General features: G+C 44.1%; 1 protein-coding gene across 1 annotated transcript; it reads left to right on the top strand.

The window, feature by feature from the left end:
- The first annotated feature begins 20,139 nt into the window (after nt 1-20,139).
- KCNK1 (potassium two pore domain channel subfamily K member 1) lies at nt 20,140-55,442 on the top strand. The gene is made up of 3 exons (XM_063082819.1): nt 20,140-20,627; nt 50,492-50,887; nt 54,308-55,442. Exons 1-3 carry the CDS (start codon nt 20,273-20,275, stop codon nt 54,529-54,531), a joined length of 975 nt encoding a protein of 324 aa, XP_062938889.1. The 5' UTR covers nt 20,140-20,272; the 3' UTR covers nt 54,532-55,442.
- Nucleotides 55,443-72,089: the final 16,647 nt, after the last annotated feature.

Here is a 72,089-nt window from a genome sequence, read left to right as displayed (position 1 = left end):
ATCTGGGAAGCCCCTTGGGGTTAACTTGTGAAGAGCCACTGGAGTTCATGAACTATACGAGTGGCACTGCTGACCGCCACATGTGACAGAGCTTAGTGGAATGTCATTGCTGTCCATCCCTTAGCCACAATGACCCCAGTAAAGGACAGGACCAGAGAACAGCAGCAAATTTCAGACATCGTTTCAGCACTGGATACCCTGGTCAACAGATGGCCCCATCTTCACATTTATTACAAACTGTTAGGTCATCACTTAAAAATTGTCCCCTTCAAGGTAAAAAAAGTCTCTGGAAAACTCTTGCCTCATGTTTACTGCAAACACAAAGCAAAATCACATTCTCTGTGTATGCTGAGGCCACAATAAAAGCCTTGCTGGTAACTCCTCATGCCCTTCAGAGTTACAGAAATTACTGGTAGTGACCAAGATCACATTTTACTTCTTAGAAGACACCAGGCTGGGCTCCTGGAAAAGGCATTTAATAGAACCTGCGTGTCCTTAATAGGTCCCAGATAACTGATTTAACTGAGAGACCTATGGTGCCATCGAATAACCCCTTTGCAAATTCCAATACAACAAATAAACCCCCAAAGGTCTCTATCTCGTCCCAAGTCTTAACCCGTCTTTTATGAATTTCTATCCTATCCTCACCCCACGAGGGCTGGAGGCCAGATGGAGGACGCATTCTCTCCTGGGACTCTCTGGCCATAGATTGTCCCCCAGGCCTGGCAGTGGCTCATCTGAGATGAGACCCGTTTGAGCCTAAACTTCCACCAAAGACAAAAACAAAAACACACCTGTCAGGTGCAGCTGCACAGCATTGTATTAACTGTCGGTCGTCTTACTGCTGGTGCAGGTGCTTTCGTTGGTTTGTAATCTGGAAGCCCAAACCCTCCAGGGAACCATTGTGTCAAGCAAACATGGCAAATGACGGGGCTCACCTCTGCCCAAGTGGGTGCCCACTTGAAAAGGACCTCTCAGTCCCACACCTCAGACCACACTGACCCGGCTCCAAATCTCACCACTGGCGATGACACAGCCTCAGATGACATTGCCTCAACCCAGGACCTCGCCCTTGGGGATGACGCTGACGCCTGTGGCAGAGCGACTTCACCCGGATGCTAACACCTCTGCCCAGCCCCACCCATGGGCCTCGCCTAGGGTACAGATGAGACAGGACACGCTCGCTTTCCTTCCTGTGACAGGAGGGATTCTGTTCTGTCTCTGAACTTGCTGTCCCCCTCCCCCTTGCTCTCTGCTGCAAGGTACACCCCACACTTCCACACCTAGAGGAAATCTGCTACACGTTGCTAACATTGGTGGAGATTATTATTTTTATTGGTTATGTATATTCACGAGATAGAAAGCTGATTGTCACCCCTCGTGCCCATGACGTGAGGGCCAGATTCACACTGGCAGCATAGGCCATTACCACAAACTGCATTTGCACCCCGTGTCCCCCACCCAACTATCCCCAACCTCCCTCCCCCTCCCCCCCTCCCCTCAACTCCAATTTGTAGCCCTAGGAATGTTCCCTCCCTCTGTTGGATCATGGCACTACTGTGGTCTGTCTTTCCTTCCTTCCTTTCTCTCTTAGCTCCCACATATGAGTGAGCACATGCGGTATTTATCCCTCTGTGCTTTGCTTGTTTCACTCAACACAAGTTTTTCCAGGTTCATCCATGTTGTTGCAAATGGGAGTATTTCGTTCTTTTTTATGGCAGAGTAGTATTCCATGGTGTCTACCTACCACGGTGTCCTTATCCAATCAGATGGAGATTATTTCTTCCCCCAGGAGGTATGAGCCTCAGCTCAGTCAACTCCTTGACCACCCCCCCGGGGGAGACCACCCACCCCCTGACATCTTTCCTTACCACCATGCCTCGCCCCAGACTTCCACCATCTCTCCCCTCGCATCTCCGCACACAGCCACTATAACCACCCTTTCCCTTTACAGTCAGCACCTCCACCGCTCAGACCCCAACTGTCTTATGTCTCCATGCTGGGGCACCACAGCTGAACTGCAGCAAGTCCCCAAGGTACACAGAAGGAGGGCTCGGTCACCCTCACCAGTTTCCACGTCTCCACCTCACCCTGGTTCCTCGAGGTGGCAGATCCAGACCTCTGCCTTGCACATGGCCTCCTGGTGACCACTGCCTTTTGGGACAGCCGGACCCTGCTGACCCCCACATCCCACATGGACTGCACGAACAAGCCACAATGACCCCCTGTCAGTCATATCATGAACTTTTGAGCTCCTGCCTGTTTGCTGAAATGCCACCAATTAGAACTCCCCGCAGAAAACCTGCTTGGGTAAGGCCCTAGATCCCAATAAAGCTTTCGGTCTCAGGTCCCTGTCTCTCTCACTCCCCACCTGCTGGTTGGGCACCTGCATCCCAGATGACTCCCCAGTTCCCACTCGTCCTGCAAGGCATGCTGCCCTCTGCCCTCTGGGAGCTGTGAGTAATTCACCACTTCTGTGACATCATCTGCTTTGTTGAGCTGCCTCCTGTGTCTCACGGACCCACACGCCCCACCTAACTCTCCTCCCAGTCTGGGAGGAGTCACTAGGGAGTGGCCAGGATGAGAGGTTCAAAGAACAAGCTTCCTGTGAGAGGGACACCTGGTCACAGGTGGGACACTCAGGCATCAGACTGTCCACCAACATAAAGAAGTATCCCGTGAAAGGTGCACTGCAAACCTCCGTGACCACCTTCCCTGCAACCGTGTCAGTCAGTGCAGGGCTGGAGTTTACAGACGCCCTTGTGAGAGAGACCTCAGGACCAAATCAGAGGAAAATACAGCTCTCTCTCTTTTTCCTGCTCCTGGTCTCTGTAGATGTTAGTGAACCACCACTTATGCCTGCTCTGGGGAGACAGAGAAGTGGAGACGTCCTGCCATGTGTTAGTAGAGGGCTCATTTTTTCCACAGCTGGACACAAGGGTGCCTTGCAGGATGTATCTCTTCTCTGCTGCTTCATGGACTCCAGCAACATAACCCATAGTGATGCAGAGAGGACCAAAAAACAGGGCAGGTAAAATGAAACAAAACAGTAGAAAAACAACTCACGTGGGGAGAGTCACGACCCTGAAGGGGGAAGATCTATGTGAACAGGTAGATGTAAATGACACTGTACCATTGATTTAGAGCTGACACTGGGAAGAGGAAAGAAGTAGCTAAAGGTAGCATTAGTGATCTGAAAGACAAAGAGGAAGGATATTCCCTTCACAAAAGAAAAATATAAAAGACATATGAATATCATGGCAGATAAAACACTTGGAGGATAGGTATATGCAGAGGCATAACATGCAAATAACAGGAGATTATCAAGGGAAAAAAATTGCGGGTGGGAAAGAAATAACATGCTAAATAATAGAAGTTTTTGTGAAGAGAAGACTTGAATCTGCAGATTGCTGTGGCTGACCATAACACTAGTAGAAACATGCAATACAACTTTTGTCATTTAAAAAATTATATCATTTTTAGAGAAAAGAAAAATTGAAAATAAATGAATAAATATGGAAAAATTTAAAAAGCTGAGGAAGAACAAATTAAGTTTTATTAATAGTAAAATTAAAGAAAGAAATAGTACCTAAAATCAACCCAACTGGACTAAAATGCCCATAAAATGTTAACAAATTTATTCAAAATAACCAAAAGCTGTTTCTTTGGAGACTTCAATGAAAAAGACTAAACTAATCTGATAAATGAAAATTATAGAGCAAAGGGAAAAATTTATATTAGGAATGAAAGGGCAGTCATATTTAAAGAGAAATGAGATTTTTAAAGATTTTAGAATAATATGTGCAATTTTGAAAATTTAGAATAAGTAAACAATTTTTTATGAATATATGTGATTATCAAAATTATTTCAAGAAGCAGAAAGTGACTATATCAATAACTATAGAAGAAATCAACATTATAATCAAAGAAACTTTATCGCAGGGGCAAAGCCCAGACAACCGTACAAGTCAAATAATCATCATGTTATATCAACTCTAGCAGACCGTAGTAAAAATATGAAGATAAGTTATTATCTACCTCCTTTAAAAAGCTACCACGACCCTGATAATAAAATACACCAAAGATAGTATAAGAAAATAAAATTATAGGCTAATCCTATAATTTATAGATCAATCCAGCAAAAATCTTCAATAAAATGCAAATTAAATCCAGAGTCATCGACAAATCTGTCTTTTCCCATGAAGACAAAAATGCTTCAGCATTAGGAAATTTATTAATGTAATTTACTCTATCAACAGATTAAAACTCAAGTGTCATCTTCAAAGCTGGAAAGAAAAGATATTCGGACTCGACAAGCACTGTCTGACACACACAAAAATCACACTTGACATTTGAGAGAAGCACTCCTATGTATGCCCAGGACAAGGGTGGAATTTCTGCTAACAGGGCTTCTTTTCAACATTGTACTAAGCGTCTTACCACCTGCGATAACCCAATAGTCTATAAATGAAATACAGATATCAATCAAAACCTCACAACTTTTTATATGGAACTTGACAAATAGTCTCTACAATTTATATGGAAAAGGATTTTGCAACAATATCAAAGTCAATTTTGAAAAAAAGAAGAGGATTTGCTAAGTTTTAATAATTGTGGTCATGCGTGTATCCAAACCCCTGTTAAGAAAGTTACCATCACCCCAGAAAATTCTCTCGTGTTCCTTCCCGCACAGTCCTTCCACCTCCCATGACAAAGATATGACTGAGTATTATTTCAGCGTGTGGTCACCTCGGTGTGTTTATTCGGTCTCCTGTTGATGGATTCCTGGGCTGTTTCCAATTTTTAGCTGTTCCAAGTAAAGCTGCTATGAACATTCTTGTAAAACTCTTTTGGAGGACGTGTATTTTCATTTCTCTTATTTACTTAAGAGGGGAACGGCAGGGTTGCAGGTTAGGTATAGACTTAGTTTCATAAGAAACTTCCAGACCTTTTTTTAAAGTGGTTGGTAGTTACACTCCCACTGGCAATGTCTGCTCCACGTTCTTGCCAACATTCTGGTCACAGGCCTTCTTAATTTTAGCTATTCTTGTGGGCGGAAGTGGTTTTAATTTTCATTGCCCTGATGACTCACAATATTGAGCATTTTTAATGTACTTATTGGCCATGTGTACATCTTCTTCCGTGAAGGGTCTGTTAAAATCTTCTGACCATCTTTATTGGGTTATTTGTCTTTTTATTACTGATTTGTAGGATTTCTTTATGTATTTTAAGTGTCAGTCCTCTTTGCCAGATGATAGATTTTGTGAATATTTTATCCCTATCTGTGGCTTGCCTAGTTTCTTAACAGAGGCTTTTGATGAACAGATTCCTAGATTTTTATAAAGTATAAGTTTTAATTATGAAGGGTATCTGCTTTATTCAAGGTCTACTGATTTAAATGTTAATGACATCTAAAAAATACCTTCACAGCAACATCTAGACTAGTGTTTGACCAAATATGTGGTTAGAGTATTTTGGTCTAGCCAAGCTGATATATAAAATAAAAGATCACATCAAGTAGTGAAGACATTTCTGTTTTCCTTTAAAAGTGTTCTGACTTTAGCTTTTAAAATATGGATATCCAGATATTCCAGTACCATTTGTTTATAAGACTTTTCTTTCCTGTTGGATTGCTTTGGCTCCTTTCGCAAAACTAATGACCGTATAAGTGACCATCATTATTGGGCTCTTTATTCTGTCCTTTGATATAGTTGAGATACTGTTCTTATGTTTTTTAATCTGTCCTGTGTTCATGTGTCTTGTGTTTTAGATGTCTTCTATAAGGGACTTTTTTGGCGGGAAAGCTAAAAAGTAGAAATTGAACGGATATTAATATGCTTCTAACTATATCTTTAATGAAAATTCATGTAGGGTTCAAATAAATATTTAATCTAGTCAAAATGGACAGCAAGAGAACAGAAAAATGGAATTAAATTCAATAAAGTGTTTGGTTGCATTCCAGCTTTTTTTGGTAGTGATCAAAATCCCATTTCATGCTACTTCTATAGAACTTTCCTAACAGAATATTTAAATATAATACTCCTGGGGTGTCAAAATCCAGTTCCTTGATAACATTCATTTAAAAATTTTTGTCAACTTGACAAATTCAGACAGGAATTTATAGATAATAGTGATATAACTATTATTAATTAAAATCGTATCAAGGCCAGATGCACTTTAATGCGATCGCGGTTGGTCGGAATTAGATACTTAGAGAAAGTAATCTGCTTAATGTCAGTGTAAATTGCACAGATATATACTCATATATATATAGGTATGTGCATCTATATATTTTATATAAGTTATATAAAGAGACTTATTATCCCTTAATATGACATATTTGTACACACATACACATGCATATATAATTATTTTATATAATTGGACCAGAAAACCTGTTAGTTTTATTTCTGTTCATTGTTAATAATTCCAAAGCATGTGGGAAAAAAAATATCACTCTTACAATGCATTCAAGTTCCTCATGACAGACATGTTGTAATCGCTGCCAATTGGTTGGCTTTAGAGCACGGCCCATGTAAATGTCTGTATTAGGTTTGTTGATCACAACATGGAGCTGATAAGATTTGGATTTCAGGCCCTCTCTCTGCATTTCCCCACATCATCAGTTAAATTCTTTAAGAGAAAATCACCAATCCATGGTTAAAAACTGAATGCCAAAACCTGCTGGAAATCTTGACTAGACATGATTCTGAGGTGAAAGATGCATAACTATAACCACCATTAGCAACATTATAAACACACTGAGGTGATGGTAATTGGCCAAATATTCGTGTTTTTATATAAATGATCTCTGTTAACTTTGTAGAGAAATACAGGCACAGGGATGATTGCTACTATCCATTGAGCAATTAAAAACAGTACACCAGCTCTAGCTTATTATACTGAGCTAAAGCAGAATGTTGTCCAGGGTCTACTACTTTTAACTTATTCTCCTGGAAAATTTCTTGTAAGTAAGGCAAATACACTTAACAACATGAATTTTAAGTATTTTCGATGATGTCTTAATTGGAAAATGCCTGGTTGGGTTGAGCTGGCATGAAACAATAGGGCAAGTCTCACTAACAGTTTTGACTAATGTTCAAAATAGTTGATTAGTAAAATGAGAAGGTAGCTCCTTGATTTTCTTTTAAATATATTTATTAATATTAGTATTTTTTTACATTCCAAGATGTTGTGGGGCAGTTGGAGGGAGGAGGTTAGGGGAAGGGAGAAGGAAATAGATTGGGAGGAGTAGGAAGGAATGGGGGCTTGGTTGAGGGCTGTGGCACAACCTCATTCCAGCAGGGGAGGGGGTTCCAGTGGTGGCTGGGTAGTTGTTACTGGGTTAGTTGCATTTGTCAGGGGAGCATGGCCAAGGCCATCAGTCTCCCCACCACCCCAGCTTGGGAGCCTGGGGGGCTTCCTGCAGCAACTTGGTAGTCGTCGCTGGGCTGGTTGCAGGTGTTGGGGGCGTGGCTGAGGCCCTCAGCCTCCCTAATACCTTCATTCTGATGAAGGGCCCCAATTTTCTGTACAAAGATATTTTGTAACCATAATTTCACAAATGAAAAATTTGCACTTGTAAACTCAGCATCAAAGTTTTAAAAACAATATTTCCTTAGTCTCCTGCTGCATAACTCATGTTTAATCATTTTTCACGACAGGGACCAGCTCACTACGGGATATAGTCCTAGCATTTCAAATTGTGTAAAAGAAATTTCTCAAACCAGGTATAATATAATGCTGGCGTTGGGAGGAGGACTTTATTCTGTTCACTTTTAACTCCAGAAAAAGCAAAGAAAGGAGAGGATAGAATTTTTAATATTTATTTACCACTTACATTACTATGGCTGACTAATAAGTATAGAGCAATAATGTATTAGTTGATTATAGCAGGGCTAATAATTTCTGGGGCATGCACTTTGGGGTTTTTAGGTCATTTCATTGTTTGTCTGTTTCCTCACAGAGCATGATCTGGATGTGGCTAGGAGTGTCAGCCAGAGGATCAAGGTTGAAGTGCAGATTCTGCAGGAGCAATTGGGCCTTACGAGTTACCTCTCTTGGAAAAAAAAGAAAAGATTTATAACGGAAACTGAAGTGTTTTTCTAAGTCTCCACACAGGAGTGTATATCACAGCATGATTCTAACCATCTTGCATTTTTAGATAAATGTTACTTTGAACCACACGAAATCATCATTTTACCTGCAAAAAACAGCAATTTTATATAGTTCAACTAAATATTGCAAAATGTAAAATTCTAAAAACTCAATAAAGATCTGGGGTCATTACAAGTTTATAATGATGTATATGCCAAATCTCTAATCTACATCTGTTTTGCTTACAGGCATGAACACGTTGGGCATTTCCACCTCGCATAATTCTGGCCAGGTATGTTTGGTTAAGATTGAAAACAACCACAAAAGCCTTCCTCTTCCCAGATCTCCACGCACGCAAGTGCCAAATTCATTCTAAGAGCTGCGCATCCAGGAAGTTTCTGCCATTTTAAAATCTGGAGTGAAAAGGTCTCATAGAATGATTAAAAGAAAGATAATGGTAAAAAAAAAAATCATAAAAAAGAAAGATTTCGTAGAATGATAAAAATCTCAGAACCAGTGTCTGAGGTCCATCAATTCCTATTTTTCAGGGACCTCTCTTACATGTCTTAAACAAATACTGAACGTGCTTATTGTTTCAAATGCAGTCACCACCCTTAATCATTCTCAATATTGATTATCAGTCATTTCATCTGCGTTCCTGTGGTTTTCAGCAAAGAACAAATATGTTTCCGAGGGATTTAAAAGTCCTTGAAAGATGGCAAGGTAATAGAGACGGGAAGTCATTATTACTAAACTCTTAGGTTTCATTTTTAAGTATATCATCAACTGCATCACGATCATTCTGAATGCATGCTTCACAGCACCCTGTCAATATGCCCTGTGACTTTGCAGTTCAAAGGACAGGCCCCACTGTGACAGGGAAAGAACGGTGAACTAAGATGCCCTCAGAAAAAGTATTTCCCAATCTCTTAGTTTTCTCTGTAAAAGTTAGACCATAATGCCTGGCCTGCTTATACAGGTATTGTAATGAAATTACTCTTATGAATCGATTGCATAGAAATGACCTACACATTTTAAAGCACCAAATAAAAGTAAATCTTTTTAGGGAAAAAAGCAAAGGGAAAAGTAAAAGTATTTAAAAGAGAATACTCCCCAGTAATAAAAAGGATCAGACTCCTGAAACACAGCACATGGATGAATCTAAAAATAATATGCTGCGTGAATATTTGACAGCAAGCCTTTTGTGACTCTTCTGTTTCCTTCTGTCCGCAATAGAATTGCTGGGTCACGTGATAATTCTCATGATTAACTTTATGAGAAAGTGTCAAACTGTTTTCCAAAATGACTGCAACCTTTTATATTCCCACTAACAATGTATGAGAGTTTCAGTTGCTGTGTCCTTGATAACACCTGGTACTGATAGTTGATGACCGAAAAGAATCTGTTCTGACCAGGTCAGCTACATTATAATGCCTTAGGAGATCTGGGATAAATCAGTAATCCACCTGTCCTGGAAAACATTATTATAAGACCATTTTACTTAGAAGCAGCTATAACGGCACCAGAAAGCCATAAACGAACATAAAATACTTCTTATCACCCTTACCCTAGATCCCTGCATGTACGATATAATGCGGCAACAATCCCAAATCTATACATCATGTACAACCAATAAAATGGCAAACTCTGCTCGCCCTCTTCAAAACACATTTACCAAGGTTCCCTGACCTATGTGTCCCCCCAGTCGTTTCCATTTCTTTTTAGGTCAACACAGTCCTTTCTCTAAGCGCTTCATGTTGAAATAATGTTAGACTTACAGAAAAGATGCATAAAACGTAGAGTTCATATATATTCACCCAGCTTCCCTGAATGTTGGTATAACATCGTATTTTTATTATTTCTTTATTTCTTTCTGTAGATCCCATACCTGGAGACATTTCTCTTTAGCCTAAAGGACATTTAGCATTTCTTGAATGCCATTCTGCTGGTGACCAATTCTCTCAGCTTTCATTTACCTGAAAATGTTTTTTTTTAATCCCCCTTTTCAAGGATTTTTTCACTGCGTATAGAATTCCATCCAGGTCGACAGGTCTTTTCTTTGCTTTTAACATTTTAAAAGTATTGTTCCATTGTCTCTGGCCTCCAGTGGTAATTCCCTATATATGATGTCTTTTATTCCTGGCTGCTTTCAAGATTGTCTTTCTACCTTTTGTTTTCAGCAGATTAACTATGATGCGCCCAGGTGTGGTTCTCTTTATATTTCTATTTCCTGAGTTTTCAAATCTTTTTTTATTTATAAGGCAGTGTTTTTCATCAAATTCATAAAATTTTTGGCCAGTATTTTTTCAGATCTTTTCCTGCCCCCTTCTTTCTCTCTCTTTTCCTTCCGGAATTCCAATTACATTTATGTCAGACTGCTTGAAATTGGCTCATGGGTATCTAAGTCTCTGTTTACTTTTCTTCAATCTTTTTCTCTGTCTTCTTTTCTTCAATCTTTTTCTCCGTCTTCCTCAAGATCACACAACTTCTAAATCAATTTCACAGACTCTTTGCCATTTCAAATGTGAGCATTCAGTGAATTTTTTATTTCAGTTATTGCATTATTTTTTTTTTTAAATTCTTTTACCACTTCTCCCCCTGTAGGGATTTATATCCGTGGTGAGCGGAATATATCTGGTTACAGTGCAGGTACACAACACTATTTAAGAAGTTCTTACATAAAAAAGATTTGCAGAGGCAGGAAGGATAAGAAATAAAAGGACTTCTCTCCTCCTTGCTTGTTGTTAAATAATTATAAGGGTAACAAATTTTTCCTTCGTGATAACCAACATCTCTATAGCACTTTGTAGTTTAGAAAGTACTTTTCAGGTTAAGTTACTTAAGCCTTAAAGACAAATACAACAACCTTTCCCCAACACATACAACCCCCAAATCTGTGAGTTGTCATTAACATTTTCTTCATTTTCATCTGAGAAAACAGACTCAGAGTGATAATGGAATTTATCAAACATGATCCACAACTGCTCTGTAGGAGGACCTGGCATTTGAATTTAAGATATTGAAGTCCTGGCTCAGGAGTGACTTCCATGACTGGCCAGTTAGCTCAGTTGGTTGGAGCACAGCCTTATAACACCAGGGTCGAGGCTTTGGATCCCCATACTGGCCAGCCATCCCCCCCCCCCAAAAAAAAGAGTGACTTCCCTTAGGAAGACAGTTTGGACAAATAACAATGTTCACAATGTGTCTTTTATCTTCTAAATACTTGGAGGCCTTTATTAGAGCCCATTTGTGAAAACCAGATGCAGACAGACCTCACTCTACATGCACATAAAAATCATTTTTCTTGATTCTCACTGTAGATATAGATAGGAATAGGTTGTTATCACACTTCTTTTTTGTTTGTTTGTTTTTGTTAAACACAAGAAGACAAAGGTTCAGGAATGTTAAATGACTTGCTCACAGAGCACAGCTGGCAGGAGGTGGAATTGAGTCTTCCTGAATCTGGTCTAACACCCTCCACTTTGCCATGCCTCTTCATAGCACCTGGGGACTATTTCCCAGCCTGTTTCCTTTTTTCATCTGTCTCCCACCAGGTCGCAGAGGACGGTGGCACCTGGTTTATGCGATCTCTTTACGCTTCAACTTGCAGCATCTCCACATTAAAAATGTAGGCATCCCATCCAGCAACCAACATCCACATGTTCTCGATCTTCCTTACTCCGCTAATCTTATACTTTTACTAAATTTCAGTCACCTGCTTTCATGACCACCCCCAAAACTGCATCATTACCTAGAAATGTTCCATACATGAATATTAAACTGGATAATCTAACGTTTTGCTTTATATCTCCACCAAGAATGCTCCAAGCTCCAGGCCCACGAATACAACTGCCTGTGGGACATAGTCTCAGATTTCTGAAAAGACCCTCAAACTCAGCTTGTCTTTGGCCAGAGTCATGACCTTCCCCTGCAAACCTTGTCCTCCTCCAGTGTCCCTGACTTCAACTAATGACACCACCACCATTAAAACTGACACAAAAGCCAGAAACCCGATGACTCTCCTACCACCTCCACCTTTTCGCTCAGTCCAGTCCCAAGTCCTGGAGACCTCAAGTCTGTGCCTCCCTCCCTTCCTTCATTCATTCATCGTTTATTTTCATGACCGTTCACTGAGCTCCCACTACACACCTGGCTCTGTCCTAGGTGCTGAGGCTGCAGTTAAGAACAGAACACACCGTGATCCCTGCCACACACCACTGTGAGCTGCCACCACACCTCTCCTGGGCCATCCCCCCAACAATGGTCCACGAGCAGCCACTCCTGCTCCAGGAAGACCCATTCTTCATTGCAAAGTGGTCATGTCGAAATGCAAATTCTTGTGCTGAATACCCCCACGATTTGGCCCACAAGTCCCTGCGTGATCTGCAGCCCCCCACCCCCATGCCTTCCTGGCCTCTTTCCCTTCCTGTCCCAGCCCCCTCCCTGGGTCCCGCCTCTCTGCTCTAGAAGTTAATTCCTACCCTCTTCCAGCTCAGCTCAAACACGTCCTCAGAGCAGCCTTCCTGATTCTGTGTTCAGACAGACCTACCTCTTACACACCTTACGGCTCCCTGTCCTTCAATCTTCATATGTTAGTGAATATCTAGTTAGTGTTTGACTCCCTTATTTTTTGAATACCTTCCTTTATGACAAGAAACATCACCATGTTGCTCACTAGTCTATTCTTGGAGACCACCATGTTTCTTCTCTCATAGCAGGTATTCCATCTCTATTTGTCAAATGAGGTGGTCAATGAATGAACAGGCTAACCTCCCGCTTCTCTCCCTGGCTTTGTCCACCACGTCTGGACTGTGGGCTGCAGTCACGCCCACTGCCCTGGAACCACTCTCCATCCATGTCTCCTCTTCTCTTGTTTCAACCCCTTCTCCCCTGGCTCCTCCCCAGAAACACACGACCATACTCAAGTCTCTCTTGTCTGAAACTCACGACTTGTTCACATGCGCCCCATCACACCTGCACCCTCCCTCAACCCCTATCCCCACCCATGGGCTCCCCTTCCGTTCACGGACTAAGTTGAGATGACGTTCTGGGCTTATGGTCTTCACTTCACTGCGATAGATCTTGGGCCCTCTAAAACTGCCCTTGACAGGTTTCCAGAAGCTTCTCTCTCACCCCTCGTGTGTCCTCCTTTGGCATCCAACAGTCTTGAGCATCTTCTTGGATCATCTCAGTCCTCCAGGGCACCACTGTCTCGTCTCTTCTGTTCCACTAATCAGCCTCTTACTTGATTTTTCCCAGTGTCTCTATGTTAAAGCATCTGTCATCTTAAAATAACATAGGATGGCCTGTCAGTGCATCCTCCCTCTTCATGGCCAGACATCTGGGAAGTGTTACCCTCAGTGGCTATTTCTGCTTTCTCATCCCCCGTTTACTTCTCAACCCTCACAGTCTCTATTTCCACCTCTGGCATCTCACTGAAGCGTTCTCTTGCTTCTGTCTTTCCATTCTTATTTTTTACTCGAGACATTTCCTCATCTTGCCCCTGACCGTTTTCAGTCCCAGAGCCCATCACGACCTTCATGAAAATCCCTGCTGGGTTTTCAGACCATTGAGATGAAACTGTTACATGGGCAGACCATTGTCAGTTTCACTGGGTTCAGGTCAGGGTCTGTCCCTAGTCCAATCAGCCATGCCAGGGACGGGGTCTTGGCCATAGTCCTGCTCCTTCTGGATCTGGAAGAGGGTGTATTTGGTAAAAAAGATGATGGGCTGGCAGACATTCAAAATTAAAGTCTGATAGAGGATTTTTGCCTTCACTGGGTTAAATAGAACCCGAAAGGTCTTCTTTGTGTACAGAGAGTCCTAGAATCCAGTGGAACAAAATTATCCGCCAAATCAATCAGAGGTCTTGTCCAAGACTTCTTGGGAAGGTCTTTGTGCTAAGAACAAGTTTGCTCACATTAAAAGCAATAGCAGATATATTTATGACGTAAGCACAAGGTGGCTGCTGTGTTTCTAAAAATAAGTCTCACTGAACAGTATGCTACTGTTTGAGGAAAGTGTAATCATTATGATTATTTATTAATCATTCGAAAATATTTACTGTAACTATATGAGCATTATGTGAAAAATTGTTATAGAGGCCACAAAGAATTGAGGGACTCAGGGTTTCCTCCTAAGAGTGTACAATCCAGTGGGGAGACAAAGCATTTGCTCATAAAAACAACAACACTGGCAGGTGCATGTTAGAGACCTGGTAATTTAACACCAAAGTCCAGGGTTCAATTCCTGGACTGGTTAGCTGCTCCCCCCCCCCCAAAAAATAGAGACCTAGTGACTCAAACAGAGAGCATGTGTAGCATGAATTCAGAGAGAGGAAAGAGGTTTTGGTGTGTAAAGCAGTTAAAAAAAGTTTACCCAAAGGGCTGGTTTGAATGAGGTCTTCAAATAAAGGACAGTGTAAGAGAAAGTGGCACGTGATGGGGAGAAGACTAAACTATTCCAGGATCTGGGGAGGCACTAAGACATCAAACTCGGAACTGGAGGGAGTGAACTTTGACAGATGTCATTTGGAGCCCTGGCCATGGAGTTTAGTAGGGAATCTCTGCATCTCCGGATCTGAACATTTTCTCTCTGAGTAGGTAGGTGGTTCAAAAGGAAAAATACTGATCTTCAGCATCAAGGTGCTGTCCTCTGGGAAGCTTCCTGGATGCCACACCATGCCCTAGGTCCTTCCTGCTGACACATGTCACATGCAAACACAGTGGCTTATGTAGCATGTTGTCCTGTGTCATCAGACAGGTTGCAGTGCAGGTGGCACTGGGACTCAAAAACACCGGCGACTACTGGCAGTGGGGACCGACTGCTCCAGGAGGCAACAAAGATGTCAATCACCACTCAGTTTCTCTCTTTTCCAGTGTCAGGGCCACAACCCATCACACTGTAACGGTCTGAAATCGTAGGAGTAACCATGCCTGGGTGAGCCCAGTCCAAGCTGCTGCAGCATATGGACTGTTTGGCAGAAAGCAGTGACCGGTGGCGAGGTGACCACAGGTATCGCTTTTGCCATCCCAGGTTAGTAGGGTGGGAAATGCACAGCAGGACAGAGTGGTGGCTGCATTAGGACACCCAAAGCTCCTCTCCTCCCGTTTGATCTGTTTCTCACTAGTCTTTCTTCTGCTGCTTCTGGGAGAGCCTTCCTGCCAGTCCTTCCCTTCTGCATCTCCTGTACCCATGGAGGGTGTGTTGGTGACAGGTGAGCAGGGGTTACACAAAGCCCATTTATTCTGAGCAGTGAGAAGCCCCAAAGGGGTTTGTTTTCTAGGAACCCTCAAGAGAGAGGCATTCCTCCTTGGAAAAATAACACTGGACTGGGGTCTTCTCCCAGTATTTATTTTCCAGGGCAGGAGGTTACAGAAAAGGAACATAGGTGGAGTTATGGCTAAGTATATTTTAACAATAGTTAAAGCTGGTAACATCAGTGAAATAACAAAGTGACATTCCATAATGCAATTTGCAAAAGGTTAAGTCGATCTACCAACAAAAGCTTGTTCTTAGCAAATACTGTCTTTTCCTACAGCAATTTCCTTAGTATTTTTATATAACAATCAAGGAACTTTAGGTTAACCTGCACCAAGGATGTCTGTCTTTGAACCAGCAATTTTGCTGTGTTGCAGTTCTTATCTACAACAGAGACTTTAGCTTGGGAAAAGTTTCCTGTCTTTTGCAAGCTTAACATTTCTATATGTAATTTTAAAAGTTAGGTTATACCTGAAACTACAGGGCTTTGGAAGCTAGGCCCTGTGAAATACATTTGCTTTATAAATGTTAGTGTACTCCACAGGGACTCAAGGGCTGGAGCATCTCGGGCAGCCCTAGTTACAAATCCAGCTGTTTTTAAAGGCACCTCTGGGCAACTTTGCATTTCACCTGAGCCCCTCTTTTCCTCCCACACTGTTGACCTTGTAGATGCTGAAACCATAACATCTCAGACTTGGAAAGAATCTTAAATGACATAGGGCTGGCCTCTGTGTGAACACTCAAGCCAGGAAGCTCACTGTCTCTCAAGGCAGCTCATTTCACTGACAGCCGATTCAAGTGAATAGAATGTTGTCTCTTACTGTGATTTTTAAATCTTACACTCTATGGCTTCCAGCCATGAATCCTAGCTCTGCCCTTTCAAGACATACAAAACAAGTTCACACATTTTTTTCAACACACGCAGCTATCAGATCCTCCTAAGTTTTCTTTGCGCAGGGCAAACACCTGGAATACTCCAGCCATTTCTCTAAGCTGTCACCAGCCGGATGCCTCTTATCTGGGTATGTGCGAGGTCTCTGAGGTCCCTTGTATGGTGCCCCACCAGAACTGCTGAGCACTCTCTGAAAGTGGAGGGCATGCGCTTCTCCAAGGGCCCCATGTCATAGATCCAGCCTTGGAGCTCACTGGCTGGTAGGACAGCTTCAGCCCACTCTTAACACGTGTCCTCACTGTCAACCCAAATGCTAGCTTAAACAAAAAATAGTGCTAAAACACAGATAACTTGAAACTCACCATATTAACCACTGTAAGTGTGACTTTTATATATATATATATATATATATATATTTTTTTTTTTTTTTTTTTTTGGCAGCTGGCTGGTGTGGGGATCTGAACCTTTGACTTTGGTGTTATCAGTACCCAACTCTCCCAAGTGAGCTCACTGGCCAGCCCCCCAGTGGCATTAAGTACATTCATATTTTGTGCTCCTGTCCACCATCCATCTCCAGAACTCTTTGCATCTTGTGAAACTGGAACTGTGATTAGCAATCGCTCCCATTTCCTCCTCTCCCCAGCCCCTAGCATCCACCCTTCCTCTGCTGTTTTATTTTTATAAATTTGACTATTCTAGGAACCTCGTGTAAGTGGAGTCATACAGTATTTGTCCTTTGTGACTGTTTATTTTACTTAGCATTGTGCCCTCAAGGTTCATCTGTACTGTAGCATGTGTCAGAATTTCCTTCCTTTCTAAGACTGAATATGACTCAACTGTCTGGATGTACCACATTTTGTTTATCTATCCATCTGTGGATGGATACTTGGTCACTCCCACCTTTTGGCAGTTGTGAATAATGCTGCTATGAACATGGGTGTACAAATATCTCTTCAAGTCCCTGCTTCCAATTCTTTTGGGATAGACATCCAGAAGTGGTATTACAAATGCTAACTTTCCGTATTTGTTGCTGATTAACTGGATTTCCCCAACGCTGTATTTGCAAATTTCACTTTTTGATCCCAAGTGAGTTTTAGACTTATACAACTACGTTCTTTGCAACTTGTTCTCATAATCACTACTGATTGAGATCATTAAGACCTAATTACCATCCAACACAGTAGCAATCATTTACATCACCAATTCTACATCAGATTGTCATGTAAGGCTCTGTGCTAAGCCCAAGTTGTGTTTCTTATAAAGCACAGTCACCCATCTGCAAATTATGTCAATGAGAGGAAAGGGATGCAGAAAGCAGCAGTGGCACTTGTAAACTGAGGGTAGCATATGATTTTTAAGTATTTAGTATCCTTGCCCTGACTGTAATACAGAACCGGGGTGGAGTCTCAGCTGGAATAGTGAAATATGGAGGAAATAGCAAAGTCACCTGAAAAAAACTTCTAATGACGATTTTTAAAGTTGAGCACAGTTCAGATGCATGTTGTTCCAGTTATTTATTATTGTATCATAAGTTACCTCAAAGCTTAGTGGCTTAAAACAGCAACGATCTGATTATATCTCACAATTTGCCAGAGCTCAGCTGGGAGACTGTTGCGTTCCAGTGAGCACAGACAGAGGTAAGTCACCTGGTGGCATTCAGCAGCTGGATGGCTGGTCTGGAGGGCTGAGGTGGCTGCACCCATGTCTGGTGTATGGGTGACAATGGCTGGAAGGCTGGACTCAGCTGGGACTGTCACCTGGACATGTGGCCTCTTCAGCATGGCCACAAGGTCATCGGATATCTATGTGATGGCTCAGGGCTCCAAGAAAGGAGCGTTCCCATGAACAAGGTTGGAAGCTGCTGGCCTTTTATGAGCTAGCCTTGGAAATCACCTACTGTCATCTCCGATGCACTCGGTTAGTTGAAGCTGTCACAAGTCCACCTAGTCTCACGGACAGGGGACACAAACCCTACCTTTTGATAAGAGGGGTGTCAAGGAATCCACAACCATGTTTCAAAACTACAACATGTGTGTGTGTATATTTGAGCATGTGCTGATATAACCACACCTGTACGTGTAGTTAATCACTAGTACCCCACAAACTTTGTCATTCAAAGAGTTATGTGGTCTGGGAGAAAGAAATCACATCCCGTTGGGACATGTGAGGTGTCATGGGTGGGGTCTGGCATTTCAGCCAAGCCCGGAAGGATGGCAACAGGTAGACAGGGAGGAAGGATTGTCCCAGGAGGAGGAACCACATGAGCAGGGACAGGGAAGAAAAGCACCGGGAGCAGGAGGGGGAAAACTGAGGGAGTGCTGCAGGAGGAGGTGGCCTCAGGAACAGAGGTCCTGCAACAGGTCAGGCTGGCAAAGGTCAGGCAGAATAAGGGAACATCCTGAAGAGAACAACAGTGCAGGATGGAGACTTGACGCGACCTGTGGGCACAGAAGGAGAGATTCAGGTTTTTCCAGAGCAAGGCGTTCGCTGGTGGGGTAAGTGTTCCTGGAGGCTGAGGGCCTGAGAGTGTTGGGTTAATGGCTCCACCTTGAAAATAAGGAGGCACAAAGGAAAGAAATGGATTGCTGATGAGATTTTAAAGTGCAGCGAGGTAAAAGTGGAAGGTTTCGATCTCCTAAGTAACGTAGGAACTGCGATTATTTACAGAGAGTGAAATAATCACTGATGCGTATGTTAGATATTTTCATGAGAGTTTCTACAAATATACAAAATATGACTTTTTTTTAGAACTTCAGTAAAGTAGGCAAAGGTTCAGCTGGGTATTGTAATAAGTAATTGTACAATTCAGCTGTGTTTATTTTTAATGTTGTTCTTGATTACAAAAATAATGTGCCCACTGTAGAAAATTTTAAAAATATAAAAAAGTACAAGAAATTAAAGTCATCTATGTACTTCACGGTCACCTAAAGACTGCGAGGAGTTGCTTTATTTCTATGATGTGGTCAGTTGATTGTGCAAATACATTTCTATTTTACAATACAAAATGCAAATGTTTTGCATATTTCAGATTTTACAGTTTTGCTTACGTTTCGGTAGTCTTCAAACACACTTTTAATGTCTACATGACATCCACACTGTGCAGTTACCATAACTTATCTAAACCTTCCCCTATTTTGAAACATGTAGGTTGTTACACGTACATATGTCACACATACACATGTAGTATGTTATGTATGTACGTATACATCCATATCGTCTATGAACAGCCTTGGACATACACCTTTTCCTCTGATTATTTTTTCCTAGGACACATCACTGAATCCGGACACAAACTTTTCAAGGCTCTTGCAAATTATCCCCAAATGGCCTTTCCAGAAAGAGAGCGCCCTTTTTTACTCTCATCCACAACATTTTTTGAGATCTTCAACCTTAAAAAGAAACAACTCTTGGAAAAGCCCCAGTTTCTTCTGGTCTCTGACACGTGGGGACATTTCTTCACCATAAAACCTAAGGCCATGTCGCAGAGAATCGGAGCCCAGAAGCTGGACCTTTCTAAAACTCTCCTTTGGGAGGGAGGTTGGGGGACTGTGGGGGAGGAGACTTTTGAGATCCCAGGTGCCTTCCAGCCCCGGCTTCTGGTGCGTTCGTCCCCGGGCACCGGATGGCTCCACCCTCCGAGCTCATAAGACAGAGGATGGAAAGTGTTTCAGCTGATTAAGAGGACAGAGGTGGGGACGGGGAGGAGTGGGACTGGGGGCCATCGCCCAGGAGTCCCCCTCCGCCACACGCACGAGGGCGGTCCCCCTCGGCTCAGGTCCCCGGAGCGGGGGAGGGAGCGACAGGAGCCGGAGGCGGCGGGGCCGGGCGGGGTCCGCGCGCCCCTGGGGACCCGGGTGCGCCCGGGCCGGGCCTGCCGGTCCCCGGTGCGCCGTCCAGGTTGGCGCGCGCTCCCGGCCGCCTCTCGGGTTCCCCGAGCCGGCCACCACGTCAGCGCCACCTCCTCGGGGCCCTGGGCATCGCGAGGGGCCGGGCGCAGAGGGCAGGAGCGCGGCGGGCGGGACGATGCTGCAGTCCCTGGCCGGCAGCGCGTGCGTGCGCCTGGTGGAGCGGCACCGCTCGGCCTGGTGCTTCGGCCTGCTGGTGCTGGGCTACCTGCTCTACCTGGTCTTCGGCGCCGTGGTCTTCTCGTCGGTGGAGCTGCCCTACGAGGACCTGCTGCGCCAGGAGCTGCGCAAGCTCAAGCGGCGCTTCCTGGCCGAGCACGAGTGCCTGGCGGAGCCGCAGCTCGAGCAGTTCCTGCGCCGGGTGCTGGAGGCCAGCAACTACGGCGTGTCGGTGCTCGGCAATGCCTCGGGCAACTGGAACTGGGACTTCACCTCCGCGCTCTTCTTCGCCAGCACCGTGCTCTCCACCACCGGTAGGCGCCCGCCCCCCGGCCCTGTCCCCTCTCCCGCGCCCCTGGACCCTGACCCCTCCCCGGAGCTCCCGGCCCTGTCCCCTCTCCAGCGCCCCCGGCCCTGTCCCCTCTCCCGCGCCCCTGGACCCTGACCCCTCCCCGGAGCCCCCGGCCCTGTCCCCTCCCCGGAGCCCCTGGACCCTGACCCCTCCCCGGAGCTCCCGGCCCTGTCCCCTCTCCAGCGCCCCCGGCCCTGTCCCCTCTCCCGCGCCCCTGGACCCTGACCCCTCCCCGGAGCCCCCGGCCCTGTCCCCTCCCCGGAGCCCCTGGACCCTGACCCCTCCCCGGAGCCCCCGGCCCTGTCCCCTCCCCGGAGCCCCTGGACCCTGACCCCTCCCCGGAGCTCCCGGCCCTGTCCCCTCTCCAGCGCCCCCGGCCCTGTCCCCTCTCCCGCGCCCCTGGACCCTGACCCCTCCCCGGAGCCCCCGGCCCTGTCCCCTCTCCCGCGCCCCTGGACCCTGACCCCTCCCCGGAGCCCCCGGCCCTGTCCCCTCTCCCGCGCCCCTGGACCCTGACCCCTCCCCGGAGCCCCCGGCCCTGTCGCCTCTCCCGCGCCCCTGGACCCTGACCCCTCCCCGGAGCCCCCGGCCCTGTCCCCTCTCCCGCGCCCCTGGACCCTGACCCCTCCCCGGAGCCCCCGGCCCTGTCCCCTCTCCCGCACCCCTGGACCCTGACCCCTCCCCGGAGCCCCCGGCCCTGTCCCCTCTCCCGCACCCCTGGACCCTGTCCCCTCCCCGGAGCCCCCGGCCCTATCGCCGCCCCGGAGCCCCCCATCCCTGTCCCCTCCCCGGAGCCCCGGAGCCCAAGTTATTTCCGCGCTGGCTCGCGGAGGGCGCACGCCGGGGAGCCGGAAGCCAGCCGGGTGGCCGCGGAACGCGACCTGGCCGCTGTCGCCGGCAACTCCGGGGTGACGGTCCCTAAGCCCGTCGACCCGGGTGGGCTGCAGGGGCTTCTTCCCGCGTTGCCCCTTCGCCGCCGCGAACTCCCAGGCTGCGCCGTCGGGGCTGGAAAGTGTCCGGCGCTCCGCGTGCGCTCCCCTCCCCGGTGACCCCGTCCCTCCCGGGCCAGGCTGCAGAAGCTAAGAGTGGTACCTTCCAGGGCCACCTCCCGGACTGCGCCTTCTCTTTGGATCGGGCACCGGTATTTCGGCTCTTTTGTACCTCGGAGGCAGTTTGGGGGGCAGCCGAGTGACATCGCTGCCCCAAGCAGGCGACCTCTGAGCGGACAGGCTGATCTGGTTTCTTTTCTCAGTAGGAGGCCGGGTGGGGAGACAGGAAAGGCAGCACCCGATTGCCTACGACCTGACAGAATGGGGCACCCCCCCCCCATTCAGCAGTTCCTGGAGCTTTAGGTGTGCCAGGCCCCCCCGTGACCTTGGAAGCTCCACGCCCTGCGCCCCTCACCCGCGGGGCGCTCAGGGGCGCAGGGGGCCGGGCGCGTGTTCCCAGGGCGCCCCTGGCGCGGGTCTGGATCAGGTGAAGGAGGCTGAATTATCCCGGCCAGCCCTGGCTGGCCAGGCACATGCACCAGGACGGAGGTACAAATTGGAAGTTGGACGCTGGAGAGAATCTGAAAGAGGGTTTAGCTCAGTCCCTTCTTTTTGTCCACGAGATCGAATTTTGAAACAGTCCATCTTGTCTTGCACAAGGCCACACCCTTCTCAGTGTAGTCGGGAAATCTGGGCCAGGAACACTTTGCAACCCCCCACCCCCAACCTGTACAGGTGAATCAGCACCCTCCTGTGTGTCTCCACACACTCCCTTAGTTTCCACCTCCCAGGGTTTATTCCTTTATAATCCTCTTTGGCCCTATACCCAGTTGATTGTTTTGGTAACTACTTGGTAATGAGTAATAACATACTATTCATGTAGATCCTGTGAAAGTTATTCACAAGTCTGGGGTGAATTTCTAAACTGCTGTAAACTTACCTAAAATCAACAGGAGCAGAATTCTAGCTTGTATTGTGGTATTTTAAAAACTGTGTTAAATGTAGCCCCAAACAAGACAGACTTGTTATTTCCCCTTTCCAAAGAATGTCTGCTCCTTTGGCAACATCACTCTTTCGTTTTTATCTTTCCATCTACTGTCTTTACCTGGCTCTGTCCCTCAGGTGGTTTAGAAATCACCAGCCTTTCCTTTGGAGTATGTTTCTGCCAAACTGAGACTCATTCATTCTCCATAGAAGTGAGTGTTTCCCACTGGGCTGCAGAAAGTTTGCAACTGGGTCACAGTGTTGGGTGAACATTTTGACGAATGATGGTAGTTTTTAGTATTTTCTCACTAATGGTATTTTGAAGACAGAACAGGAATGGGAAAAGTGAATGTGTTTGCGTTCATCATATGTGCCTTGTTCAATGTCAAAAATTGGCTTATATCTTGAATAGACAATTATTTCCCAGAGGGAATCTAGGAAATATTTTTTGTGTGTTTTGCTCTTTTTTTATTCTTTGCTTTTTGTGGGGGAAGTATTTTTTTAATTCAAGATGTAAACTCCCTTTCTTTAAATGAGAAGTTGCAGTTCCTGTTTAAAGAGAAGAGGAGGGGAGAGGTGGGGATAGATGTTTTATTATTGGTATTCAGATTGCGCTGGAGTCCTGTGGAAAGTCTGTACTCATGCAAAACAGGAGCTCATTTAGGAGATCAGTGCAAGGGGCACTTAAGGATAAACTAAGTGAAAAGGGTGCCTCTTGGTTTGTGCAATTAGCAGATCAATGAACTCTTGTTATATAAATAAAACTATTCTAGATCGAAGATAGTCTTTTATTGGTTCTGTACTGATCCATTTATTTGATACACTCAATGTTCTTTATGGTCTCGAAACACTGGTTTTATGGCAGAAGGTCAGACGATTTTTAGGGTAAAGCCTTCATTACTAAGAAAGTATTTTCTGGAAAAGTACCAGACAACTCAAATGAATTGGAATTGGTTCTCTTTCAGGTGGATAGTAGACATGTTGTGCTTTTTATTTTTTTAAACTCTTCTAGCCCTGTTGATGGCAAATCACTGAGATAATTGTCACCCAGTTAATCAATACAGTCAATTCTTGTCTAGAGTGGTAACGATGGGTATTATGAAGACGCTGTCACTGCAGTCATGACTGCAGTACAGGTCCACGAGTGCATTTATGTCAGAATATAGTCACCCCCAAAGCACACGCTTCCATTTCTGGAAGGAACTGGGCAGAGTCTTCGTGGTCTGTTTGGTAGAGGGCTTAGTCTGGGAGTTGTGCAAGGCCCTTTTCCTTTTCTGTGCTGCAAAGGGCCGTGTGGAACCCTTGCTTACAGAGTGCCTGGTTGAGAAGGCAGTTCTATTCACTGGAATAAAGCAACTCACAGTGCATCTTTAAAAAATCAAGCTGAGATTCGAGTTTTCAACATGTATGTGAAAAAAAAAAACCCACCCTTTTAATAAGGCTTTAAACGCATTCTTTAAAACACGTGTCAATCACTTCTGTGCAGAATTCCCATACTAGGAAACAGTTTGATTCACTGCAGTAAAGCAGCTCACAATGGCTCTTTGAAGAATCATGCTAAAATCCATCTTTTCTACATAATAAGACTTTCTCTGAATTATTTCCAGCAAACACTTTAACATCTCTTTACTTCCCCTTGTAGGAAGAAAAGATCTCTTTTCTCACCCACGGCAAAGCTTATGGCTGAGGCACCTGTGATAAAAGACAGATTGACGAGAAAAGCAAATTTAGTTAATATAAGTTTTATGTGACACAGGAGCCTTCAGAAATGAAGACGCAAAGAAACAGGAAAACTTGTGTATTTTTATGGACAGTTGTTGTACAGAAATATGATTGGAGGACAAAAGGGTATGATCTAATGGTAATAAACTGGGGGAACTTAGTAAGGCCTATTTGTTCAGACTTTTCTTGGCATCTCTGTGCCCTCGAGGATAAGGGCATGCTGTTCCTTCAGGTATAGGGTGAGCTGTCAGAGGAAGGTCAGAGAATGCTTTTATGGCTTGCTTCAGGGGAGACAGGTCAGGGCAAGGTGAGAATGACGTTCCTGCTTTTGCTATTTTCTTAAGTGCCAAGGTGCTGTCTTTTGGGGTAGATGTCCTGAACCCCATCACCTTTGATTTAAAAAGATATAACAACAACTACATAGAAGAAATCATAAAAACAGAAGCAAGTGCTGTACTTTTTTAGCTTTTCAGAGGGAAAGGTTGTATAGAAGTCACAGGAGGTATTACCGAGTGCAGTATTTCCCACATAACTTTTATATTGTGATTTTATTTTATGAGGATTGAGGAAATAATGTCCAGGTGATACTCGGGGAGCAAGAAATAATTTTTATTAACCTTATCTTTAGCAGCCATCCAAAACTTAGGGCGATATCATTCCTTCCTAAGAACAATTTTGTGATGTCAGTTCGCCTCTTTATTTATCCTACTAAGCAGGGCTGTATCGGTTTGGTGAATGTTTGGTAAAAATGCAGCTTTGTATTCAGGCAGTAAATAAGCTGTCACTACCTTTTGGTGCTTCTAAATGTGGGATCCCCGTGACGGCTCAGTTCTGGTTCCTGTCACTTGTAGCCACTGTGCCTTTTGTTAGGACCATGCCTCATCCCTGTTTATAAAGAGATGTTTTGAAGCTCTTATTGAAAGTGTCAGTAAAGGAACTTAACTGGGCGTGTTTTACAGCAGCTTTTGATTTAGTCAAGTAGGGAGCCTTGATAGTTTTCAAAAAGAGAAGCTGGGAAAGGGAATGCGCAGAGCTGGATGGATACTTGGTTTTCATTAGGAGACATGTGTTGTTACCATCGACAGATATCTATGGAGCTTTTAGAATAGAACAGGGTGGGCAAACTACAGCTCCTGGGCCTGATCTGGCCTACCACCTGTTTTTGTATGGCCTGATCTACAAAAATCAAATTTCATTGTCTGTAAATTAAGTTTTATTGGTACATACCCACACTTATGTGCTTATGAATCATTTGTGACTGTTTTCCATGTACAGTGGCAGAGTTGGGTAGCTGTGACAGAAACCGTATGGCCACAGAACCTCAAATATTTACTATCTGACTCTTTACAGAAAAAGTTTGCTGATCTCTGCTTTAGAGGGATGCTTGGAAGGAACTCTAAGAGAAGTTCTAAGTGCTTTACTTTGTTTTGGCCAATAAGACAGTCCAGCTTCTCAGACTTCACAAAGAAGTTGTTTTAAGTGGTATACAACATCTAAATGACATGTCACCACCAACAACCACTTCCAAAATAAATGGTTGTTTATTTCAGATGTCCCTAGTTTTTGGTCAATTTTTTTTTTTTTTTAAGGCAACAAAGCTACACTTCACATTGTGATTATCTTATCTAAAATGTGCAATAAATACTATATCACATCCGGAAAAGAAACGACAGCAAAACTAAACAAGGAAACTTTATATTAGCTGGAAGAGAGATCTGAAATCTCACACACTGAAGTCCGTGCTGTCTATTCACAGGAGAGCTTTTGATCACTATTTTGAGCCTTCACACTTAGTCCTATAAATTTAATTATCTGGTGTTCAAACCCATAACAGATTAAAGAAGGCACAGCTATAGGCACACATAAGTGCCAGGTCATGAAAAGACAAATAGTTTAAAAATCACAAAACTAGAGTGATATTTTAAAAAACACATTTATCGAACACTTGGCCTATGCCTGGCAATGTTTACATGTATTGTCTTTCATGCAATACAAGAAAGGAACGCGAGGTGTAAGTATCACCATTCTCACTTTACAGGGGCTGAACCTGAAATTTAGGTTGAACGACTTCTCTAGGTAGGTCACAAAATTAGAAGTGACATGGGCTCAGTATCTGCAAGAGCCTGAGCTTTACATAGATGTGGGTGTAGGAGCTTGATATGGGCTGAATTGTCTCCCCCCAAATCCATGTGTTAAAGTCCTCACCCCACTATCTCAGAATGTGACTGTGTTTACAAATAACCTCTTTGAAGAGGTGATTCAGTGAAAATGAGAACACAGTGAGGAGGTGGCCATCTGCAAGCCAAGAGAGAGGCCTCAGAAGAAACCGAACCAGCAGACACCTTGAACTTGGACGTCTTAACCTGCAGAACTTTGAGATAATAAATTTATGTTATTTAAGCCCTGTCTCCCCCAACGTCTGGTATTTTTGTTATGGCAACCATAGCAAACTAATGTAGAGGTACTCAGTAATTTTTTTTAGTTGCACCAAAAACAAACAAAGACTGCAGCACAAGAGATAGAATCTTTAAATCTTTACTGTTACAATCCTCGAACAGGCCATTGCTGGTTCAGAACATAAGATAGTAATTGATGTCTTTGAGCTGTCAAGAAAAATACTTCAGGACGCTTCTATTTAAGAAGGCAGACAGGTGTATAATAAATCCTAGACACGTTTCCACTCAGTAATGATCAGAGGACAGATATTTAGTGTTCAAATGTGTGAACTCCTACGTGTCTATAAAACCTATCAGTTCTTCAGTATGCACCAGGGTTTCTTTTTTTCAGAACTACATTTGCTGTTGTGTGTACCTATTTGACAGCACCTGGAACATACTTTTACGATTATAAATGGCTATAACTTGAAAGAAAAGCTTTGCTTTTATGACAGTAAGTTTTGTCAAGAACACAGTCTTTATACCACTGATCCAGTGGGACATCTGGTGCCTTCAGGACAGGTGGTTTTATGGCCATGCTTGTGACTGTCGTGTGGGAGGAGGGTCTATTGTCTGTCCAGTAGAAGAGTAACGTAAGGTGGGAACATGTGTAATTGCTGTCACTCAAGTGTTTTGACACATAACAATGGCAATTCCATGTGCTTCAACTCCCTACAAGGTTGGTTTCAGGGACAGAAACACCATCTACATCAGGAGCCCTCTTTGACAGAGTCAGAGCTGCACTACGCTAGATTTTATTCTCAAGAGATATCCTTTGATCCCAGTTACAGCCAAATCCATGAAATTCCAAAGGGCCCCACCTCTCATTGACTGTGCCGTGTTCACACCCCACTTGGGGCAGGAGCTAAAGGTTGTCTCTTGGTGGAAACGCAGGCAACTTTGGGAGTTTTCTTAACCCTTCTATTTCCTGGACTCGGTTTGTGCTCTGGCTTTCTGTGTTCCTTCTGAGTGGGTCCCTTGTTCCCTGTGCAGTCCTCGGAGTTGGTGGCCATTCTGTTGGCAGCACGTTGCAGGGGTGTGGCCCCCAGCCTGGGGTCAAAATGCAGGAGGGAGACGGGAGGGGACTGGAGGCATAGAGTATCACCCGAAAGGACTGTGTGGTGGTCCCCGAGCTTGGGTCAGACCATCAGGTCATATCTGTTACTCTCTCATGTTCCTACTTTTCCTCTTTAATTAACAAAACAGAGTCGATTGCTATATTGGTGAGATTAATTGGCTTATGTTAGATATTGGCGGTGTTTTTTAATTTGCTGCTGTTTCATCCCAGATCAGATTCTAACTTTTTGCATTAGCTCCTCTGACTGGGGTTGACTTGCTTTGTGGAATAAAAGCCTCCAGAGCTTCAGGTATTAGTGCCCAGTGGAGGACTTCAGGCAGAAGTCTCCCAGGGGACTCAGAGATCCAGGGAATGTGGAGTTGATAGAATCGAGGCTGTTGGATTCAGCAGACAGAAGGCAAAAACCTGCAGAACATCTCTATGGGATTTTAAAAGGATAGCAAAATGCAATTTCAATTTCTCTGCATGTGGTCAGTGGATTGAAGTTAGAGGTGAGAGCTGGAGTCTCTCCTTGTGATGCTTGTGCCCTGTTCATGCTTAGGGGGCTTCGTGACCCAAATTACAGTGTTTACTCAAGTTGATGCCTCGGTCCCCTTTTCACAGTGCTTTCCTGAAGTCTCTCGAGGTTTGTTCCAATGTTGGATCTGCAACATGGGCTGAAGGTGAACTTTAGTGCAAATATGCACTGGGAAGGGGAGGCGGGGAAGGGCCCGGATCCCAGGAGAGAGTGTGCTGACCCGGCACCCAGGACACCCAGGACCCCAGAAGCAGTTTCCATCAGGTTCTGCCTCCCAGAAGGGAGCCCCCTGCCTGCTGGCTCCCATGCACCTGTCGGGGCCTCACTTGGCGACCTTAGTACTCAACAGGCAGTCAAAAAAGAGCAATTAAGGCACCTTTCGTCACATGTCTGAACCTGTCTCCTTTTCTGTTGAATGAAGAAGATTCTAAAGATGATATTCATCTTCAGGAGACATGATTTCATTGTGAGGAGGCAGAGGCCCAAATGGCTGAAATAAAACTTTTGAAGTTATTCACATAAATACAGGGACATCTGAGGACCTCGTATATACGCAATGCCCCTTGTAAGGCCCTGTGTGATCTAACAAGAGGTGTTCATTCCCCTGTAGGGATTTACTGCCCATGTGGGCTGACCAGGTCCTACTGTGGGCACTTAGGGCTGCTGTAGGAACCAAAGAAATGAAGCATGTCTTCCTGGGTCTGTCCATCCAGTGGCGTCTGAATTTGACTTTGGAGGACAAATAGGATGTCAATCAATAGAGAAAAGGGAAGGGGTATTTCAGATTGAGAATATGACTTCCCCTGGGAATACATTTAACGATAGTTTTAAACACTTCCAGGCTAAGAAAGAGTATGTAAAAATATAATATTGTTTTCCAATTTAATATTACATAAGGCTGTATAGAAAACTGAAAAAAAATAAAAATAAAAAGCCCAAAGGGCAGAAGTATTTGCTCTCTATTTTCTTAAATTGAACAGTAGGATGTAAGCTTAGTATTTGATATAATAGTTCAATATAAAATTTACATAATATATAGTCCAAAGAATAACAGTAAGTCAATATCTTCAATACTTTTTTTTTTTTGGAGTGGCTGGTATTAAAGTTACCAAGGAATGAGTCTAGGTGGCTTCTGTTTTAAGGAAGTAAAAAGATAAACAAGAATTTTTTTTTTTTTTAACAAGAGAGCTAAACATTTTGGGACTAAGTACACCAGCTTCCACTGAATACATTTACAGTTTTTACATTTTGTAGTAGATGGGAAAATTATCACGGGCTCTCAGAAAAACACCTGAGTGATTTTCATTTCTTCCCTATTGCCTATTTATCTTTGAAGTTATCCCATGAATATAAGCATGGCTCACAGCTCACCATCGATGACCTACCCGTGTCTTTCTTTTCCCCCTCAAATACTGTGTTTTTGATTCAGTCTCACCTTGTCAACCATAAGAATCAAGACGGAATGTAAAATGTTTTAAACTAGGATTAAAAGGTTAAAGCATTCTTGTAGCTGAAATTCTTCAGATGCCTGAACACCGGTTACCAAGGCACTCAATTATTTAAAGACCGTGGTTAGGTGCATTAAGTTAATTAAAGGATCTGGAGAGGCTGTTTCTCCCTGGCAGGCGGACTCAGAGACTCTGAGCAGGGAGAGAAGTCCCCACATTACCACCTACCTGCCACCCAGAGCTCTGACATGAGCCATCTCTGCAAAACAGCCTGTCGCCCACAGGCCCGCTCAGACAGGTGCACGCGTGGCAGGTGGCGGGTGGGTGGGCGGGTGCGGATGGGCTGTGCCGTTTGCACCCCCAAACCGCAGGGAAGAGTGCGTGGTGTAGATCTGCAATCTGTCATCCACGGCTGCTCCTGTCCCCACTCTCCCCCGCCACCACTCAGCCACCAATGTTTAAGAATCAGACCAGCAGAGATGGAAAGAAAGAAAAAAAAAAACCCTGAAATTTTTGTAAAAAAAGGGAAGGGGGGGTGGTACACAAAAGCAAATTTCTGTTAGCAGCTTATGGCCTGTGACCTAAATCACCATGTGATCTTTCAGCAACTCTGGCTGCACACCTGTTAGTGGAAAAGGTAATTGGAATGAGGCTAAAAAGACATATTTGGCATCCGATCTAGGCTGTCAAGGTTTCCTCTCTCGTGTCACTCAGAATACATTGCAGTGTTGATTGGTGTCGGTCATCTCCCACCGTGCCCATGCTGTGTCGTGTTGACCAGTGCTGGTGGCATACGTGTCTGTGGAGCTTCTTCTGCTGCCTGGGTCTGTCCCTCTCTGGCGTCCCAGTCTCCACACACAGCCAGCCAAGGGTGGCAGCATCTCGCCTGCTGGGGAAGGGAATTGCACAGAACACTGGTATCAGACTGAATTAACACTATCACAAAGTCCATCCTGATGTAGCGAAAAGTGTGAATCCTGAGTTATTTTTAGGGACAATATTTATGTCCAGATCAGCTGAAGGACGTTACCTAGATTAAGGAAATGTGGAGATAGGAAGTGAGGGGGTGGGGGGCCAGGTTCTCTTCCGCCAAGTCATCATCAGCAGAAATTCACTGATAATTTCTCTGGAGCTCGGTTGCTTCCTCTTTGCAGTGCAAGGGGCAAGTGAGATCCTCTTCTGACTGTAACATGCTGTGATCCTAAGTCTTTGGCATATTTACTGAGTACATCTCTACTCTGTGCCCAACATGTGGGGGACATATAGCAAATACAGTAAAGGGATAATCGCTGATCTCAAAAAGCTCCCAACTAGCTGGGGAGGCTCAGCTGAACAGCCTCGGCCGTCTAGAGCGCAGATAGCTCATTGCTGGGTGGGATGGGGCCCGGTGGGATGGGGCCCTGGGAACATCTGCAGGATTTTGAGAGGGAGACCGGTGTGGGCTGCATGGTTGGAGAAGCTTCATGGAGCAGGTGAATTGAGATCAACGAGTAGTGTGGGTAAGGGTAGGTCGGTGGTACAGAGGAAGGACGGCCACTAAGGACAGGGGCCTGTGCTCAGCACAAATCCACAAGTGGACGGGAGCCTGGCTGCAGAGAGAGCGCGAGATGACAGCTTGCAGCCGAGAGCACCTGCCACAAGCAGGACTGGGAGATGCGGGAGGTGTGGATGGCACGGGGGATGTGCAGGAGGCAGAGCTAGCACTTGACCCTGTAGCAACAGGGTGCCATGGTGGCTCCTGGGCCTGCACTGTGACATGGCCTGGCCTGTACACTGACTTAAACTGGGGAAAGCTGGAGCCAGGCATCAGGGCTCTGAGGCTTTTGCAGTCGTTGAACTGCAAGCCATCTTGCTGCAGAAGAGAGAGGCCAGAGGACAACCAGCACACGAGGACAGAGAGTCACAGGGATGGGGAAGCCACGGCGGGCTCCTCAGTGGCCACAGTTGGGGACTTATAGGCCCTGGGGCATGTCAGTATGAGGGAGAGGGCCCTGGGCTGCCACACCAAGAATTCCACAGCCCCAGCTCCACCTGAGGCCGGGGAGGAGCTCAGTTGCTGCCGTGCACATAGGAGCATAAGTTCTGCATGTGCGTGCATGTGGCAGCGAGTTAGACTTGGGAGCACCCCAGGTCTGCGTTCCCACACCCCTCACTCCTGTGCGGGGTGGCCACACCCTAGACTTTGGGTGTGCTTCTGGGGGATGCACGGAGGCTATGGGGAGCTGGTCCACCACCAAATTCTCATGGATTCAGCCCTGAGCTGATAAGTATGTTCCCAAGTGTGTAGCTATAGAAACTTGTAGTTAGCATGTCAGTTAGTTACAAATGGGTCATTCTGATTGTGTTTATACTTTTAATTGTCTTTAAGTAAATTATTTTTATTTATTTATTTATTTATTTGCAGCTGGTGGGTACGGGGACCCAAACTCTTGACCTTGGCGTTCTAACGCCAGCCCTATGTTTTGTCGGAGTAATACCTCAACTTCAGTTCAGTTCTGAGTTGCTGAGTTGTAACTTAATTAAGCTTTACTTTTATCTTTAAAAGACACAATTATTATAAATACAAGTCTTTGCATTTTGTAATTGTGCGTGATAATTTCTTATCTCATTGGACTCGGATTAAGGATGTCTGGCTTCTCATTCGTCTCTTAGCACTTTCACTTTGGCTCAAGGGCACCCAGTGCCACCTGTCCATTCTCATGTCATGAGGAAGCTGGGCTGGCAGAACTACTGTATGGAAACTCATAAATGCTTTGAGGATAAGGCACCACCTAGCACACATCGTTACATTTATGATCTTACTCTGTTTTCTTCCTCACCAGATGTGAGGAGTTTTTAATCATGCACAGAATCACACTTGCAACGTATTCTTTTCCTCCTTGCTGCTTTATTCCAAAGCCGTGAAGTCAGGCGTGGGTCCCTTGTAGAACCCTTGGTCCCTTTAGCCAAGACATTTCCACAGTTCCCAGGCAAGGCTGGAGAGACATAGGTACATGGAAATGTTTGAAAAGCAAAGCAAACTTGACCAGTGTGTTAAATCTCTTAATGAGCTGCCATCTAACCTCTGAGCATCCACTCTGGTCATTGTTAATGTGAGATGTGCTCCCCTCCAGGTGTCCTTGGCCACATGCACTCTCAGCAGTAAGAGTGCCACAGCGACTGGACACCTAGCTCGCTTGCAGCAGATGACGGGCAGAGTCATTTCCAAAAGGTGTACTGAAAACCATCAGAGCAGTTGGATAGTATCCCATAGTGATGTCACCTTTACTTGCATTCAGTATGCTTTCTTGAAAAGGAGAAGAACAGACCATGCATTACCTCTGGCCCTGAGAATTATCCATCATCCAGTCTCTTTTACTTATTCCTGTGTGGGAGTTACTAACTCTAATAGGCGTGGCCGTCACTGATTACTGTCGTGTTTTCCTTTGCCACTAAGTGGGATGTCCCCAAGGACAGGGTGTGCCCAAGAGAAGGTGCCACTCACTGAACACCGAACGTTTGTATAGCTCTTGGGCAAAAGGTTGGGAATCACTACTCCAGAGAGCAGAGTTTAGTTAGGCCCACCTCACTGTGTTTCTCTTTAATGATAGATTTTAAGTCTAACAGAAAAAGTTCATTCTGGCGTGTGCCCTGATACCTTGAAGAGCATTCGCTGTAGGTGAGCTCACCGTTAATCTAATTGGATTTCCTCTTGCTTGTCGACCTGATGGTTTTGAAAGCCACTCTGCTTTCTCAGAGTACAATAATCTCCCCATCTGTCTCTTCTACTTTGCCTGTCTCAAAAGGTGGCAGGCATCGGGGTCCACGGTGAGACAATTCATTTGTTTTTTGCTCTCTGTTCTCAGCCATTTGGCTCGTTCCTGTGCTTGGTCCCATCAAATGCTGATAGGCTCTGTTTTTTCCCAAGCAGGTAATTTTCCCATGAAACGCAGAGGTAGAAGGAGGTGTGTCACCTTGAAAATTTAGCGACTGAGACTGTCTTCTAGTTTGGTCACTTTGGCTCAGGCAAAGGAAACCGCTGTACCAATCCCAGCAGAGGTCTCAGTGTGGCCATGGACCTGAAAGCCACCTGGGACCCCCAGCAGCACCAACCGGACAGCATCTCCCCAGGAGGCTGTGACTAAATGCCCCCTCCCGTACTCTGTCCCACATGTGTGCTGCTGCTCTGTTGGAAAGGAGGACATTGTGTTGTCTTCTGCTATGTGGGAATGTGACATTTGGCTAAGGAGCTTCTTAGCAGGGGTTAAAACGTGCTCTATCCACTGGTCAGGGAATTTTCTCATTTTATTCCCCTGAGGGCTGCTGCCTAAGTTAATGATTTCTTTGGCAGTAGGTTCTGCGCCAATTCGCTTTTACATGGACATGGTTGCCCTGTTTTCTGGGGTTTTGTTCCCCCTAAAAATTTGGGCTGTAACTTGACGCTAGTAAGTTTTGACCTGCATGCAACTCTATTGCCTGATATATCAAGGAGAATATTGTGTTAGGAATTTTAACCAGGTAGGATGTAGGGTGAATTCATGGACCACAGGCCTCAATTGTTCACTTTTTCATAACGCTAGCAGTACTGGACCTCAGTGTTTTTTTTTATCGGCTGGCAGTCCCCGTCGAGATCCAGTGTAGACGCTGCTGTGGGCTCTCCTGGCGGTGGCTTATCCCGGGCTTGCCACTTGGACCCCACAAGGAGATCTGGTTCAGCACCACTGGCTGGCCACGTGCTGCGTGTCACACATGGCACGTGGCTTCTCTGTCCTTCACTCAGCTGGGCGCTCCTGCTGTCCACGCACTGGTCATGCAGGTCTCAGCCCCTCTGTGGTGACAGCGGGCTTTGCCCCTCTTTTCAGAAGGAGCCCTGTGTGCAGCCTCCCGACCTACGACTTTGCTCTCTCCAAGTGTCCTCTCGCTTTTCCTCCTTGTCAGGCTCCTTGGCAGTCCAGCTCTTAGAACTGCGTTTTGGGGACCTTCCCATCGCTTAAGCAGTCTTTTCATAAAGATATTTACTAGAATGGCATGCCCTCTCTTCTCGGAAATGTTTTAAAACCCGTCTTCCTAGTGTCCCCTGTCTGCCTGTCACTCTGTACCAAGCTTCCTCCTTGGCCCTTACAAAGGCTGGGTTGGTTTCTATTGACTTGGGTTTGATCCTGGTTGCTGAGGAGTGAATCATACGAAAAAACCCAGCAAGATCCTGGAGAAACATGGGGTGGAGAGGAAGAGGGTACCCACCATACTGGTTCATTTTGTCACCCTTTAAAGTCTAACCCATATTAGATGGACTCATTTGCTTTCATATGACAGTTGTGAAACAAAGTATGTAAAAAACAAATAAACATTTTTAAAAGAAAGCTCCATTATGAAGTTCTTCCCCAGGGCACTTTCATGTAGGTCAGCACATTAAAATGCGTCACATTCACATAATAGACTTGGGAAACGTGGATAGCCTAATAAACTTAATGTTTATTTTCCTGAGGGATTTAAGAAATATTCTTGAATCCAAGAATATTTGACTTTATTATACTCCTTAAACCCCCAATTTTATAAGGTGGAATTTGCAATCCTGTTGCCGAATAGGACTACACAGAGAAATAAAATTGTGGTTCTAAAATCTTGATTAATAGCCTGCAAAATATTAAAGTTATTTAATGTTTAGGGATAGTCTGAAAAGATAAGTTTTGGTCATTTCCAGTGTCTAGTATTCTCTGTTTTGTATTTTGGGAGGTAGATTTTTGTTTTTGTTTGGGGCTGGAAGAGAAGATTGTAAAGGAGCGTTTTTTTTGTTTGTTTGTTTGTTTTTTTACAGAAAGCACATTATTTAGGAAGAAAATACTAAGGCTTGTTAATGGTAGGTGCCAGGGGCAAACCACGTTAGCCTTTGGTATAATGAGGGGAGCGTTAACATAGTCATAAGTCCACAGCAAAGCTGTAGTTGCATTTATTCATTTATTATTAACTGGGGAGCAGGAAATTCTGAAGTCAGGTGCTGGGCAATGACAGTGAATAAGATAAGGGGACAGTGAGAAATAGAAACACAATGACAGTATTTACATTTTGATATGGCTTTTCAGGTTTTCCAGATCTCACTCTAGCATTACTTCCTTTGATTTCAATAGCAGGGCAGACCAGAATCAGCCCTGTCTTGCAGGTGTGAAATCCAAGGCCAGAAAGTGTGACTGTCTTGTCGGAGGCGGCAGTATCGGGACTCGTACCCAAGTGCTCCCACAGTCTGGGAGGCTCTTTGAGAGAGTCGGCGAGTTTTGGTGGCAGAGGATTATGTAGGATATTGTTCTATTAGTCCTTTTCTATTGCTTATAACAAAATGCATGGAACTGGATGATTTATAAAGAAAATGAAATTTATTGCTTACAGTTTCTGAGACTGGGAAGTTCAAAGGCCAGGGAGCATATCCAGGGAGAGCCTTGGTGGTGGTGACAGTGACCCAGGGGTCTCACATTGCAAGATGGTGGAAGCAGAGAGAGCAGAGACAGACAGACTCTCTTGTCTCTTCTTTTAGAGCCCTCAGAACCGTGCCCCTGACCACCATTATTAATCCATTCACTCCTGCATGGTCCTATAATCATATCACCTCTTCAAGGCCCCACATATCAATGACCATAATAGGATCTCCCACCCTCAACAGTTACAATGGGGTTTAAGCTTCCAGTATATGAAATTTGGGGGACACAATTCAATCCATGTACAGCAATTGTCATGGCGTGTTATGCCCACTGGATGCCATATCTTTATTAAGTGCCTGTGGTTAGGCTTCGGTGGTAAGGGTCACTAGAGAAACGTCCCCAGTTGCTAATGACCAGCACTTATACCTCCTTAGTGAAGCGTAATCACTTAATGAGAAGCTTAAGGAGAACCAAGATCGTCTCTCGGGAGTAGACCGATGCCTGATTAAGTTTGCCTGTATGTCCTACTGAGGCATCCGTGCATGAAGTGGTTTTTTTGCCCAGACAGAACGCCTCGTCAGAGACATAACTGTTTCTTTCCAAGGTTACATAGATATACCATAACCCTCCCTGGTACGCAAGGCTTCTACCCCTCAGCCCAACTCCAAAAGAAGGAAGAACGTTTAAATACAAGTAGCTCTTTAGTCCAACCTATCCGTTGTCTCGGCCAATTCTTTAAAATGGAATTCTCATAATAGCTACCTAAGGTAAATAGTTAACGTTTCCTTTTCAGAAACTGCTTTAATATTCTGTTAATAGCAGTTATCAATTTGTGAATAGAAAAGTGGTAGTATTTTCCATATAAATGCTTTATATATGTACCTGCTTGGGGGGAGTATCCCTGAGGGTCTGCACTTGCCAGCACAGCTCTGTAATGATGTTTAACTGTAAAATAAAAGCTGTATTTATGTGCATTCCGGCCTCACAAATTTTGAGTTTCCTCGTGAGCCAGACCCTGCTGGGCTTGTAAGAAAACAGCAGATACATTTCTTGTCCAAAAGAAACTTTGAGTCTGTCTCCAAGATCACCACATTTTTGTTGCTTTTGAAGGGGTGAATGAACATGGAAGGTTTATGCCAGCAGGACATCACAATTACATATTTTTAACTTAAAATTATGGCTTTTTTTTTTACAGATGATCTTGTTAAGAACACGTGTTAATGAGCCAACAAAAGCAATAACCTGGGTTTTTTTGTTAAAGATGAAGCTATGGGTTTGCTTCTGTCAGGTGAAATTCATTCATTCGTTTGCTCATTCATTCATTCACACATGCATAAAACACCTTTGGGCACCTGCTGTGTGCCAGGCATGTTTTTATGGGCTGAGGAGCAGCAAGGAACCACACAGACTAAAATTCCTGCCAGGGAATATACCTTCTAGAAGGGCAGAACGGCAATAACCAATATAGATAAATAAAATAGAAGGTATTTCCCATAAAATAAGTGCTAAGGAAAAATAAAATAAACCAGTGGAGGGAGATATAGGGTTTGCATTGAGGAGAATATTGGTATTTTATGTAAGGTGACTTGGGTAGACCTCTCTGAGTAGGCGACCTTTGAATAAAGACCAAAAGTTGGGGGGTGAGCCAGCCATATGGATAATTGAGGCCATTCCCAGGCCACAGGACAGCATGTGCAAAGGCCCTGAGGCAGGAGCATGCCTGCCATGCAGCCAGGAGGCCACGTCTGGAGCTGGGTACACAGTGTGGAGTAGTAGCAGATGAGGTCAGAGAGGTACGGGGCTCAGATCATGTGGGACCTTATGGGTCACAGTAAGGACACCAGCTATTATTGTGAGTGAGTGAGGCAGAGGGCTGCTGGAGGATTTGCAGCAGAGGGGTAACACGATTGACTTGTTTTCCCAGGTCGCTGTGGCTGCTGCTTGGAGAACAGAGTACGGGAGGCTGGGGCAGATCAGGAGACAGCTGGGGACTGTTACTGCAGTCCTCAGGGGGACTTCGGTGCCTGCACTGCAGGGGACGGGGATGGCAGGAATTGGTCATTTAATGGTACAGCCCACGGGATCTGTGGACAGATGGACAAGGGTAAAAGAGAATAAGAAGAGACGACATGGCTGGGGGGCTTTGGCTTGAGTGACAGCAAACTGGAGGTGCCACCAGCCAAGTGGGGACAGATCCCAGGAGAAGCAGGTTGGGAGGTGGCAGCAAAGAGCCAGGAGCTCAGCTGCAGACATGTTGAGTTCAGATGCCTGGGTGGCAGCCAAGTGGAGATCCCGAGAACATGGTTGGATGGTGGGTCTGGGCTCTCCAGTATCAGAGGTCAGAAGACTGAGGGGTGATCAGTGATGTTGTAGAAAAATCAGGTGATTCTCATGGCTTGGAGCGATCATGACAGGTGTTTCAAGGATGTGACAGCAGCTGTGTCCAGTAAGGTGAAGGTGGAGGACTGGCCATGGGATTTAGAACTGGCCATGGGTGGCATCCAAAACCTTACCTGAGATACATGCAAAGGAAACTGAGAGGCAAGTGGTGAGGGCAGGTGGCGGATCGTGGCTCCCAGTTGTGCTGCAGAGGGGAACAGAAGAATGGGCGGGACCTGGCAGGGACGTGGAGGACGAGACGAGGGTCTGTCTCTTGCTTGAGATGGAAGAGCTCAGGCAGATGTGCTGGGCTGTGTCCTTGGGCAGGGAATGGAGCTGGGGCCCCACAGCCAGAAGAGCTGGACAGAAACTGGGGAGAAGGCTTTGAGATGCACATATGATTGCCAAGCATGTATGTTTGAATAGCATCTTAGGCATGAATTTGGAGCTCAGAAAAGAGGCGAGGGCAGGTAAGCCTGCGAGTCATTAGCATGTAGATCAGTGGTTCTCAACCTAGCCGCACCATGGAGTCTGCTGAAGAGCCTTTGAAAGAAAGATGCCCATACCTGTGCCACATCCCAGACCGATTGCAGTGAACGCTGCCACGGATTTGAGAGCTCCCTGGGTGAGGCTGACAGGCAGCCAGGGCCTGGATGGGGTCACCCAGGGAGAGCTGCCTGGAAGGAGGTAAGATGCTCCCATCAGGCCCCAGGTGGGATGGACTGTGAGTCTTCCCCTTGGTTCTCAGGGTGGCCACAGTTTTGGGATTGGCACCGTTTGGGTTTTTTATTTTTTTTGTGCGCCATGAGGCAAAAGAGATGGGGAAGGCCTGGTGCAGGAGTGTAGGTGGAGCAGAGTCCTGGAAGTCTCTAACGTGGCCGCCTCTCCCATGAGGATGGATCAGAGAAGGAAATGTGAGCTGGGACACCGCGGTGACAGAAAGGTGCATGGGAAGCCAAGGGAAGACAGTGTCTCAGGAAGGGCAGGGCATCAGTTTGGTCAGATGGTGCTTAGAAGGTGGAAAAGATGAGGATAAAATTAATCTGGGGCTTTGGCAGGACAAAAGCCATCAGTGGCCTTAAGAGGACAGACCTGTTCCAACAGAGTAATTTGGGTGGATGCTCAGTCCCATCCCCCTGCAGAGAAGCCCAGTGACCTTCCCACCCAACTGGAACAGCGGGTGAAGCTCATGGCTCCTGGCACCCCCCTGCAGAGCCAGCCTTCCTGCGAGTTAGATAGTTTTATTCAGAATGACTTTGTTGAACCAAATATTTAATCTTCCGGAATGTGGTCCATGAGTCCCCTTATTAGTGTGTCCCTTTTATGAACGGTAATGTCATCCCTGCCTCTCTTCCTCCTGTTTGAGTCTTCTGCTTTCCAACTGTGCCTCAGATGAGCTCCTCTTGGCATCTCCCTGGCATGTGTCACTGCTCAGCTTTCACTAGTTGTCTGTCTGTCTCCAGTGAGGTGCTTCCAGCTTGACGGTCACAGCTGCTTCTGACGCCAGTGCTGTCAAACCTCATTGCCTGGAATGCAGTCAGGGGCTCTGCAAATATGAACTGAAACTCAGGGCAAGAATGACCCTATCGCAGACACTATAGCTGCCCCTGGAGGGCGAGGCGAGCCTCTCGAGGTCCCTTGGCAGGAGGGTCTGAGAGCCACCCGTGGACAGGAGAGTTTCTCCATTGTCACCTGCTTGTCCTCTGCTCAGCACTGGTGTTCTCCTCAAGGCAAGGGCTGCCTTGCAGTTTGAGTTTGGGCCACAAATTCCCCACTCCATTCTGGCATTCTGCATTCTGGATCCTCATGCACCCCCCTGCTAGTCCCATAGGATGATGGAAGGCAGATTCAGCCTGCGGGGAGCTATGCAGCGTCTGACGGCCACCCCTACAGCCTTAGTGAAATAGAACTTTCCAGAACACTGCCGCCTATAAGTAAGTGGCAGGACCAGGAGGCACTCCCAGGGCTGCACCCTTGTGGCCTGGCAGATAGGCCTGAGCTCCTGCAAGAATTCATGTTGCTCGGGACAGACAGCTGATTTCACTTTAACACCCTGCAAATTCTATTGGGGAGCCCCCAGAATTGACTCCCCTCTGTCCAGTGACCCATGCACTTTTGGGTTGCCCATGGTGTGGGAGTTTGCACCCTCAAACAACATTCTTCCTTCCCAGGAGATTATGGGCTCACTACAGATTTGTAGAGCTTTGAACTCAGAAGCCACCTTTGTCTATACCTCGGCATTTGTGAGTGCCATGCCTCTGTATTATAATTTGTCTTCTGTCTGTATGGTAAGGCATGCTTGTAGTACTGTCTGTACAAAAGCAGGATTTTAAGGAGTAAAGAACATCCAGAACTTCCTCCTAGAAGTTGTTTAGATGGAAAACTGTGTTCCTATAATGCACATTTCAAAGCCTCAACTTTTCAGAGTTTTATTATAATTATTTTCAAGCCTCTCCAGAATTAGGGAGAATTGTGTAATAAGCACACAATGCCCGCGCACACCAGCTGGCGATGCTGAAACCTGCCGTACTTGTTTATCTCACCCACACACCTCCCACACCTTCTTTTTATTCTTTTCCTAGTGTATCAGATTAGTACGTTTTTACCAAGGGGAGGCTGCAGTAAAGTGGCCCTAAAATCTCAGTGGCTTACAGTAACAGAGGTTTAGTTCTTGCTTAGGTTGCACGTCCTTTGTACGTGCAGGTGGCTTTTGTCCTTACTTTTATTCTTGGACCAAGAGGGAGAGATGAGCTTCCACCACTAAGGGTTGTTTCTGAAGGGGATCCTGCATGGATTGAGCCATAACCTACAGCCAAGACAAGCCAGGTCTCCTAGAATAAAGCCTGTCAGTATTGTCAGACACTCAGGAGGAGGAAACAGGTGTTGTATGTTTTGCATAGGTGGTGTGATAGCGTTCCTGTCAATTCATCTGCACCCTAGGGACAGAGAGTTCACATGGGAAGTTTCCTAAGGAGAAATATACACCCCAGGGAAAGTTAACATTTCACAGACCCTAACTAGCAATCCACTCCCCGGAGGCTGTCTCAACTGCTGTTTAAGTATCTAGAGAATCCATTGATTAGCATAAGGCATGTTAGAAGTCATGTTAATTGGTAAAATGGGTGTTTCAAGGCCTGTAGATTGACTAGAGGTAGTGTTCATCTCCTCTTACATGAAGGGGTATGTCTTAGTCCCTTTGGGCTGCTTTAACAAAATATCTTAGACCGGGTAATTTATGAATAACTTATTTCTCACAGTTCTGGAAGCTGAGAAGTCCAAGATCTAGGTGCCAGCAGGTTCAGTGTCTAGTGAGGGCTGCTGTCTGCTTCGTAAAGGGCACCTTCTTGCTGTGTCCTCACCTGGTGGAAGGGGCAAACTAGCTTCCTTGGACCCCTTTTATGAGGGCACTAACCCCATTTGGAAGGCTGGAAACCTCATGACCTAACTGCCTTCCAAAGATCCTACGTCTTCACACTACTGCATTGGGGATTAGGTTTCAACATATGAATTTGGGGGGTGGGGGACAGAAATATTCAGATCACAGCAGGATATGAAATCTTTGGGAACCCAGCAAATGGGTATCCTTCCAGCAGGATTCTAGGTCTAGGACTCCACTGGTGTTCTGTGTTCTTCCACTTACTGAAGGATCCACATGGCTTGACTAAGAGGTTGTTGAATCCGGCTCCTAGAATAGTGATGCACCTGCCTCCTGCAAACCTTTCGAGCAACTACTGGTTCAAGCATCTAAGGAGAGAGCTCAGGACAGGTGGTATGACTCTTTGTGTGGGTTTCCTTGTAACATGTCACCTAGTGGATACATTTTAGGAGTGGGGATCTACAGTTCTCACCTATGTTTAATCATTGGGATCTACTAGTATCTACCCATAAGCATGTGAGCAAAGTGAATGGCTACTGTATTGGGTCAGTTTGCAGTGAGGGGGATGAGGACTTGAGAGGGAGCACTGGGATTTGGATTTTTCTGTTTGGGGAAGGAGGAGGTCATTAATTTCCTTCCAAACTACAGAGCAGCCACGGTTTTCCTATAGATCAGATTGCTTCTTCAGTGCTGTTGTTAGGTCTTTGTTATCGGGGACTGCTTTAAGTCACAAAATCGGGTGATCTCCCCTGATTTCCCCTAACTGTTCCCCTGACCCTAGTCAGAGCAGGTCTTGGCTGCAGGAAAGGGAAATAACAAAAGAAAGTCTGTTTGACCAAGCAGGGTGGACCGGATTCCTAAGCCTAAGGACACATTGGGAGTGACAGTAAGATAAGAGTTAAACTTTGCTTGCTGATGGCTGTTGACTTTCCGCCCAATGCTTCTCCTTCCTGTGATATAATTATAAGTTGCTGATGTGTGGTTTTCCATCAGGCTGGAAAAGGTGACCCCCAAATCACAAAGAGACGATATAGGGTATTGTACAGAGAGAATGAATGCTCTCAGAGAAATGGTGAGCACTGAACAACCCAGCCACCTGCCACTGGTGCCAAGGGGCCTGGTTGCCCAAGATCTTATCTGGAGTCTAGGAAAACACAGACCCTCCCCGAACTGCCCCTCCCTTACTCTTAGCCCTATAGACCTCTTTGTTTTCTGTTTCTATGGGAAGACATCTGAGAAACTTGGGCTCACCTGTCTTCTTGCTTTGGCCAATTCAAATAAACCTTTCTCTGTCTCTAAGCCCCGTGTTCCAGTGTTTGACTTAGCTGAGCATCGGGTCCTCAAACCTGGAATTTTGGGTTCCAACAGCAATGACATCTAACCATCAATGTGGAAGAATATGTCTTGGAGGGCTTGGGGAATATTAAAATGTGGAGAGAACAGAGAGGGGCACACAGATCATTTCTAACTAGTGAATGTGGGAACGGTATGGGCAATCTGAAAGAAGGTACCTATTGCAGAGATAATTCACTTAGTTATTTCTTTTAGCATCATAGAAGAGTTTACCTGCACGTTACTTCTTACGTGCAGATTCTGTGCTAATCGCTTTACGTGGATTATTTCATTCAATCCTCGTGACACCTGCAGGAGGTAGGAGGGCGTATTCACACTCGACAGATGAGGAAACTGAGGCATAACATTCCTCAGGGCCACACAGCTAGTAAGAGGCAAAACCAAAATTCAAATTTAGGGGATGAGATTCCTCAGCCTGTTTCGCTAGCCAAAGTCTTTAATGAAAAAGAAAAAGAAATATTTGCTTTATCCCAAGAAACTCTTCCTCCAAGAGGGGTAGAGATTCCCACCAAGGCAAGATGGACAGCATGTTTTCCTCCCGGGGTCACCGGAAGCCTTAGTGCAAGTGACTGGAGTTCCTGTGAATAGAGAAGTGGGGTTTGGTTAGGTTCAGCAGGGCGTCTAGGACCTCCCCACACCTGTACATGATATGAGGGCTTAGGACCACAGGGTCTTCTGGCCTAAATTAGGCATCGGGGCCAATCAAGAGCTATATTGATTATCTGCAGGTTTGGGAGGGTGCCCCTTGTCTTTGTCATCAGCGTCTTCTCATAACCTCTTCAGCCTGTCTTCCCCAGGGCAAGGTGCCCAACTCTTCCCAGAGGAAAAGAAATTTAAATCCCGTGTAGTCTGCACAGCCTCTATGCCCAGGGGAAATGCCTGTAGCATGCATTTGAAAGGCCTGTTTTAACAGCCCATCACTGCATGGCCTTTGCTACATCCTATCTTTTAAACCTCAGGGTAATGGTAGCTGCAGGGTAATTATGTCAAACCTGAAGACAAACCCAAGGAAGGTGGCAGGTGGGGGAGATGGTGCTTTGCTTAACAGATCACGAACCTAGTTTAAAATATTTGGGCTTTAGGAAAAGCAAGATCCATTGTCTCTGCTGGCTGCTTTACCTTCTCTTCACTTTTGTTGTCCTGCTGTTAAAATATCTAAGAAATGACCAAGAGTGAGTTAGAGGGGAAATTAAAAGAAAGAGGGGGAAAGGGACATATTAGAATATAATGGGTGGTTCCTTGTTAGCTGTGCCAATTCAAATAAACCTTTGGCCAATTCAAATAAACCTTTCTCTGCAATAACCAGGCTATGGGTTAGGTTTCTCTCTCTTCAGATGTCCCAGGTGGGTCTGTGTGTGGCAGACACGCAGATAGGAGCAGGTGTGCTCACTCGTACCCGAGGGATGGGGGCAGCTGCTACTGTGCTTGGCACCAGTGACTGGTGTGGGGAATCTAGGGCACCTGATGGCAGTGTCTCATCTACAACAGGCTGCTCTTGTCTGCAAGAGGGTGATGTAGATTACATTCACCATGAGGATATACCAACCCCTTATTTCTTTTCTCATGGAATCAGGACCACACAGACCAGGGATGACCGGGACATTTTGTTTAGGTTAGTCCAAACGTGCATAAAGGCAGCCACAAATCCTGGGAATAACCCCAAGGCAAAAGCAACAATGAGTTAAAAACACACAGGACCAAGCCATTGTCAGGCTGAGATCTGGAGGATCGGAGGAGAGAGTGTTCTGAGGAGGTATCCTAACATAGGGCAGGTTTCTGGGAGCTCCTTGCTTGGGTTAGCCAATACCTGGTCATTGTCTTAGGTCTGATCCATCTCAGGGTATCTCTTTATTCTGGAAACACCCAGGGATTCCTCCAGTCTTTATTTTCCACACAGTTGCCCATGGCCCTCTTCTATTTCTCTTGTTCCTCCTCACCACGACCCCCCAGGCCATATTTAAAAGATGAGTCAACACCTGGTTCAAATCCTGCCCCATCTTATACTTGCTATTAGATCCTGGGTAACCATTTAATCACATAGTCTCTGATTTGTAAAAGAGGGGTGTGGGTGTCTGAATCCAAGAGCTGGTGTACTGATGAAAGGAGTGATGGTCATAAAGCGCATAGCACAGTGTGAGTCCTAACTCACACCGGATGCTTTCCGTTCCTCATCCGAATGCTCCTCTGGGTGGGGGTGGGATAGGTAGGAACAAGAGTTAACAGGTAACAAATATGGGCATACTTTAAAGATTCCAGGATCTCATACTGTTCGTATCATAGTTATCCATAGAGCACATCCCCTGACTTTTTCTCAAGCACAGGGTCTCAAGCACGACTCCCCAGTTCCTATGCAGCCCACTGGATTCTTCCTGGTTTGGTTACTAGCAAAAGCTCCTTGGGACTGGTGCTACTTGTAGGCCAAGCTGATGTGTATGCCTTTGCCGCTGGCTCTGTTACCCTCTCCTGTGTCAGGTAGGTCTTGTTATTCTGATGCATTGACATTTGGGGGCTTTGATGACTCTGAAGGAACTACCCTTCTGAGGGTTAGCCAATTCCCCTGTGAGCGTGACTTTTGTATGCAAACCAGACAATCCAGAGCTCAGACCCCAGCACCTCCTCTATCCGGTTCTCACATTCTGGGCCTCTGTCCCCTGCTCTAATCACCCCAGGGCCAGGTACAGATAAGTAGGTCCAGCCCTTGTGTCCCAGAGCCTGCTGAGATTCCAACTAATTGATCCTAAACCTGCTTACACTGCTTAGCCCATTCCTCCTGTAGAAACCATGATAAAGTTTTACCCCTGTTCCTTCTGCCTCCTGACCAACACCAGAGCTTCCCCGCATGGCCCCTGTGGCATGGCATGCCCCTACTCTTGGGACCTGTGAGTAACAAGCTCTCTTTTCTTTTTTTTTTTTTGTCTTTCTCGTGACCGGCACTCAGCCAGTGAGTGCACCGGCACCGGCCATTCCTATATAGGATCCGAACCCGCGGTGGGAGCGTCGCCGCACTCCCAGCGCCGCACCCTCCCAAGTGCGCCACGGGCTCGGCCCAACAAGCTCTCTTTTCAATGACAATTATCTCCCGATTCATTGGCCTCACCATCTCTGACCCTGTAGGGTTACTTCACCAGATGTGTTCCCTGGACTTTGGACTTCCCAGCCTCTGAAACTGTAAGCAATAAATTTCGTTTTCTTGCAAAGTACCCAGTTCCAGGTATCTTGTTACAAGCGACACAAATGGTCTAATACAGGAGGACATGGCCTCCCTCCCAGGGGGCACATAGTCCAGTGGAAAAGAGATAATGGATAAACTAAAGTCCAGAACTGCAAAGTAAACCCGTTTTGCAGAAGAGGGAATGTTGCAACTGACTGCAGTTTCAGAGGCTGAGACACTTCTTTTGTAGCTTTTTAAAAAAGCATGCATTAAGCTAACAACGCAGAATGTGTACATTGTGTACATATCATACTAAAAAAAAAAGGAGATAAATGAGGATATGTATTCTATGGGCCATTGTAAGCTGCACCTCTCTCAGCAGCTTCTGCAACATGTCAGTGACTTGTGCTAAGTGGGAGCCCACAGAGGTGCTCTGTCTTGGACCCAATTCAGGAGAACTTGAATACCAGGAAGACCAGAAGGCCCATATCTAGTATGGCATAGCCCCAGACTGGATATTAGCTAGCATAGTGTCAGGACTGTTGTAATTAGAGCAGCCAAATTCTGTAGGGAACTGTCATCAGTATGACCACCCATTTCACATATCCTCCTACGTGCCCCACAAGTTCAATGTCATAGCAGACAGCCCCGCAATGTGGAGAAGGAGGCTAAAATATAAGAGCATTGATATGTGGGAGTTTCATCTCTAGATCGTAACTACATTTTTGAAGTCAGTTTTTTCAGTAGACTTTGTTTTCCTGAATCTTTGGGGCCTAAAAATTGCACAAATAGCCTTAGAAAAATGTAAAGGACCCCAAAGATGCCAGGTTTCTTAACATTTTGCTTAATTCTTCATGGTTTGTAATGGATTTTAATATGATGATGAGATTTAAAAATATGAACTTTGCTTCATGATTTATCTGGAGGCTCAATTGACTGAACTTGAGTAAATTATTTGCCATTTCATTAAAATTCAATAGGATTGAAAGTTTCCATCTGATGCAGTAAGAGGTCTATTGCAAAAGAATTGCTATGTAGTCAGGCAGGAGGGGATGGTTTTCCCAATATCACCCGTACTGTACATGTAGAGAATAAAAATGAAATGTAGAATGTACATTTTACTTTCTATTAACAAAAATTATTTATGTAAACATCAGGAGAAGAAATGGCTTTTAGTAAGAATCTGCATGTTGGCAATTTTTAAATCTCTCGGTGGGAATATATTACTGGCATACAAATGCCATTACCCCAGTGAGAAATCTTAGAGTCTTGAAATGATTATTGCTATTGCTTGGAGATAACATTTTAGTAAATGAGATTTAGTTAACATTCTAATAAAAAGAGCTATTGTAAGTTGAGAGAAAAGTCATATCCTAAAATATTTTAAAACTAGAGATTTGTTCACTTTTTCTCCTACTAGAACTTAAATTCTGTAAATTATTGGAACAGATGGTATAAAAATGTGGATTGTGTGAAACAGGTGTATTACATTTCTAGTAAAGCTAATTTATAAAAAATGCTACTGAAAAAAGTAATAAGATCACAGACTGAAAGGCTTTTGTGTAGTCCACTGACAGCTAATCTTAGGTTTTTTCCTATGAAATCCCTGCCAAAGTTAAATCCATCCATGCAGGCTTGGCTCAACGTTCCAGTCGTGTGGGCACTAATATCTCCTAAGCACTTAGTTGCAGGCTCATAACTAAGTTTGTGAATCTCTTTCCTGTTGGCTGTTATGGTTAAATAAAATTCCATTTTCAGGTTCTGTTCCCAGGTGTCTCGGATCATGGGAACATCCATCCTTAATGACTAGCTACCACCATGACTCCCGTAAGCCCTGGCGTCTCTGCGATGCGTGCTGGTTTACCCACATCAGATTGATCGGTTTCCATATGCTGCATGAATGTTTTCTGGCACGTTTTCGCCATCCTTCATGTTATTCTCCAGATATGCCAGCTTGCTCATTTCCCTCTTGAAATACCAAGCCCAGAATTAGCCACAGCATTTCAAGAGCAGTTGGGGGTGCAGGGACCAGATGGATTCACAAACCAATGCTCAGAACAGTCGTTCTTAACCATTTGGGGATGTGTACCCACCCCTTGTGAGAATCTGAGCTCTGGAATCTCTCCATGGAAAAATGTGTATGTGGGTGGGTGCACAAGTTTGCATGTAACTTCAGAGGATTTCTGGGACTGCTGTAGCTCATGTGTGAACAGCGAGCCTTCTGGGACAGAGGATTAAGGACCCTGACTCTGTTATGTTGACGCTGTACACAGGAATAATCAAGGAATATTTCTAATAACCATATACGTCGGGGCCTAAGGTATAAAGCAGAGAATTTGGAGGATCTACAGCTGAGGGTTTGGGGCGTTATTTATTTTTAAGCAGGATGTATTTTAGAGATCATATTTTGAAACCCCTCTTCAATTATATAATTGCATATGAGATTTTTGGTTTTATTTTTCAGAATCCAATTTCATAAAAAATGCATTTAGTCGGCTGTTTCCTGAATGGACTTGTCCAGGCACGTTGGTCCTTTCAGGATGAAGTGCTCATGAGATTTTGAAAATAGTCCACCATGCCTCCCCCCAGCTGGGTATTCTCTGTAAATGGCATTTGTCGCATGGGAGCGTCTCTTGATTGGTTTGATTTGGGAATAACGCAAACCTAGTAGAAAGTAAAACACACGTGTTTTGACTACTTGGTCCTAATGTAATTGTTTAAATGTTTGTCTGTGTGTGGAATTTATGGCATCTTTGAACGTATGTAAATGACAAAGGGAAAATGGGTAGGTTTCTGAATGTGCCATTTAACTGGATAATCGGGCAAAATATCTGAAAAGAGGTGCTCAATGCTGTGAGTTAGTGTGCTTGAATCTTCCTTTTTCTTACTCTTTTTTGATGTCTATATCTTCATTCAGTCTCTACCACCCTCCCACTGCACGCTTAGCTTGGTTCTGCTCGCCTGTCCGTCCTTCCTGTGAATAGTTTGTTTCAGAGGTGAGTGTAGACGGGCAGAGGTGGGTGTAGACGGGCAGAGGTGGGTGTAGATGGGCGTTTGGTTATTGAGGATCCTGGGGGACGGGTTGGGGGAGGTAGGTCAGCCCTGGAGAAATGGGTGTCTTATGACGAGTTTCTCCTGGTGGTCTAAGATGGTGTGGGCTGTAGGAGCCAAAGGTAAACTTCACCCCTGGAAGGTTCAGGAATAAAAATCACTGGCAAATTTAGATCAATGTGAAGAAGAGACATGACAAATTTTATTATTTAAAATACTGGGAGAGGCAAAGCATGAGGGTCACAAGAGAGTAATGTCCCAATTTCCAGTGGGGGTACAAAGCTTATACACCAGTGTTCATAAGAGAGAGTAAAGGTCGGCGGTGGTACTAGCCCCTGAACAGTGGCCTGAGACCAGGTCTTTCTGAAGTTCTGGGGAAGGTGTCATCACAGGTGAAAGGAAAAGGTCAGAAGTTCAAGTTAAGTAGAGACTTGGATGCAGATGAAAATGCTTCGGGAAATCTCACAGCTGCCCTGAGCATGGATGGGAGCCAGACAAGGGGCCTCCGGGGAAGCCTGGCTGTTTGCATTTACAGATGTAAACTTCTTTCCACAAAGAAACAGCCTTCTAGCTCATCTGGTTTTTGCAGTCTCTGAATCAGCCATCTTGAAATGTCAAAGAGGTGTATTTGGGGGTTTTCTCATGGGGCCCCAGCTCCACAGCACAAGAACCTCTTTCTGTTCCAGCCTGATGGTGAGTTCAAGACCAGAGACTCTGATGTGTTGGAAGAATTGGGCAGATTTCATACAGAGTGGTGGACTTCCCCAGTCAACAGCATCCACCGCTGAATTTAACTGACATAGCATTTAGGCCAGAGCCTTGAAAGCATCAGACCTCAAGCCCCTTTTCTCCTTGGTTTGGGGACTGAGAGCAGACCATAGTCCTGTGTGGTTTAAACATGTGTCTTCCTCTCCCGTCTCCCTCCTCACCTCAGCGACCTTGGTCTCCTTGCAGGGTATGGCCACACCGTGCCCCTGTCGGACGGGGGCAAGGCCTTCTGCATCATCTACTCGGTCATCGGGATCCCCTTCACCCTCCTGTTCCTGACAGCCGTGGTCCAGCGTGTCACCGTGCATGTCACCCGCAGGCCCGTCCTCTATTTCCACGTCCGCTGGGGCTTCTCCAAGCAGGTGGTGGCCGTCGTGCACGCCGTCCTGCTCGGGTTTGTCACCGTGTCTTGCTTTTTTTTCATCCCCGCTGCCATCTTCTCTGTCCTGGAGGACGACTGGAACTTCCTCGAATCCTTTTATTTTTGCTTTATTTCCCTGAGCACCATTGGCCTAGGAGATTATGTGCCTGGAGAAGGCTACAATCAAAAATTCAGAGAGCTCTACAAGATTGGGATCACGTGTGAGTATCAGGGTTGCAAGCTGCCCCTCCTGCCCCTGTTCCAAGCTCCCCTTTGCCTGCTAAGGAAGAGTCATTCCCCAAAGCCCTGACTCCTTACTTATTGATAAGTGTTCTGCTTTTACCACCGTCCCATAACTATTTCATTTCATGATTCCTTTCAAAACTCTTTATGCAAAAATCTTGAGGGCTGGCTGGTAGGCTCACTTGGTTAGAGCTAGAGCGTGATGCTGATAACACCAAGGTCAAGGATTCAGATCTCTATACTGGCCAGCCTGCTTAAAAAAAAAAAAAAAAAAAATCTTATTGCTGAGTTATTTTTCCCAGGTACCTTACAATTACTGATCGATTTCTTAGTAATCATGTAATAGGCATTATAAATTACAGTGTAAAAATACACGACACAGAATGTACTTGTTAACCAACTTTTAATTAAAAAAAAAAGCTGCAAGTTGCTCTATTTTAATAGATATTTTAAGCACAAGAAAAATAGGCCTCAGATATAGCCTGTTACCATCAATCATGTTCTTTAATTCACCAGGAAAATCTTAAAACAGTTGTTTATCTCATTTGCCCATCTGGTTCTTTTTCAGGGAAGTCAGTCTATGTTAACTGTTTTCAGAATTTTGTTTTTATTTTATTTTGTTTTATTTCATTTTATTGTTATTATTATTTTTGGCAGCTAGCCAGTAAAGGGATTTGAACCCTAGACCTTGGTGTTATCAGCACCCTCGCTACTGGGTGAGTTAGTCGTCCAGCCTGTTTTTAGAATTTTATATGTGGGAAAATAAAATAGGCATTAAAATTCAGATGGCTAGTGATTTATAATTTTTTAAACAGTTTTTGTTTTAAATTCAATATAATATCATAGAAAACTCAGTCACCCGTTTTCCAGAAAATGTTCATTTTTGTGAACAGATGTAAGTCGAATTTCCTATCTTTTTCGAGATGCATAGAATTGTAGGCATAATATATATTATGCAGTTTTCATTTCTGCCTTCTCAAGAATTTATCAATTTATGACTCGGCTCACATTTTGTCTTCTAGGAAACCATAGTAGGTACTCAGGTAATCATGCTGTGTCCTGGGCCTGTCTTGCAGCCTTAACCCCACAAAATGCTTAGTTCAACTGTGTGTATTTTAACATTTGCATTAAACCGTGTGCATACCCAGAACAAAGACTTCACTCATAAATCCTCCACGCTTGGAACACTGCCTGCCTACCATACGAGTTCAGTAGATATTTGTCAAACGGTTACAGGAGGATTCCATATTTCCCCTGGTTACCCTAAGTATTAGTTTTTTAGTAGCTGTACCATAATCCAACCTTGCCTCTATTGCTGACTATTTAGGTTTCTTCTAATTTGGGATCATTATAATTAACACTGTAGTGATTACCTTCATATATTGACACTTTTTCTACTTTGATATCCTTCCAAGAAGTGAGATTGCTGGCCCAAAGTGAATACGCCTTTTGTGAGTCACAGAACATATTAACCCAGTGCATTCCAAATGGTGTTATGAGTTTATACTGTCCCCAGCATGGTCTGGGCATAACAGTTTCAGACTCTTGAGGTGGTGGTGGCCAGTAGCATTGCAGGTGTTTTTTTTTTATGTATGTGTGTGTGTGTGTGTGTGTGAATTTGATAGCACAATAAACATTATCTTAACTTTCTTTTCATACAATAGATATTATTTTATGTTTATCTCTTTCGTTTTTTCATGACTTAAGGAAGTAAAATGTTTCTGTAATTATGTTTGCTAGCTATACTTTTCTCTTACGTAAACTGTCTTCCCATACGTTTTGCCCAACGTTTAACCTCCTCAGTTTTTCATATAATGCTAAACCTTTGCATAACGTTTTATCACATGTTACAATGTGGATCATGGGGTTTTTTTTTTTAAGGTAATCTACATAGAACTAGTCTGTGTTTTGAGCGTTAAGAACTTGTGTATCTAAAAAATGAACGTTCCAAAGCTGCATGAATTATAGGTGGGTTGGAATTCCACAGCTTTTGCCCACAACCCCATGGGTAATTTTATCAGCATCAAGAGTTTGACTAAATAATGACGAAGGCAAAGGAGCAGGTTCATCAGTCTGACGAACAATGTCATTGCTATTTCTAGAATACAAAGGAGCATGCGGCAGTCACTATATTATTATCAAAATCTGTAGTCAAATTCTGAAGACAGTAAAACTTTGCATTCTTGAGATCATGAGCCTCCATATGCCTAACACGCTGCCAATTCTAGCTTTCCTAATTCATGCATGTTCTGAAAAACTTCCTCGAAAGTTTTACTGCTGGAACACGAAATTGGGATTTTTGTAGTTCTTGGAGTTTTCTTTTTCACTTTTCTGTTCCTTTCCATGATGATTTTTTTTTTTTTCTGGAAACTGATTTTTAAAATGTTGGAACTAACCTAAAATGACTGTTTCCCATCACAAAATCCAAGGAACAGTGCTGTTACCCTTTTTTTTAAGAGTAAGAAGCTGTTACAGTTATCCAGTGCATGGTCCATGCCCTCAAACGACTGTCAACATCATGGTAAGCTCCAGGTGGCTGCTGGATATAAGTGGCCGTGTAGACAGCCACACACAAAGGCCTGTTTAATATCAACACCAGTTCTTCCAGACATTTTAATTTAGCTTAAACTGTAATTTCTAGTACTAAACTTATTTTGTAGTAGAAATAATGGTAACCGTATTAGGTGTTTAAAAAAAAGTCAAGCTTTGTTCTGAGCATCCCATGATCAATTGAAAACTTCCCTAAGATGTCACCGGCTTTCTGTGAGCCACTGATCATAAAGCAAAGGTGGAGAGGTCTCCTCGCATGGAAGGTCACCCTTGGGTATATTATCTGTCTTTGAGAATGCCACAAATAATATTGATCTGATCATCCCACATCTTGGGCACAGGTGGTAACCATCAGCTTTGTTCCCCGCTAATATGCATAATCAATTAAAAAAAATTTTTAAAAAGCTCCACAAGAGTCCCAACTTTTCTTTTTCCCCCCCAAATTACAGCCTATTGGAGTGTGGTGTTATAACACCAAAGTCAAGGGTTTTCAGATCCCCATATGGGCCAGCTGCCAAAAAAAAAAAAAAAATATATATATATATATATATATAAAATTAAAACTTAAAATTAATTAAAAATTAATTAAATTTTTAAAAATTATAGCTTATGATTCTAAATAATTCAAGTTGATCGAAGGTTAAGTCATTCTTCATTGTCTCTCTCTGGGTAATTCCTCTTGAGTCACAGACTTCAAAACATTCCTAGAAACTAGGAAACTGGCAGTGACTTCATTCACTGACAGACTTTTCCGTGTGGGTGTCGGCCCTGGTGGGGAGGTGACTCATTCGTTACTTGACTTACCCATGACTAGATCGCACTGAGACGCTGTCCTGTTTCTCACCCAGGTTACCTGCTTCTCGGCCTGATCGCCATGTTGGTGGTTCTGGAAACCTTCTGTGAACTCCACGAGCTGAAAAAATTCAGAAAAATGTTCTACGTGAAGAGAGACAAGGGTGACGACCAAGTGCACATTATGGAGCATGACCAGCTGTCCTTTTCGTCCATCACAGACCAAGCAGCTGGCCTAACGGAGGATCAGAAGCCGAGCGAGCCTTTTGGGGCCACTTAGTCGTCTGCCTACGCGGATGGCCCTGCAAGCCACTGAGCTGGCCTTGGCTGTGTGGCCCTCGGGGCACCAAGAAGAGGCTTCATCGTGTTCATGCACATGAGAATGTAAATGCCAAGATGATGTTATTTTAAGAAATATCCATGGTCTGCACTGTTTTGAAAAACAAAAAAGTTGGAACAAAGGAAGCTTTGACTCTGGAGGGCTGTCTAGTCTCTGGGGAAATGGAGGGTGACAAAATCGTCTAGACTTTACTGGTAGGAGGGCAATACCTGAAGCGGTGTGCTGCTGTGGATAGAAGCAGATTTTATACTTTTAACTGGGGACTTTGGGCTTTGCATTTAAATCATTTAGCTGATGGCTAAATAGCAACATTTATATTTAAAAGCAAAAAGAAAAAAGCGTAGAGATATGTTTTATAAATAGGTTTATGTGTCCTGGTTTGCATGAGCCCATCCAAAATGATTATTTTTGTAGACTCTAAGTTAAAACTACTATTTATAATGAATAGGTAACCATGAACTATGTACATATAACGTATAAATATGTTTATATCCTGTACATATGGTTTAGGTTACCGGGTCCCAGTGTATTTCTTAACCCAAGATTGTGGATATTTTTTTTTCTTTTGATTTCTCTTTATACTAAAGAATCCAGAGTTGCTGCAGTAAAATAAGGGGATGAATAAACTTAAGAGTTAGTAGTTATTCTGCTACAATAAATGTTTATACCCTCTTGCAATAGTATGGTTTCAGATGTCTAAACTGTTTGTAAACATTTTTGGGGGGAGTGAATTAGTAATGCAGGATTTGTAAAATGGTTAAGGTAGTTTGTTCTGAAAGTGTATTGTGATTTACAGCCACCTAATACTAAAGCACAGAACTTGGACATAAAAGCCCCAAATAAACAGATTATGTTGCATTAATTTGAGAATTTTAAATTTATAAGCTGAAATAAATAAGAATCATAGCTGGTTGCTATCCTGTGCTTTAATGTATCATGAAAAGTTTTCCTGCACATAGATAAAGTATGTATATATTATATTCCTTTATAGAAATCATAAAGGTAACATTTAAGTGATGTACCCAGGATGCCATTAAGAATGTTAAGGGCTGGTTAGTTAGCTTGGTTGGTTAGAGTATGATGCTGATAACACCCAAGTCTAGGATTTATCCCTATACCCACCAGCTACCCCCAAAGAAGAATGTTAGAAGGGCAAATTAGAAAGCCCCTGCATGATAAGGAATGCTCAGTGACCCCCTAACCGAGTGTCACCTCCATAGGTAGCTGCCCAGGAAGTGGTGCCTGAGGCTCCACTGATAAGCTGGTCCAGCGCTGGGCTGGCAGGGCAGAGCTCGCTCGCATGGGGCCACTCACTCGGTAACCTTCTACCTTCTGCACCAGGTGCCACCATGAGCAAGCCACGACCAGCCCTGCCCTGCCCAGCCCACTGCTGCTATCCTTCTAACGTGTCTCCTGACTTCTAGCTGGGCCCTTCTTTATTGCATAAGATTGCATCTTGTCTCAGAGCAACATTCTCTCCACTTCATGCCACTCCTGGCTTCCGTGCTGGTGAGCTCTGTCATCAGCAGTTCCTGTCCAGTGTTTCCGAATCTGGGTTATGCTGTCCCAGGAGTGCATTTCGTCCACAATGACCGCGTCTCCATGGTGGAAGGCTGCTATCACACAAGGCACACCACTGCTTAAGGAGTGGAACAGAGACTCCCTAGAGAACAGAGTTGTGCATCTTGGATGTGACTCTGGCTCTGCAGAGTTTGGCCGGGAGCTCACGCTTGGTACGGTGCAGAGGCCTGAGGTGGTAAAGACTGTGAATTACAGAAATAGCATTATGCTTGGAGAGTGTCATTGTATTCTTTGCAATGCAGGATTGCTGCAGCCACTTGACTCTAATATGAGTGAAGGGTTCTAAGTATAGAAAATGAGAAAGCACAAAGAGGAAATTTCCGAATCGAGGTGTCATTCATGAGTAATAGAGTGCGATACTTAATTTTAGAAACTTGTATCAGTTTGCAAAGAATACACTAAACCCATGTCCTTCAAATTGTTGCTTTTAATGTGATGGGTAAGGGATAAGAGTTGGAGCAAATTTTGCCCCACCCCCACCCCATCAGATAGGAGATGTCGGGGAGAGTGTCTGTCCCCAATGGACAGATGCTGCCCTGTGGTCCCGAGGGAGCAGAGAGATATGTCCACCGGGAAGCACTCTGGCTCTGCCTCTCAGAGAGCAGAAACAGGGTCTGCTGGGGGCACAAGGAAGGCGGGACAGCATAACTGTGCCAGGACCAGCCCTGGGGACACTTTGGCTGAAGGGGAGGGTGCAAAATTGGAGGTGAAGGTGAACACCAGAGGGTTCTGGGTGATGGGTGACGGGTAGAAGCTGAATTCAGTCTCTACCTGTGGAGCATGAGTGTTCTAGATTGAGTTCCTAAGAACCCTAGAGGTCATTGTCATCCAAGGGGAGTACCCCTGTGTGTGAATGTCAGCGTTACAAGTACCTGGCAGGGATGTTGGTTTAGAAGCAGCAAATACACTCAACGAGAGGAGGGAACAGAGTATCTCAGAGCGGAAGTTTACAACCTCCCAGAAAACCAGGGGAATCCAGACCAAAGGACAGGAGCAGTCCGTAAAAGATCTTGTAAAGAAGTTTATCGGACAGATAATTTGGCCCAGATCACTCCATTTATGATACTGTGGCTTCTCTCTACATGCCCCAAAATATTTTTAAAGGATTTCTTCAAACGTTGAAGAGGAAAACAAGTGAGAGGAAAAAAGAAACATTTTCTTGCAGAGAGAAATTTGGTGTGACTTCATAAACGATGTCTGGAAATGATTAGATTAGTAAGACATGAGTTCACCTTTTTTAATTTTAGTTTTCTGCCTGAAAAAAAAGTCACACTCATACTTTACAAACCAGCCTTACATGCCTTTTGGGAAATGAATGAGGTGATATTTACAAATCTGGATACCAAGATACTGAAAGGGTCCATTAGTAGCACACTGGCCCTTACAAAGAGTAGCTATTTGCTTCAAGGAAGAGTTTATGTTAGATTAGCAGAAGTGTGCCCAGGAGGGTGACAACAGGATTGTCTCTTATTCAGAACTCAGTAAGAGCAGAGCTCCTTGATTGTGTGGCCTGGGCTCTGCTGGTGTCAAAGCCTCCATGCTGAGAAAAGCAGTGATAAATATTGATATCCTCAACTCAGGAAGGCGGTGCCTTTGGGATGTAGTTTTGAAATGTGTACAGGGCAAATTTACAAACAAAGGTTTCTCAGGAACTTGTAGCTAAAATTGAAATGATACAGTATTTGCCATTGTATGAGTCTGTTTCCGTTGCTTATCACAAAATAGACAGAACTGGGTAATTCATAAGAAATGGAATTTATTGCTTACAGTGTCTGACACTGGGAAGTCCAAAGTCCAGGGAACACATCTGGTGAGGGTCTTGGTGATGGCAACAGTGATCCAGGGTGTCACATTGTGAAATGGCAGAGCAGAGAGAGCAGAGACTAACCTCTTCATTCACTCTTTTTAAAGCCCTCAGAACCACACCCCTGACCACTGTTTTTAATCCATTCACTACTGCACGGTCCCACGATCCAATCACCTCTTCAAGGCCCCACCTCTCAGTGACCATAATAGGATTTCCCACCCTCAACAGTCACAGTGGGGATTAAGCCTCAATGAGGTTGCAGGGACATCCAGTCTACAGCAGCCATTTACTTATTTGTCTATGCCCAGTAAAGTTTTGAATCTGTCTGTGTAAAACATTTAAGTTTTCTCCTACAGTGATTTATTATTTTCCAAGAGTTTTACTTTATGAAAATGTGGTATATCCAAGCCTATGTGAAAGGAAAAACATGAAATTGTTTGCTGAAGACAAATTTTTTAACATCTCCCTTATTTAATATGTGCTGTGAGACAAACTCTGCTTGCTAAAATACAGAACCCACAAGCGTAAAAAGAGGCTTTAAGTATTTTTCATGGCCTGGCAGTAAAACACTCTTAATAAGATGTAAGACCCCTCTTTGCACCAGAGCTTATGCATACTTACTTTGTATGTGGTTCTAACAAAATTATGGTGCTGGCTTCCCAACCCACAGAAAATAAAGGAGAGAGTTGTGTTTAAAGAAAAACTGAAGACGAAGTAAATGGAACAGTTTGTTTGAGCATTAAAGGATTTATGAATTGGGCAGCACTCAGAATGAAAGAGATTCAGAGAGCTCCTCTTCAGCAGCATGAGCAGTGGGCTTTCCTAGGCTGAATGCAGAAGCAAAGGAAAGAAATAACTCAAGTGGCTACAGCCAGGCGTTTGTCTTATTCGGGTGTGATCGACTGGAAAGTTAAAGATTTCACTGGAGGTTTCTGACTGGTGAAGTTTAAGTTGCCTTCTACTGCTTACATTGAATTGGGTTTGGTTTGCTTACATAGGAACTCAAAGCACTGGAGCTGTCTCAGTCTAGTGGTCTGAATTATTTTAATGGTTGCTAGCCAATAGTTCTCAAATTTTGTGTTAGCACACTTTTCATATTACAATTTTTGGTGACACAAGTAAAGAAAAATAAAAATCTCAATGCAAGTCGCAAAAGTTCCTGTGCAATCACTTTGGCAGCCTTCAAACAGCACCGTTCTCAGTTCCTATAAAGGCACCCACAGTCCCCACACCATCCCCTTGGCATCCTGTGGCACTCAGTGCCTGAGCAGGACAGACTGGCCACTCTTTTTTTGTACTGAGAAGGAAAAATCGTCACATCCTCCAGGGATGTGACAACCTATCTCTTACTCGTAGCAACTTTTATCCATTCTAAGCCAATGGCAGGACATACTGAGGTCAGTATGATTGTAGGAAGATGAATACCTAACTTCTGGCAAAAATGGATTTTCCGCATTGGTTAAAAGTTTGCTGGGACACTTGTGTGTGGTTTGCGGGTCTGAGTATCACGTGCCACCCAGCTGAAAATTACATACGAGCTTCTGGGAAGCCACGGCGAAGAGCAGTCTGTATTAATAGCAGCCTGCCATGAAAGACAGAACCCTCCAGGGCAGACTGAGATGGCCAGGAAGGTAGCCCCCAAGGCCAGCTCCACACTGCCTTCCAACAGCACGTTTTCATGACATCATTCAACTATGCATAAGATGCTCTATTTAGGGAGATAAACAAATAGGCATTTCCATACAACGTCAATAAAATTGGTTTTAAGAGTCTTGCTTTCTAAATTGTGATATCCTTTATCTGGAACATCCCCTTAGGCCAGGCATCTTATTTTCCACCATGAGGGAACCTGCTGTCATTTACCTGTGAAGATAACACTACTGCTAAAATCTCGTGTCAATAAATGAAATATACTCTATTTTTAGATGAAGAAATTAGCTGAGTTTTGAGGCTTCTTAATCCTCTTGCTTCCACTATATAAATGACATGTATAAATACAAATATAGATATTTTCATACATATTTAATTTCACATGTATTTTCACACAGGCAGCATTTAATTTCCATTTTTAAGCTGGGGCTAGAAACCCAGGGCCCATTAGCCACCAGGCCTTCCAATGAGCCCATGCACGCTCAAAGATAGCCTTTTTCTGTTCCTGCTCTGTATAAACATCGTTGGTTTAAATTGCTGCATTTATTTGGGGCAAAGACCCTTTCCTATGTGCTCACTTGCATAAGCAGTTGTTACCAACTCAGTACACAGAGTGGCGCACAGCAGTCTTTAGGACAGTGTGACCTTCAAAACTGGAACTGAGCCTGTTCTCATCCATCCAGCAGCAATCAAGCTAGATTTTAAAGGTCACTGTAATTTGTGGCACGGGTAGTAGCTGGCAGAACTCTATCACAGAGTAAAATCATAGACTGCCTTTTATGTCATGGTCTGTCATTCTCTCCTACACTGTCCCCTCTGAATTTGGAGAGCTGAGAAAAAAGAGCAGGCTGCCCCAGGCACCCCTGTCTTGGGGCAAGTGAAACATAGCCCAGTGGCAGATCCAGATGTTGATACCACATTGTCTCCATTAATGACTCCCTTGAGAAGGGATGCTGGCTGGGGAGGGACAGCCCAGTACATTTGCCTTTGGGGACCTGGCTGGACCACCCAGCACTCTTTTCCAGGCATTGCAGACAGACTTCAGGAAAAGAGCCACATAACCTAGACTCTACCTTCTTTTTTTTCCCAGCTGATCTTCTGTATTACTTAAGTCTACGAATCTCAAGTTTTCATGGCTATATTGAAAGCAGAAAGAAGAGAGGTATTTTAGGAGTGTTATGCAGAATCATAACTGGTCACGTGACTGTAAAGTCACTTTTTACCCAAGTCGTAAAATGGGAAAATCCTGTGTATTTCTCTTAGTACATAACTTAATGAGAGGTCACTAATCCCATGCAGAACTGAACTCTCTCAAAATTGTATGGGGTGTGATCTTCCTGACACACCTGCGAGCTAAGGAGGAAGAAAAAAAATGCTCTCAATGGGGGTAGGGAAAGAATGAAGAGTGTACTCAGTAAGTGACACACTGTTTTTACAGAAAAGAAAAAAAAAATCCAACTTAAGCTGCTACGTTCATCTGAAAGCCTGGGCTTGTTTATTTACTTATGTTTTGTATTCTAAACGATGACTGAAAATCACTATTCTGACACCGTTGTAAATAAGTGAACATAACAGTTATAGGGGCCAAAAGAAAACTCCTTTACCCCTAAAGTTTATTAATAAAAATCACAGATGAATTTAGGTCACTTGGAAGAGAAGGCATAACACATTTTATTATTTAATGTGCTGGGAACAGACAAAGCATGGGGAAATCACAAGAGAGTAATGTCCCAATTTCCTGTTGGGGTACAAAGCTTATATACCAGGGTTCATGACAGAGGAGACAGGAGAGGTACAAGCCCCAGAACAGTGACCTCAGACCAGGTCTCTTGAAGTTCTGGGGACACAGGTGTTATCACAGGTGAAGGAAAGAAGTCAGAAGTCAACGTTAAGTGGAGACATCTTGGATACAGATGAAAATACTTTAGATAATCTCACAGCTGCCCTCAGGAGAGATAGGAGCCAAAGGACAGGCCCCAGAGGAAGCCTGGCTGTTTGCATTTACAGATGTAAACTTCTTTCTGCAAATGAACAGCTTTCTAGCCCATCTCATTTTTCCAGTCTCTCTGAATTAGCCATCTTGAAAGATGTCAAAGAAATATATTTGGGGGCCGAAATATTTCACACAGAGTGCATATTTCTCGCAGAGTGAATCGTTACCTTTATAGGACAATAGAATCATTTTACGTCATTTGCACACTTAAGATTTGGACTGTCCCTCCCAGTTCCTTTGCCTGGGGCTCCACACCCCCCAGCCTCCCAGATCACCCAGGGAGCCCCCATCAGAAGGCAGAGGCTGTGAAGGGGTCTGCATTAGGAGCTCTCCCCCAGTTCCACAAAGATAGAGCCAAAGAATCTCCAAAAGGAGTTGAGTTCTTGTGGCAACAGGTGCAGCCGTAGGCTGTGTACAGGTGTTAGAGCCCAACAGGTGTGAGAAGAGGACATTTCTAATGAGATGACCAACGCAAATCTCACCATTGTTAGCTGCTGCCGTTAAACCAGTGGTAGGCCTTTTCCTGAAAGTCCAGATGATACTATTCCTGTGGAAGTGAAATGTGGGGCAGGTCTTTGGGGAAATCACCTATTTTTTATTTGGAGAACAAACACACACCAATTAGCAACACAGGGTCATGAAATTCCACTGCTAGCTGGTGCCCTGCAGGGGTCAGTGAACTAAGAATGAACTCAAAGGACGGAGAGATCCCTGAGGGTTGGGAGAATAGGAAAGGTTTTGGGGGGCAGTTGGTCTTGGAGACTGAGGGTGGGGGCATTTTAGAGACCTGCACAAGCCCTTTGAAGACAGCCAGGCTGCTGTAGAACAGAGCACTGCGGAGTAGTGGGTTTGGTGACACAGCTGCCAGGCACAGTTGTGACATTCTCCAGGGGTGGGACCTCGGGTGACTGGTCAACCTCAGCTTCCTCATCTGCTGGCTAGCCCCCCTGAGGTGTGTAAGGATGGTCATGATTTCTAGAAAAGTACTGAGCCCAGTGCCTGGTCCATGATGTGTCATCATAAAGCTTAGGTGCCCGTATTGTGCAATAACCATTCTGAATTTCTACTTTCGGCTTGTTTATCACATAACCTTAATATTGGCAACTCAAGCACGTGGAGGAGTCATGAGAAATAGCATCAGTTAGGGTTTTGAAAACTTGGTGGCCGGACCTGAGTGCTTTGACCTGAGTCCAGAGGGCGGTCAGGGCAGTTGTCATCTGCACGTAGGGAGCCAACACTGAAGCACAGAGAAAGCTGATCAGAGTGGAATCATTTTAAAATCAGTTACCACAAGGGAGAGGTCTTCCCACATCATTCTAAAACATTTTCTCGTGCTTTTTCCCTATTGAAATGCTGTAGTTATGAGCTCCTACGTCCCAGTCATAAAAAAGCTACCAACTAGGAATGCATTTTCACTGATTCTTGCTGCACATTAGCACTCACAAGAGTTACCCTGGGGCTGTGCAGATGTCAGTGCTTTCTGAATCATCTGAGAAAGATGAAATAATACCCAGTAGAGGAGCATGAACCTCACTGCACACCAATTCTTTAATAATGAATAGCTTCAGTCGCTCTATTAAATTTACCCACCTTCCCCAACTGTGTCCACATAAAATTAAAATATGAATCGGTCATACAGTGAACATTCCTTAAAGCTGCTTAACAGTGCTTGAGAACTGTGATGTCTCTGATTTTCTCTCTTTCATTTGATACCGGTGGGAGAGCATCCCTAACAGGGAGGTAGTGCGTTTTCATCTGCAGATGTGCCAAGAAGTCAGGAGATTCCACCCGTCCCTCTCATTAGTTCTAGGTCTGTGTGCTGGGTGATGCCAGACTGGCCGCCCGCCTCTTCAGCATGTGAATTCATTTTTCCTTAGAATGCAACAAATACCAATCATCTCCACATTCATCGGGGCCATCATCAGTCAAAATTAACCGAGTAACCATTAGACATATTCATAAGGATTGGGAAGAAATAGACAAAATTGTTTCTTTGGTGAAAGGGAAGGGTAAAGCAGATTACTGAAGGGCTGTCGCATTTAGGACAGAGGGATCTATGGGGGGGGGGTGTTTTTATTTTCATAGTTTTGATCTTTAGTGTGTATATGAGTCCATTTCTGTTGCTTGTAGCAGAACACCTGAAACTGGGTAACATATAAAGAAATGAAATGTATTTCTTACAGTTTCAGAGGTTGGGAAGTCCACAGTCCAGGGAACACATCTGGCGAGGGCCTTCTTGGGGGTGGGTCTACAGTGACGCAGGGTGTCACATGGTGAGGACGGCAGGAGCAAGAGAGAGCTAACTTTCTCACTATCTCTCCTTATAAAGCCATCAGAACCATGCCCAGGACCACCCATTAAACCATCAACCCCTTACTCCATGAATGGGTCAATCCACTCCTGGTCCGTCCTCACAATCTAATTACCTCCTCAAGGCCCCACTTTTTAATTACCACAATAGGATTTCCCACCCTCAACATTATTACAGTGGGGATTAATTCATAAACCTTTGGGGGACACAGTTCAGCCCATAGCAGTGTGAAAATGAAATGTGCCAGTGGAGCCAAAAATTACTGTTACCAGGAATACAAACTTTTTTGCAGTTCAGATTTTGTCCTAGAATCTCATACTGGGAATGATTACAGAGATCAGATATTCTAATTAGGGATTCAAGTGTAGAAAGTCTAATACTTTTTGTGTTAGTCAGTTTTCTGTCACTTAACAACAGAATGCCTGAAACTGGGTAATGTATGAAAAAATGAAATTTATTTCTTACAGTGCTGAAGGCTGGGAAGTCCAAGGTCAAGGACTGCATCTGGCGAGGGCTGTCTTTTTGGTGGAAAATCTCTGCAGAGGCCCCTGTTGAAGCAGGGTAGTGCATGGTGAGAACACAGAGCGTTAACATGCTCACTCGCTCTCCTAATAAAGCCACCAGTGCCACTCCTGAGATAACCTGTCATCTCTCATTTGTCACCTCTCTCCCTCTGGGTGACAGAGATGCCAAGGATTACTCAAAGCCCATTTCTACTGAGCAGTGAGAAGCCCCAAAGGGGTTAATTTTCCAGCAACCCTCGAGAGAGGCATTCCTCTTTGGAAAAATAAAACTGGGCTGGGGTTCTTTCTCAGTATTTATTCTCCAGGCCAGAAAGTTACAGAAAAGAAACATAGGTGGAGTTATGGCTAAGTATAGTTTAACAATAGAAGCTGGTAACATCAGTGACATTCCATAAAGCAATTTGCAAAAGATTAAGTCGATCCACCAACAAAAGCTTGTTCTTAGCAAACACTTTCTTTCCCTACTGCAATTTCCTTAGCATATTTACATAACAATCAAGCAACTTTCTTAACATAGCAATCAGTAGCTTAAAATGCACCAAGGACGTCTGTCCTTGAGCCAGCAACTTTGCTGTGTTACAATTCTTTATCTACAACAGAGACTTTAGCCCGGGGAAATGTTCCTGTCTTTTGCAAGCTTAACATTTCTATGTGTGATTTTTAAAAGTTAGGCTAACCTGGAAACTACAGGGCTTTGGAGGCTAGGCCCTGTGAAATATATTTGTTTTATTAATGTCAGTATCCTTCACAATAACCCACTCATCTGTTAACCCATTAATTCATGAATGGGTTAATCCAATCACCTCCCAAAGGCCTATCTTTCAAATACTGTGGTTGAGTTTCTCACCACCTTATGGAACATCAATGTAATAAGGATATCAGCTCGCCCCAAATTGATACACAAGTTTAAAGCAAATTCTATCAAAATCCCAGCAATATATTTTTGTCAATACAGATAAGATTATCTTAAAATTTATATGGAAATGAAAAGGAACTAGAATACCTTAAAATTTTTTTGAATAAGAATAAAGTGAAAGGAATCAATGTACCTTACTGTAAGATTTATTATAGAGCTAATCAAGATTGAGGTATTGGTAGAGGGACAGACAAATTGATCAATGGAACACGATAGGGAACTCAGAAATAAACACACGTGAATATGCTAAATTGACTTTTGGCAAAGGTGGATAAATGATTTCCTGGAAGGAAAGATGGCCTTTTTAACAAATAATGCTGGAGCAATTGACGTCCATAAGCCAAAAACAAGAACAAATGAACCTTGACCTTAACTGCAGTCTTATGCATTATATAAATATTAACTCAAAATGGATCATGGACTTATGTGTGAAAACATAAAACTATAATACATTTAGAAAAAAATACTTGGGATCTAGAGCTAGGCAAAGAGTTCTTAAACTCGACATCAAAAACATGATCCATAAAAGGAAAATTTGATAAACAGCATTTTATGAAAATGAAAAACTTTGCTCTGTGAAAGACTCTGCTAAGATGAGTCCCTTTCTTTACATAAAAACTTATAAGAAAATGTAAAAGTGCCATATATAAATAGATCTGGCAAAAGTAGAGGGAAGATGCTTCGATATAGGATATGGGTGTGGGATTCAGAGAAAGGAGCCCTTTACTTGCTATCACCTCCGGTTTCTTAGGAGTTCCATGAGGACCCTTTGCAGAAACCCCAGGGACCCAAGAAATAAAGGTAGAAAACATGCTGTGGGGAGGGAGCAAAGTAAATAAATTGGTGGAAAGGCAGAATTGGACAGATCCAATAGAAATGGAGATATTTCAGAAATAGGTGTGATCATAGGGGATGGATCCGATTAATTCAACTATTAAAACACATCCATTCTTTACTGTTGGGAAACAACTCTCCTTGAGTATTTTCACATCCCTGCACAAGTCAGAACCCAGCGAGCAAAAATTCCTGGCACCCTGGATGAGAGCATGATTGAATGGCAAACACTTCTTGGAAGTCAGAGATAGTGTATTTATCTGGAGGAATTAAAGTCTTATTTCCCCTGGACTCAGCTGCTAGGAACATTCCCCTCCTCTCTTCAGAGAGTATTTGTTTACTTTTAAGAGCAAAGTCTCTCTCCCTCCCCTCCTACCACCCCACAAGAAAGGAAGGGCAGATGTCCCAGCCACCTGTATAAGCTTAGAGTCTCATAATTTGGGGGCTTCTCTTCTGCAGTGCATCCCTGACATGCAGGTACATCCAGCCCTCATCATGTCACCTCCTGGAGAACTGGAGGTTGGAGGCCAATGCTGCTCAGATACTCCATTGCCTGTTCTTTGATCCAAATACCTCATGTTTCCTTTCTGTAAATAAATATAGAAATAAAAACTTATCCAGTAGGCTCTTAATGTTAGGCTCACAATGCATGTCCCCAAGGTCATTTGGGGATAGCAACTACCTCATGTATAAATGAGGTACGATTTATACCTCCTACCATTGCATAAATGAGATAATATATGCAATGATCTAAATTGGGCCTGGTGCATAGTAAGCATCCCCTTAAATATAAGCTCCACTCGGGCAAGGGTGTTCATCTCTTCTGATCACTGCTGCCTCTCGAGCACCTAGGATGGGGTCTGCTGCATTGTAGGAACTCAATACATATCTGCTGATAAAATAAATTTTAATTCCCTATCCCTGTTACCAGAGCTTTGTTCATTGTGAGCAGATTCTAAAGGAACGCTAGGACAGCTCCGTATGGATAATAGGACTCAACAGGTGCAGATCTGTGGTGTGCAATGAATCCGATGAGTGTGTCGGTGCTCCAAAGAAAGGAGAGAAAGGTAGAAGGTCTGCAGTGAGTCATTAGATTCCAGCCAGTGCAGGATCAGTGAGAACCTGCAACCTGGTGCAGAATTTTATTACTCACCCTCAATGTTGAAAGGAAAAAAAAAAAAAAATATATATATATATATATAGCATTTCAAGAGGACCACAATCTATAATTTCTCCTTTTGTTTATTTCTTCAAGATATGTAGGGGAAGAGCTGGCCAGTTAACTCGGTTGGTTAGAGCAGGGTGTGGTATCACACCAAGGTCAATGATTCAGATCCCCGTACTGGCCAGCACAAAAAATAAATAAATAAATAAAATAAAAGAAAGAAAGAAAAAAGATATTTAGAGGAAATAGAAGCAAGTTGTTGGAGGAGGAAAGAACATGCCATGTAAACCATTGAACTGTATGTCTTGTCAACAAAGCTGCAGGTCCCGTGGCTTGCACCGTGCGTACCACACAGTAGGGGCTCTGTATTACTGCTGCTGAGTGCATGAATGCAGGCGTGCAGGGGTTAACAGATGGGTCTTAGGCTACAGTCCGTCTGTCTAACTTTAAAATCTCCTGCCACTTCAGGTTCTGTCTGTCTGTCAGGTTCTCCCTTCTCTGCTGCTGTTGTTGGCACCAGCTCGGTACCCCTATGTCCTGACTGCAATCAGCTGGTATCCCAATAGCCTAACCCCGTTCTAGTGCCATCTTTCACCTCAGTGTGCATGATGGTGCCAGTTACAGCTCTACCCCTGCTGTTTCTCACTTTCTCTCCCTCCCTTCTCCGTTGTCCCCCTGCCACCTGCTATGTACCAACATGACATTCATTTCCACATTCTACTGTCGCTGATCAAAACTGCACCCTTGAGTACTGCTGTTCCATCCCAATATTTCCTCATAAGCCCTGCCCCTACAGGGTTTGGCTGCATCTCACACCATGTCTTTCTTTTCTGCCTGGATGGAATTTCGTATTTTGCTGTTAAACAGTTTTGTCAGGCCACTGAGCAGGAGCCATCGCTAATCCTGCCTTAGTTCCTGTGTCTGGCAAAAGTGAGTTGAATCTACATCCAACACCAGCAAGATATGTGGGAAGCAGAAAAGTCTTCATGTTAGGCTCTCAATGAACAAAATTCTGGAAATGGAGATAGGGAATAAACATTTATTTTATCAACAGATGTGTGCTGTGTTCCTACAACGCAGCAGACCCCATCCTAGGTGCTTGGGAGGCAGCAATGATCAGAAGAGACCAGAATTCTTACCTGAGTGGAGCTTACATTTAAGGGGATGCTTATTATGCACCAGGCCTAATTTAGATCATTGCATATGTTATTTCATTTAATCCTCACATGAGGTAGGGTGCGATCCCCAAATGGCCTTGGGGACATTCTTCTGCCTGAGTCTTCATTCTCCCATCTGCGAGGAGGGTAAATGCCAGGAGAAGGCACTAATTGTCAAGCACCTACAGTGTGCCTAGCTTTTTTGCTAGGTGCCTTATAAGCTTTACCTCACCTCTTGTCTCAATTTGCAGGTGAAAAACCTAATTATCAGAACAGTAGAATAACTTGTCTAATGTCCCATAGCTGCTAAATAGCAGAGATGAATTCAAACCCACTCCTGCCTGATTCTATCTGCTAGCTTAGAAATGGATTCAGGTGGAAGTTATTGTTTATTGAGTACCTTTTATGTAAAATGTCACGACAGTACCGAGAAGTATTAAAATTGTGAAAGATAAAGTTCTTGCCATAAGTAACTATACAATCTAATGGGGGAGATCGGTTTCATCCCAACTGTTATGATTAAAGGGATTTATAAGATTATGGAAGTGTAGGATACAGTCCAGAGGAGCTGATTTGGACACTTGCATATTTGTCTTCCATCCTGGCCTGACGCACATTGATTTTGAGGGGCCTCTGGGACATTTAGAAGTTGATTGACAAAAGACAATTAAGCGTGATGGTAGGCCTCGGGTGTGTGATTGTAGAGTACTGAGAATAGCAGCTGTCCCAGCCAGAATTACCCAAAGGACACCCACACTTAATGCAGTGGTCCTCTAAGTTTGCTGTGCATAAAAGTCACCTCGGACAGCCACTAATCCTGTTCCGTGCACTCATGGCACGATCACTGGGAAATGCTGACCTAAAAATTCAGACTCAGGCCATCTCGCCAGGGATTCTAGTTTAGCAGGTTCAGGAAGCTAGATTTTTAATAAGCCCCTGTGTGGTTCTTATCCAGGTAGATATAGGATCTTCCTTTAAGAAACCTAATTTTAATAGTTGTAAAACAAAATTAAATTTACAAAAAGCAATCCCTAATAATCAAACATTAAAACCATGTTCCTACCTAGTGACATAACCTCATCAGGAAGAACCACTCCAAGTGACTTTAAAACATTATGTTGTTCTTACCTAGTAGAATATTCTCTATGGTAAAAAGGACCCCCCAAATAAGAAAATATTAAAGTGTTTTCAGATATTATTATAATGGTGCTGGTGCTTATGAACCTGTTTTTCTGTGACTTTTGTGTTTTGTCCAAAACACAAAATAATAATAATAATCAAGGGAGTGATTAGAATGGTGTCACTGAGAAGTGAGATTCCTGGCAATGCTGAAACGAGGGACAGGAGTAGGGCTGATGAGGTTAATGACCATCCTTAGCACCGAGAATGTGGGACCTAAATACATTTCCCTCTAAATGGTTTCAGAGCTCTTTGGAGAACTGGCTGAACTGCGCACAGGGCAGGAAATCATGATCCTGAACTATTTTGTCTTTTCAGAAATAAAGAAACCATCAAAGACTATTAGAGTTATGTCAAAATGACCCAGAAACCGACATGAAATGCTGTCACAAGCCAAAGCCAGGATAATTTGATTATTAATGAAGATAACAGCAAAGCATTGAAATGTATCAACTATGTTTAATCCTTGAGCTCGTAAAATTGTTAATAATTCTTTAAGACTTATTTTGAATTTTTGGAAAATACTAGGGAACAACTTGGCTATTTTGAATACTAGTATAAAGGAAAGAATAAGTTATCCTATTTTTTCTATACAATCATTACTCAGGGTAACTGTTTAAGTCTGTTTCGTGTTGCTATAACAGAAATACCTGAGACTGGGTAATTTATAAGGAACAGAGGTTTATTTGGCTTACAATTCTGGGACAGCTGCATCTGGCACGGGCCTCAGGCTGCTTCTACTCATGGTGGAAAGTGGCAGGCTGCCAGCGGGTACAAGCAGATCACATGGTGAGAGGAAGCAAGGGGGGGGGAGGTGTCAGGGTCTTTTAAACAACCAGCTCTCGTGGAAACTAACAGAGTGAAAAGTCACTCACTACCCTCACCCCCCAGGGAGAGCATTAATCCATTCATGTGGGATCCACCCCTATGACTCCAACAGCTCCCAACACTGCCACATTGGAGATTGGATTTCCACATGAGTTTTGGAGGGGACACCACATCCAAACTCCAAAAGTAACCAAATACATGATGAAAGAAGTTTCTCTTTTTAGAATAATTCCATAAAATAAAGAAAGAAAAAAATTAATAGGAGTAGATAACCATGCTCAGTGGCTTTTAGTATAACAAAGGGAAATAAACCCAGATGAACCTTCTGATGGAAATTCATACACTCACCTATGAAGAAATTGCTTAAAGATTCCACCTGCTGGGAATGTAATTGGTACAAGTCACTGTGGAAAACAGTATACTTTCCATAGAGAACTAAAAATAGATCTCCACCACCCACTACTGTGTATATACCTAAAGGAAGTGAAATCTGTATATCAAAAAGACACCTGCACTCCCATGTTCATTGCAACGCTATTCACAATAGCTAAGACATGGAATCAACTTCAATGCTCCTCAATGAATAAAAAAACTGTGGTCTCTACACACAATGGAATACCATTCAGCTACCCTATTATTTGCAGCAACATGGATGGAACTGGAAACCATCATTTTAAGGGAAGTAAGACAGGCACGGAAAAACAAATACCGCATCATCTCACTCATATGTGGAATCTAAAAAAAAAAAAAAAAAGTGGTTCTCATAGAAGTAGAGAGTAGAAAAATGCTTATCAGAGGCCAGGAGTAGCAGGAGTGGTCGGAGAAGTGGTGGATTAATAGGTACAAAACCATGCTATCTACCCCAAGCGGATCCTTGTGCAGTATGTGCGTGTATTGAAACAACACACTGTACCCCACAAATATGCACAAGTCAATGTTAAAATAAAAATAAAAAATTCCACCTCAATCTAATCAAGCCTCTAGATATAACTAACCATTCCCAGGAAATACAAGGAACACAGAAAAATGATAAATAACACCACCAGAATGCCATCACCAAATTGCAGACCTTATGAAACTTCATAAGACAAATGACCTAGTTTTTTCATAAGGTTCAAGACAAAATACAACAGGAAGCAGGGAATGTATCAGGAAGGCCTATGAATTAAGAAACCTAACATATGTATGAGTGAATCTCAATCTCTGCATCTAGTTTAAATTTTAATTCAAAGAAATTAATTTTAAAAACTGCAAGAGAGGGAATTGCGAAAACAGGATTGTTATTAGATTGGTATTAAGGAACTGTAACAATTACATTTGGTGACATCTTGACGTTGTGGTTACGTTTTCTTTAAAAGAAGTTCTTGTTAGGCCTGCCCGTGGCTCACTCGGGAGAGTGCGGTGCTCATAACACCAAGGCCACGGGTTCGGATCCCATATAGGGATGGCCGGTTTGCTCACTGGCTGAGCGTGGTGCTGACAACACCAAGCCAAGGGTTAAGATCCCCTTACCGGTCATCTTTTAAAAAATAAAAAAAAAATAATAAAAAATA

The sequence above is a fragment of the Cynocephalus volans genome, chromosome 18, assembly GCF_027409185.1.
Source record: "Cynocephalus volans isolate mCynVol1 chromosome 18, mCynVol1.pri, whole genome shotgun sequence".
NCBI classification, from domain to species: Eukaryota; Metazoa; Chordata; class Mammalia; order Dermoptera; family Cynocephalidae; genus Cynocephalus; species Cynocephalus volans.
This window is presented reverse-complemented; position numbering and strand designations above follow the sequence as displayed.

What these genes read in the sequence shown, in the direction of transcription:
- KCNK1 (XM_063082819.1), top strand. Translation starts at nt 20,273, where the DNA reads ATGCTGCAGTCCCTGGCCGGCAGCGCGTGCGTGCGCCTGGTGGAGCGG. An exon ending in CACCGTGCTCTCCACCACCG is followed by an intron (nt 20,628 to 50,491) that starts GTAGGCGCCCGC and finishes GTCTCCTTGCAG; the next exon opens with GGTATGGCCACACCGTGCCC. An exon ending in CTACAAGATTGGGATCACGT is followed by an intron (nt 50,888 to 54,307) that starts GTGAGTATCAGG and finishes TTTCTCACCCAG; the next exon opens with GTTACCTGCTTCTCGGCCTG.